The sequence below is a fragment of the Phyllostomus hastatus genome, unplaced genomic scaffold (genome assembly GCF_019186645.2).
Source record: "Phyllostomus hastatus isolate PE091 unplaced genomic scaffold, TTU_PhHast_1.1 phas_scaffold_114, whole genome shotgun sequence".
NCBI classification, from domain to species: Eukaryota; Metazoa; Chordata; class Mammalia; order Chiroptera; family Phyllostomidae; genus Phyllostomus; species Phyllostomus hastatus.
The window spans coordinates 10,408,865-10,468,105 of NW_025334006.1; the positions used below are offsets into that span (position 1 = coordinate 10,408,865).

Here is a 59,241-nt window from a genome sequence, read left to right on the forward strand (position 1 = left end):
CTGAACACTCAGTGCAGTGGAGGCAGGTGCACTCGTAAATCACCCATCACGGGTGAATGCATTGAAAGAATCTTTTTTTTTAATTTTATTTTAATTGTTGTTGCAGTACAATTTTCTGCCTTTTACTCCCATCCCAGCCCACCCACCCAGCCCTCCCTTTCTCCCTCCCATTTCCACCCCCTCTAGTTTTTGTCCTTGTGTCCTTTATACTTGTTCCTGTAAACCCTTCCCCTTTCCCCTGAAATTCCCTCTCCCCTCCCCTCTGAACACTGTCAGTCTGTTCTCTATTTCAGTGTCTTTGGTTATATTTTGCTTGTTTCTTTGTTTTGTTGATTAGGTTCCTGTTAAAGGTGAGATCATATGGTATTTGTCTTTCACCGCCTGGCTTATTTCGCTTAGCATAATGCTTTCCAGTTCTATCCATGCTGTTGCAAAGGGTAGGAGCTCCTTCTTTCTTTCTGCTGCATAGAATTCCATTGTGTAAATGTACCATAGTTTTTTGATCCATTCATTTACTGATGGGCACCTAGGTTGCTTCCAACACTTGGCTATTGTAAATTGTGCTGCTATGAACATTGGGGTGCATAGGTTCTTTTGGATTGGTGTTTCAGGGTTCTTAGGATATAATCCTAGCAGTGGAATTGCTGGGTCAAAAGGTAGATCCATTTTTAGTTTGAAAGAATCTTAAAAAAAAATTTGCTGGAACCAGATGCAGCCTCTCACAACAACACCAGTTGGTACACTGATACTGATGGGTTCCCAGAACACTCACTCACTTAGTGGGGGAAGCCTGTACTACAAGAGCCTACCCTCCAGAAAATAATTCAATTTTTTGGGGGGGGGCGTGTCCCCTCATACAAGAAACTCTTAGAATTTGACAGTAAGAAAATGCATAACTCAGTTTAGAAAGTGGGCAAAAGACTTGAACGACAGCTCACCAAAGAAGATGTACAGATAGTAAATAAGCAGATGAAATGATTCTCCACATCATATGTTACTAGGGAATTGCAAATTAGAACAATGAGATATCACTATGCACTTATTATTATGGCTAAGATCCAAAGCACTGACACCACCAAATGCTGACGAGGACGTGGAGCAACGGGAGCTCTGTGTGGGAGTGCAAATTGTGCAGTCACTTTGGCAGACCATTTGGCGGTTTCTTACACACTAAACATACTCTTACCCCACAATGCAGCAATCTTGCTCTTCAGTATTTACCCAAAGCAGTTGAAAGCTTATGCCCACAAAAAACCTGGTGCGGATGTTTATAGCAGCTTTATTCATCATTGCTCAAACTTGGGAAGCAACCAAGACGTTCTCCAGTGTTGGGAACCTCCCTGACTGGTATCAGAAGCTGTAACCCCCTCCTAGGCTAAGTCTAAGGGAATGCCCTTGGAACTGTAAACCAGCAAGGAGACAAGCTTATCTCCCTGACCAGAGTGCCGCTTCTGCTCCTTCATACCTCACCCTGCCTGGACCCCAATGCTTGGTCAGTTAGCCAATGATGGGTAAGATTCCCCAAGGGGGGAACGATCTAAGACAGGCACGATCACATGGGAGGCCCCCCAAAAAGGACTTTGGGGGCTACGGCAAAAGAGGGTGATGGACTCTTGCCCTTTGGCTTTGACAAAGCCCGAGTCCTCTTGCTCTGCAAGAAAATCTCTTAATCTCTTGGCTGCCTTACTTCCCTTGCTCCACCTAAGCCTGAAACAATGACAGGGTGGTGCTGCCCTGTGCTGGAAAGGGCAGATTCCCCGGGTGATCAGGCCTAAGAAAGAACATGTAAATTCCTGTGAAACCTTCTTTGTTTAGAATGCTCTCAGTTGAATGAGAAGGGTCCAAGGAGGAAGTTAGTTTGTTCCTTCAAGTCTTACAGCTCTTTGACCCTGACTCAAAATAGACCCTCAGAGTTCCTTGTTACCTATCGTTTGATCCTTACTTCCTTGCAATGAGTAATGTGCTTTACCTGAATTCTTACGCAAAATGAACCCAATAAAAGCTGGTTTGGACGGTAAATCGGTGCGCTCCCCACTAGAGGGGGTGGCCGTTCCATCCCTACTTCTCCACAGAAACTGATCTGTCTCTGTGCACGTTTTTTTCTCGAGTTTCGACGAGCCATCCACAGCATTCCGTGATCACTGCTGGCCGGTGTCCCACGCATCACTCCAGTAGGTGAACAGATAAACTGGTTCATCCAGAAGATGGAATATTATGTAGCATGAAACAGAAATGAGCTCTCAAACTGTGAAAAGACATGGAGGAACCTTAGAATTTAAGTGAAAGAAACCAATCTGAAAAGGTGACATACTGTGTAATTTCAACAAAATGACACCTGGAAAAGGTAAAACTAGGAAGCCAGTAGAAGGACCAGCAGTTGCCAGGGCCTGGGGAGAGGAAGCAGAAATCTCAGTGAGACGATGATGGTGATGGAGAGCAGGGAGGGGCAGTGATGTGAGAACGTTTTTGGAGAGAAGGCTGCCTGGACTTGCTGATGAATGAGATGTGAGGCTGAGAGCAAGAGAGGAATGGGGCACAACAGCTATAGTTTTGGTTAGTCAACAGAGTAGGGAAAGGTAGTACTGTTAAATAAAATAGGAAATAATGGGGAGGCTGAAGGGAAAATTCTTTTGGTGACATTTTTTGTGGGGGAAGAATGGTTGAGGAAAGAATTCTATTTTGGACAAAAAGTTTGAAGCGTCTCTTAGTAGAGATGTTAGGTAGGTTGCTGAACAATATGAGTCTGGAGCTTGGAGGTCAGAGTTGGTATTTAAAGCTGTGTTACCAGAAGGGGTTACCTGGGCGAGACTGCATGCAGAGGAGGCGGAAGGGAAAGGAGGAGAACCAGGCAGCTGCAGTGTCTCCAGAATCAATAGGAGTGAGTGTGCAAGGAAGAGAAGTGACCGGTGAGTCCACTATGTCTGGAAGGTCAAGGAAGAAGGCTCAGGCTCTTTGGACTGGGCCATCTAAAGGCCATGGTGAATTGACAAGAGTTGTTTTGGCAGCGCTGGACAGGACGAGCGGACGGGAGTGGGAGGTAAGAAAGCGGCCAGGATGGTGTGGACAGCTGGGAGACTGTCTGCTGTGAGGAGCAGAGCAGCAGGGCAGCAGTCTGGGCGGCGCCTCTTCCACTTCCCGTGATCTTCCAGAATCACAGTTTCGGAAAAAACCATTGTAGCTATGAAACATAGCCTAATATTTATTTAAGTTATTTTTAATTATTGTAGCTATGTAACATAGTTTAATATTTATGTAAGTGAATACATACTACCCAAAAGGAACAAGTTTTTGCCATATATTCTATTTGCCCCTTTTTTCCCCAGAGGTTCTTTTTCTTAAAAAAAGATTTTATTTATTTAGTTTTTTAGGGAGAAAGAGAGGGAGAGAAACATCAATGTGTGAGGGATGCATGGTTGCCTCTCACACACGTCCCCTACTAGGGACCCAGCCCACAGCCCAGGCATGTGGCCTGACCGGGAATTGAACCCGTGACCCTTCCATTTGCAAGCCAGCACTTAGTCCACTGGCCACACCAGCCAGAGCTTTCCAAAAGTTCTTAAGAATTTTTGCCTGTTAGTCTTACAGATGTGCTTTAGAATATTTAATCCAAATTTTACAAATCTCATTGATATTTTATTTTACTTGGAATAGTACTTAACATATAAATCAAGAATTTGATGACCTCATAAAATATTGAGGGGCTGACCCAGAAACAACACCTGTTTCTCCATTTATCAAGACCTTTTCCTTTTTTCAGCTTTGCTGAGGTACAACTGACAAACAGAATGATAATATATTTACACCGTGTCACGTGAGGAGTTGGCACACACACACACTTTGTGAGAGGATTTACTGAGGCCTCTTTTGTATCTCTCAGTGCAGTCCCACAGTTTTTCTTCACATAGATTCTTTTATTTTGTAGAAAGTTTCTTTCTTTCTTTAATGTATTTTGCCTATGTAAAGTATGACTTTTCTTCCAGCCCTTATATAGAAAAGCTATTGATGGGGATACTTAGCCTTAATCTAATTACATTTTTTCTAATGTTTTCCAAGTGTTTCACAGTATACTGATATGTTCGCTTCTCCTTTACTCTTTTCCAATATTTTATACTTATTATTACTTCTCCTCCTCCTTTTCTTGTCATCTTTTTGCTTTGGCAACCATGCACAAATCGAAACTAAATGTCAGTGTGAGGGCAGAATTTTCATTTTTAATTGTAAAGGAAATTTTTTATTTCATTGTTAAGTATAAAATCAGATATTCTTTTGAAATAGAATTTTTGTCATTTTAGGAGATAGCCTTTCATTATTAATTTTTGAATACAACTTTTAAATATCCATTAAAATGATTATGGTTTTCTTAGTTGGACTATTGATATATTACTTAATGCGTTTAAATTGATATTGAAAAAATGTACAATCATTCAGAAGAGTACATAACAGTATGTATATATATATATATACATACATTTATATACATTTTATACATACATACATACATACATTTGTATACATATACATATGTATATAAATGTATATACATACATTTATATACATTTTATATATATATACTGTTTTATATATATATATAAAACAGTATATATATATATAAAATGTATATATTTTTTCTTTTGTTACTGATTTGGGACAGACAGACATGCATTCATTGGTTGATTTTTTTTAGGGATTTTATTTATTTATTTTTAGAGAGGGGAAGGGAAGAAGAGAGAGAGAAAAACATCAATGTGTGGTTGCCTCTCATGCGCCCCCCACTGGGGACCTGGCCTGCAACCCAAGAATGGGCCGTGACTGGGAATCAAACCAGTGACCTTTTGGTTCACAGGCCGGCACTGGCACTCAATCCACTGAGCCACCTCAGCCAGGGCTCATTGGTTGATTCTTGTATGTGCCCTGACTGGGGACTGAACCCACAACCTTGCTGTATCAGGACCAGTGCTCTAACGAACTGAACTGCCCACCCAGGGAAAAATTATATATATTCTTTAAAAAATAATAATAAAATGAACACCCATGTATCCACCACGAAGGGTGAGAAATACAATAGAACGGCACCGCGATCTTAGAAACCTCTCCCCCAGCCGTAACCACATCCTTGTTGCCTCCCCCATCGCAGAGAAGGAGTGTCTTGACTTGTAGGTTAGTCCTCCCCTTGCTTTTGTTTATGGTTTCAGCACATGTGGGTGTGCTCCCACACAATGCTAAGAAGCGAGCATAATCCTAACTGTGAAAGGAAAGGACAATCTTGTGTGTGCTAGATGAAGACTTAGGGGAAGAGAGATGCCACAGAGCCTCTTCTTGGTGTGGCTTTGGCTTCTGTGAGAGCTTACAGGGGCCTTTTCTGGGACTGTCAGTGCGCGAGGTCATCAGTGAACCCCGGGAAACAGAGCTCACTAACACGAGGGCGGCTGCGGTGTCAACCAGACCGTGGATGTCTGGATGGAATCCTATTGGGGGCAGCGGGCTGCTCTGCGCTCTCTGCTTCTGAGCTCACTCCCATGTCCCTGTCGCAGGAGCAGGTCAAAGTGGGGCATTTCCTGAGCAGGCAGCGGGGCACGGAGGGGAGAACGGTAGCCTATTGTGCTTGGTCAAGACAAGGCAGGCACCAATAAGAATCGGAGCAGCTTCAGCCAAATGTTCGGACCCGAGGTTCCAAAGATGGTACCTGGCATCAAGGATCCTAATGATGACAGTCATCAATGTCTCCTGAGTTAGTGTCACTGCTCTGAACTGAACTGGTGTGCTCGCTGTGGACTGCTGACCTCCTGGTGTCCCCTCCCCGCCTTCGGAGGCGCTGTCTGCCTCCGCCTGTGGTGACCTCCTGGGACTGCATCCCACGCTTTCCGCTTGCTGGGTTTGCTTTCTGGTTTCCGTGGAGCGCGTTCTTTAGTAGCTTTTCCAGAAACTGTGCCTGAAAGGTAAACATTTTGAACTCTTCTGTGAGTGAAAATGTATATATCCTACCATTTTACTTGATTGCTGGCTTGAATGGATATAAATCCTAGGTTGAAAGTCCAGTCCATTTTTTTCAGTATTTTGAAAGCATTGCTTTTAACTTCTAATGTTGCTGTTGAGAAATCTAAAGACTTCCTGACATCTAATCCTTTGTACATTACTTACTTTTTTCTTTTTTTTTCTGGGGGTTTCTAGATTCTTCTCTTGAATTTGCATTGGTGTGTGTTGGTTTTCATCTCCAGCTCTAGGTCTTAGTGGACCCATCCTATGGTCCTGCGATTCAAGCCTTCATGTCCTCACGTTCAAATCAGTGCACCAGAGATTTCCTCCCTTCCATTTCCCCAATGTTTTTTTTTTTCTTTTTGGAACTTCTATTTGATGCTGAATTCCTAGAATTGTCCTCCAATGTCTATATCTTTTCTTTCCTGTATGTGCTACCTCTTAGCACATTTGCTTTACTTTCTAGGGAGATTTAATCAACATTACCTTTGTCTCTTTCTTTTGATGTGTTTGTTTCTGCCGTTGTGATTTTATTTTCCAGACATAATCATTGCCGTTGCTGTTCTTGGAATGTTCCTTTGTGTTGCACCTTGTTCTGGTTTCATGGACGCTGTACCGTGTCTTATCTGTCTAAGGCTATTCATGATGGTCTTTTCGACACTTCCTTTTCTCTGGAGAACTTGCTCACTGCAAGTTAATTTCTCTGCTTGGTTGTTTTGTCCCTCTGTTCTGCATTAGAACATTTCCTGGACAACTGGGAATTGTTGGCCATGATGAAGGTTGCAGGGGTGGGAAGGCATCTAGGCAAAGACTGAGCTCAAAGGTTGGGTTTGCCACCTTGGGAGAAACGCCTGTGTTGGCATCCTCAGGTCTTTCCCTTGGGCTAGCGGCACACCAGTACCCCCACAAGGAGAGGCTTCCAGTTTCACAAAGGTCCTGCCCCCAGTGCTTTGAGAGCCTGGTGGTGGGAGAAGGCTCAGGGTCTCTGCACTCAGCATTTTACCTGAGGTCATGTAATCCTCTTGCTTTCACAGTTTTCAGTGTGGTACCTCCACTCATAACTGCACTTGAAGCTTCTCCAACCCAGGTATCCTCTATCTTACCTTCGTCAGAGGGAAATGCTCTGGTGTCTGGGTAGGATAGGGGACCGGCTGTTCCCAGTGACTTGGAGTTGGGGAAGAGATCTAGAAATCTAACTCCTTCTCTTCCTGGTTCCTTTTGCTGTTGTTGGTGGTGATGGCATTATTACAGATGTCCCCCACTCCCCATCCTTTGCCCACCCAGCTCCTGGCCCCTTTCTGGCCCTCACCACATTGCGTCTGTGTCCATGGGCTTGGCACACATGCGTATATGTTCTTCGGTTAATCTCTTCTGTTCCTCCCCTTGCCCCACTCCTGGCCCTTATAGTAGCAACCTTTCCCACAGTTCCAGAGGTACCTTGGATTACCAATATCTGTGTCTTCAGAGAACCTTGCTATGTAAATCAGGCTGGTTCTCAATTTCCCCCACTGCCAGCTGATATCTTTTTCTTCAGGGCTGATAAGTCTGTAATTACATGGGTGTTTGCCATCCTGTTTTAAAAATTTTGTGGCTGCTGTCTCTTTTTCTGTTCTCCCCATCCTTGTAAGTTTATCTCTTGATTAAAAAACCTCTTTATTAACCTCGTTATTAATATTAATGGAGTTCTGGGAGGGAGTGAAATCAGAAGTATGCATTCAATCACTATCTTAATCCAGAGCCCTAACTTCCCTTTTCAATATATTTTTTTAAAAATATAATTCCTGGGAATAACTCTACTTGGGTATACAGGGTGGCTATTTTAATGTACTGGGGTTTGTTTATTTCTGTCTTCCCATTTAGAAGTCTTTAAGTGAACATGACTAGCAGGAAATGAGCCATTCTATAAGGAGGGTTGAAGGAAAATGTCTCTAGTGGGGTAAACTTCATTCAGTGTATACGAGAAGACGGATGCCAGTGCGCAGGCTCCAGGAAGCCCCCGAGCGGCCAGACCCTACAGTGAACGCTGAGGGCAGACCCTCTGAATGTGTTGTCCAGGCACCCAGAGTCAATCTCAGACTTCACCACTGAAAGTCCCTGGAGAGGGGTTCAGTTGGTGGGCTGATGTTATCTTTTATCAGTTGGGGGAATTCTGTAAAAAACAAAACAAAACAAAACAGTTCTGGGTGCCTTTTTTAATTTAAAAATTCTGTTGAATTTATCGGGGTGAATTGGTTAATAAAATTATATAGGTTTCAAGTATACATCTGTATGTTTCGTCCAAAGTCAAATTGGATGCCTTTCTAAAATGCAACCCTTGCCCACTTGGGCCCCAGAATTAATTCATTCGTTTGTTATTTGCTTATTTAATATTCACTGAGCATGCGCTGTGGGCAAAGTGCTACGCTAGCTTTCTATAGCTGAGAAAGAACATGCCCCCTAACTACTTAAGCACCGCCTTCCCCAAGAACCTTGGAGAGCGGCTACGGAGGGGGAGATGGAAAGCGGGGGCGGGGGGGGGGGCGTCAGGTTTACATCCAAAGCTGTAGCATGGTGTCAGTAATTTCTCTCTTTCTGTGGCTTGTGGCAAGGAATAAGGGAAGAGACTCCTAAAGCATCCAGCATGGTGTTTGGCACACAGTAGCATGTCCGGATTTGGGGAGCAGCTTTACGTGGTGCAGGAGTCTTGTTTTATGTTCCCACAGTAGCGTTTTTTGGAGGAACATTTTAAGGGATTTAGAGACTCGAGACAACATAAATGAGGCAGTCCTACTTAAACCGGTCACGGTGGCAGCCCAACAAGGGCCATGAAGTATTCACAGTGCGCACCCAGCCCCTCGGTCGCCGTCACCCGGGCGGCAGCCCCGGCCAGGGCTCTCCGGTGCGCGAGGCCGCGCACTCTCTCTTTGACTCCGCGGTTCCCCTCCTGCCCCTGATCGGAAACAAGTTGTAAGCCTCCTCTCACAAGCAGCTTAGCTCACTATTCTCTCTGGCAGACATTTCTGAAAATCTAAGTATTTCTGAGAAATCAGTTTTAGCAAAAAAGAAAAAGAAAGTTACACATAGGAAGCGACGGTCGCCAGTCCGCCCTGTCGGAGGCGTCCCCGCAGCAGGGCGGCCGTTGGAGCTCCAGGTGGTGGGTGGGGAGGGCAGCAGAGAGGCTGAGGTCCAGGCTCCGCCAGCTGCGGAACCTTGGGCGGATTCGCTACTTTTCTGAGCCTTAATTCTGTGAAATGGGGACACGCACAGGGTTGCGGTGAGAACTCATGAGAAGAAAGGTGAAGTGCCTATTACACTTTTACTCACTGCTTAATAAACGTAGTGGGGCCTCTGGCTTGGGGTGCCATTCTGGAGCCAGCTGCCGTGTGTGTGTGTGTGTGTGTGTGTGTGTGTGTGTGTGTGAGAGAGAGAGAGAGAGAGAGAGAGAGAGAGAGAGAGAGAGAGGGGCTGTGAGTCTGTGTACACGGCACACGAGTGCGCGCGCGCGGTGCTCGGCCCGCGGGTGTGTTTCCCGGGGAAGGCGTGCGTGTGGATGGATGTGTGTGATGGGCCGCCCTGCGAGAGTGTGGCTGCCGCGCCAGGCTGAGAACGAGGCGCCCGCGCCCGCCGCGGCTGATCGGCAGCCCTGGGTGAATGAGCGCGCGTGGGGGAGACTGGCACAGACGTGCGCGCCCGCCTGCCGGCCGGGGTGGGGGGCGGACCGCGGACCGCAGACCCCGGTGGGGTGGGAGGAGGAGGGGAGAGGGAGGGAAGGGCGGGAGCGAGGGGAAGTGGGCGGGAGGGCAGTCCGAGCGTGGCTGCCGCGGAGCCCCGGCGCGGGCTGCTCAGCCGGGGAGCAAGGCTCACAGCCAGGAGGCGGCGCCGCGGGGAGCGAGCGCGGCGCGGGCCGGGCCGGAGCGCCGGCCTCGGGACAGCGCTGCGGGCCGCGGGTCGGGCCGGGCCAGACCCCGGGCAGCGCGTTGGCGAAGCCGCAGTTGCCTGGACGAGCCGAGGGGCGTCGGGAGCGACCGAGAGAACCCGCGAGACCCCGCGGATTATCGCCCAGCTGGGCGCCAGGGCCGCCGCGACCGCCCCTTCTCTGGGGACTTGGCAGAGGAGACCCCCCCTTCGGGAGGGGGCCAGAGGAGCAGGTTGGCCAGTCGTGCAGGGTGTGTGTGTGTGTGTGTGTGTGTATGTGTGTGTGCACGCGCGCGCGTGCTCTCGCGCCTGCAGGGTGTGTATGCATGGGGGGTGTGTGTGGGGTGGGGGGGGTGTTGTGTGGAATGTGTCTCTGTAAGGGGTGTGTGAATGTGTGTAGGGGCGTGTGCCTCTCAGTGTGACTGTACATATTGCGTGTGTCTGTGAGGTAGGGGTGTGTGTGTGTGGGTGTGTGAGTGAGACAGCCGGGAGGCTGGGAAGCTCACGGAGCTCGGTCTGAACATATACAGGAGGAAGGGGGCCTCGGCAGGACTGAATGTGTGCGCGCACTTGTGAGCAGGGCTGTGTGAAGGGTGAGCGGGTGAGTGTGTCATGGGTGTTAGGTGTGGCTGTGTGTATGATGTAAGGGTGCCAGGTGCACGTGCATCCCTGGCTCACCCTCACCCACCCTCACCAGATGTGTGTGAAGGGAGGGGGGTCTGGGCAGTGGAGTAGGAGTCTCCTACAGCGGACTCCTGCCCAGTTTTTTTTGCCTTGCCATCTTTCCCAGGAAGCCAGGGATAGCCAGGCTGCCCCTCCCTCAAATGCTCCCCTAGGGTTAAGGGGAAGGGAGCAGGCCCAGCCCCAGGAAAGAGGGGAAAGGCTGAAGGGACAGAGCTTCTGCCAGACCAGAAAGCAGACTGCCTTCTCGGTCTCGGCCAGATCACTCAGCCCTGTGCTTGCTGCCCCGCCCCCCTCACTGGCCCCAGGGCCCTGTGCTCCTGGGTCTGAGTGAATAGAGGGCCAACATCTTAAGTAGGGGCCCAAGGTGGGGGTGGGAGTAGGCTGAGTCTCATCCCTGAGGGTTAGCTTGTTCACAGTTGTATTACCAGAAGGGTGCTGGGCACCTAGTAGCCTCAATGCATATTTGAGGGTGGGAGGGAATGATAGAGGAGAAGGGAGGGACGGGATCTGTGAGTCTGGCAGTCAAGTCTGTCCCATCTACTATCAGTCAAGGATGAGAGCAGCTGTTTGCTGTCATACCCCAGCGCCCAAATTGAACAGGTGGGGGAGGCAGGGATGTAGGGAGAGGGAGCCTTAGGGAGACTGTAGGGAGAGATTTGTACTGGGGCCTGAATGGAGGAAGGAGCTGGCAACTCTCCCTGGGCAGAACCCTTTGCATCCTGTCGCCAGCACCTGCTCCTCTGTGATCAGAAGCGTCTCTCTGAGGCACTCCGTCCAGGTAACCAGGGCTCATGGCGCCTCTCCTCTCTCCAGGACTTTCGTGCTCAAAAGGTGCTGAAGAGTCCCCTGCCTGCCGAGGCCACCTGAGACCAAGTAGGGCCATGGCCGGGCATGGCTGTCTGGGGCTGGGGCTGTTCTTCGGGGTTGTGCTTGCTGTTCCTGTGGGCCCCCAGCCTGCTTCCTCCGTCCCAGGTCCCCCTCTCACCACTTTGACCCCACCACCTCAGAGCGAGGCCTCGATGCTCTCTCTCAACCTGGGACTTAACTTCAAATTTCACCTTCGGGGACCGGCTGCTGCCTGGGGGAGCCCTGTTACGGAGACCCAGCCACTCTCTCCTGGGCTGGGCCAGGAGCTGGAGGAAGAGGTGGTCAGAGGACTGAGGACCGACCCCCTTTGGGAGCTGCTGGTGGGCTCCCTCGGGAACTCCCCCCCAGAGTGGGGCTCTGCTGAAGGCAGCCCTACTACTCCCTGGGCCTCCCCGCTGCCTCTGGAGTCCACATCTCCCCTCTCTGAGCCCAGCGACAGGCCTACTGCTCCCTTCCGGCCCAGGATGGGCACTGTGACCTGGGATACTGCTCTGACAGCCACAGCACCTTCATCCAGTGCCCCCAGGCCCCACCAGACTGAGCTGGAACTGAAGTTTGACATGGCGCTGAGAGCAGGCGCCGCCCCCACACTGGGGCACCGCACGTTGCCCCTGCTGCCCAGTCTGCGGGCCAGCCTGGCAGAGATCGCCGGACGCCTGGGGCCCTTCGGTGAGTACCCGGTCCATCCCGAGGAGAGCCCCTGCTGGGCTGCCTGGCAGGTAGAGGAGGCTTCAGCCAGGGCTCCTTTTGCAGGGTTCTTTGGCACCACTCTGTCCCCACTCCGGAACTTCTCAGGTGCGAGCCCCCCAGACCCCACTACATCCCCAAGCTCTGCCTCCAGAGTCTCGGATTCTCCAGGTGAGTGTTTATTTCATTGCAACAAACATTTACAGGATTATCTCTACATTTCAGGCGCTGTACTAGGGGCCGAACCAGCACTTGCCTTTTCCTTTTGTCCTTGACTCAGGGAAGGTCTGCGTTGCTTCCTCCAGGCCCCGGGGCCTGGGCCACTGCTCCCAGGAGGAAATGCCCTCTTTGCCATAATGAGTCTGGTTTGGCCCTTGGAGTTTAGCTCCTGGTGGACATGTGGCTATAATTCCTGGGACAGTGGCTCTCTTAGGGCAAGTTCTGGGGAAGGACAGGCTTTTCACCAAAAGTCCAGAGGCCAAGGCTGGCTGGTAAGGTGGCACTCAAACCCCATGTGCTCTCTTTGCAGGGTTCTTTGGTACCACTCTGTCCCTGCCCTCATCCTTCCCGGAGACAAAGCTCCCAGGCCCAGGCCCACTAGACCCAACTGCTTCCCTAAGCTCTGCCTCTGTTGCAACAGCATCACTAGGTAAGTGTCCCATTCGTTTGAACTTGACAGTTACTTATTGAGCACTTACTACATGCTGGCCACTAATTGGCATTCTAGGACCCTTTTGTTTCATTGTCATCATAATTATAATCACCGTTCCCTTCATCATCGCCATGGAGATACATGTTAATCATACGAGAACAAGTGGTGCTGGGGATAGTCCCACGCAGAGTTGAGTAATGGTCCTCTGGGAGCTCTGCAACCGCAGGCAGAGCAGGATTAGATGAACGCATCGGGGCAAACAGACACACACACTACTTGAAGATGTCTACAGCCTCAGCACCAACCTCACGCCCAACTGCAGCCTGCCTGGCCCGATCCCCACCCCCACCCCAGCCTGGGGGTTCTCTACTTTGCTGTCTGATTTGACATGACGTGCTGTCAGATATGGGCAGAGCCAGGCTCCTCACTGGGAAGAGGCTGAAGATCTTGAACAGACAGACGCCATCCTTGTTCAAGAAAGCACAAAGATGGGCTGGGGGCGCAGAGGAAAGCCCAGAGGCTCCAGAATCTTGAGACTTGGCTTTAAATCCTGATTCACTTACTAACCATCTTGGTGACCCTGGGGCAGGTTATTTGGTGTCTCTGCGCCTTCATTTTGCTCATGTATCTAGGGTTTAATAATAGTACCTATTTTGTTATTGTGAAGCTTCCAGATAATGTAAGCTCCTGGCATGAGGCTGGGCACAAAGTAGAAGCTCACTAAACAGTAGCTGTTAACCTTGGTTCTTCCTCCCCTGCATTTCAAATACACTTCCAGACCCTACCTCTCAGTCACCGCAACCCCAGGATGAGATGGGATAGCATTTAAGCCACTGGACAGAAGGCACAATGCTCGGGGAGCGGTTCTGGTGGGTGAGGCCGAGGGAGCCATGGAGAGGGACCTCCAGGCCCAGCTTTGCTCTGCAGGGGGTTGACGGTGCCTGTGAATCCTCAGCCACCGCACGCCAGGAACCACCGGTCTCCCACTTCTTGCAGCTCTGGACTTGACACAGCACCTGCCTCCGGCTCACTCCTGCACGCTCACTGCCCTCCCCGGCACGTGGGTCAGGAGGCTGCCGTCTCCTCCCCCTGCAGCCCAGTGTGTGGCAGTGGCAGAATCTGCTGTGGGGTTGGGGCCAGGCTCTGTGGCCTCGGGGGAAGGATGCTGGCTCACGGTCTGTCAGCCTGGGGACGGACGGCACTGGCCAGGCAGGTTTAATGAGTCTGGACAGTATCAGAGGCAGCCCAGCTCACCCGCCCCACCCTCCTCCCCCTCCTCCCCCTCCTCACTGGCCGCTGCAAGAAACCAGCCTCTCCCTGATCGCTCCTCTTGGAGAAACCCCAGAGAGCTACGGTCCTCTTGGAGAGCAGGCCAAGGGGCCCTGCTCGAGCCAGCAGCGTGTGTGGGGAGCAGCGTCAGTTAGGGGACAAAGGGAGTTGCTCTGTGTCTCCTCTAGGATCTTTCTAACTTACGAGTAGTTAACCTTTGACCCCAAGGCTTCTGCTCTCTTTCATTAGGTCCCTTCACCTTGGGCAGAGCTCGTATTCAGCCAGTGCACCTAGAAACAGTTGTATAGGTTGTTAACACATTGAAAGGCTTTTACACCACTTGATAAGTACCCATTGCCCTTCGCCCCCTGAGCACTCCCCTCCACTCTCTGACCACCCTGGCTGGCACCTGTGCCATCTCCAGTTGTTCAATATTTCAAATGTCATCCTCACAAAAGGTATCAATCCTCCATAATCCTGGAGGTGGGGGTGGGGAGAGGGACGGGGCCAGGCCACCGAACAGGCTGCCGCTGCCAGCATCCAGTGTGGAGCCTGCGATCCTCCAGCCCTTTGATCTGGGCAGCTGGTGGATAATCAGGCCTGACTTTCCCATATATCCGGCCAGCCCCTCTCTCCAGCTCCTCCCCAGCTAGCTCCGACCTCTGCAATTACTTACATCGACCGACATACCATCTCCTCCCTGTCCCTGAGGTCAAGAGGGGCCACAGGACCAGAGTGCGACCATCTTGTCAGGGAGGCCTGCTCAGGAGAGGGATCCTAGGAAGTCACTGTCTCCTGGGCTATTCTGGGGGAAACTGAGGGCTCCTTCTGGGGAAGCTTCTAAAGGGGAGGCAGGGGCTGAGGTCAAGGGGACCCTTTTAAAGGCAGAAGCTGGGTCTTCTTCACGGGTCCCCACCCACACGTGGCCCAGTTCTGGACACACTGGGCATGTCCTGCCCCGTGGGAGCAGTGTACCTAGTTAGAACTCCCCACTCTGACACCTGAGCTGTGCCTACACTTTGCCTACTTTCTGGTTTTTATTCTTTTTCTGGCTTCTTCGGAATACTGAAACTTGCTCTAGTTCCCATAGTGCTTTGGGACAGAGGCGAAAGATGGGGTTTCCTGTGGCCCTCAGGTAAGAAGCGGAGCAGATCCAAGAGCTGCGCTTGTCTGCACAGGGAGCGAGGTGAAGGCTTACTGGGTGGCAGGCTGGCTCAGGCTGTGGGGTTCCTGGGTGCCTTCTTCCTCTGCAGAGGAAGACCATGGCCAAGGAAAGACCAGGCAAACTCACCCACTTTGCAGAAGAAGTGGGTTGGGCAAGGGCGTCTGAAAGGACCAAAGAATGAGGACGAGGGAGGGCGCACGTGTATCTGGTCCTGCCAATGTCAGATGGATGCCCGCTGCTCATCTGCAAGGCGTCCTGGCCATGTCTTTACTCATGGCTGTGTCTTCGTTAGGTGTCCAGGGATGGTCAGTCCATCTAAACAGTGTTCTTCCAACAGGGTTCACACGGTGAGCATGTGTCGCTGTTCACTCATTTGACTAATTGTCGATGAGTGAGTAAGTTTAGAATGTGCTAAGGGACAAGAGTCTTTTGTTAGTTAAACAAAAAACTAGTTTGAGGCCAGAAGTGGTCACAATCTCCCAAACACCAACTGATGATTGGTGATAGACATTATCCGATAATGGTGACACTGATGACAGTCATATTTTGCATGCTTATTACGCGCCAGGCACAAACGGCTTTGCACACACTGCCCATTTAGCCTCTAACGGCCTGTGCGGTAGGCACTCTCCCCACTGCAGACGCGAATGCGATGGAAGGGGAGACAGGGCGCCTGCTGCCGTTCGCAGGAGGCAGTGAGCGGTGGATATCTACTTTTTTGGCTGCTCCCTCTCCGCTCTCTGCAGTTGTCTGCTTCTGTCTCCCCTCCTCTCTCTCCAGAGCCCCTTTCTGCCCTCCTCACTCCTTTTCCTTGCTCTCAGAACTGCTCCGCTCTGCGTGTCCCAGCATGAGCAGGCATGGCCGTGCTCCTGGGGTCTTCCTGTATTGCCCAGTGAGGCATGGTTAGACATGGCCCAGCTAGGCAGTTGGTGCAGGTGTCTGGTTGTCAGGAGACCCTCCCCGTCATCCCACATCTGCCTCCTGTGCACTTCCTTGTTCCCGCCAGGCTGCCCCCAGCCCTTCACCCCCATTGTCTGCTTCCATCCTTGCCTGCAGCTACAGTTCTGCTGAGACTGCCGGGTGGAGTAAGGAGAGGCGTCCTCCCTTGCTCCTTGGCCACGGGGAGAATCCTTGGGTCTACCTCCTAACTCCTCTTGCTCCAGGGGAGTACAATTGGAGATCTTACTCCTCCCCTCTCTTGCCTGACTGTCTAGCCTTCAGGAGGTGGGGAAGAGCGCAGGGTGAGGCTGGGGAGTCTGAGTTAGCGAAGCCCAGAGCAACCCCCGAGGGGCTCACTCACTCAGAGCGCACTTTATCCCACTGTGATCTCTGCAGTTGGTCTCTTCTAGGAGTTCAAGGGTAGTCCCGAGACCCAGGGCCGTTCATCTCAATGTCGCCTTCTATAAAATGGGGCTTGAAGCAAAGGGACATCTATATTAAGAGCCTTAGACCGATGGCTTTGTGACTGAGTCAGAGTGAGACCACCGCCACGGGTAGGCCGAGCTGGGGGGCAAGGCAAGCAGAAGGGCCAGTGACCAGGAAAGGTGTTCTCCTCAGGGTGCTGGGCTCACCTCTCCTCCTGCTGCATGTGTGTGTTCACATGCACAAGAGTGTGCCCATGTGTGTGTGTGTGTGTGTGTGTGTGTATGTATGGAGGGGCTTTTCCTGAAGAGACAGGGAGAAGCGGGAAGCATCTGAAAAGGGTAGGGGGAGCTCCTCGTGGCACCAAGACGGGAGCTGGGAGTTAGAGCTGCAGACCAAGAGATGAGCACACTGTACTAGTCACAGGCTCTGGAATCGCAGAAAGGGGCCCAGACTCAGGTTCAAACATGGATTGTAGTGACAGCTCCGCCATTTGTGACCTTGGACGAGCCATTTTGCCTCTTAGTGGACCCTTAATATCTTCATCTGGCGAATAAGAAGATGCACTGATTCACCTGCTCAGTGCCAGTTCCGTGCCAGGCGCCATTCCAGGCACAGGGATTCACGTGTGAGTGAAGCAAACCACATTTTTCTTTTTGAAGCTTCCTTTCTGGTGCAAGATTTGAACTAGAGGGGGCTTCCACAGTCCCTTCCAGTTGTAAAATTCTGGGACTTCTTCAGGAAAACTTTTTGCTGCAGAATCGCAGAGTGAGGAAGGGAACTGAACGCAGCAGGGACCTGGGGGTGGAGTGGGGAGGGGCGATGGGAGCGGAAACTACTTCGTGAAGTGCTTGGTGGGGGAGGGGAAGGTGGGTTGCCAAGAGGAGAGAGGTCGGGCCAGCCTCTTGTTTAAGACCAGTGTGTCCTGGATGCTATGAAAACTCTGGCTGGCAGACATGCTACTGGCTGCGGGGCGGGGAACAAGAGTGGCAGGGGGAGGGCTGTGCAACTGTCTCAGACAAATGTTCTTTGACCACAGACGCCACCGTCCCCTCTTCTGGCCCAGATGACCCCTCTCCTGCCAGCCTCGGGAACCCTTCTGTGCAGCCAGAATGTGGGCCAGGGTCCTGCAGCGCCGGAGAATTGCCTGAACACAAGGGACAGCCTCCTGCGGCCCCGCTGCCCCTCTTTTTCCTCACCTTGGAGGCCGACTGGGCAGAGGCCAGGGCTCGCTGGGGGTTGGCCTGGGAGGCCCATGTGTACGGGGTAGGCGCCCTCTTCGGTCTGGTGGCCTTGCTGGCGCTGCTGGCTCTGGCCCTCTTGCCCTGGCGCTGCCCGCCTGGCGCCCCCTGCCTGGCGCTGCTGGACGTGCTTCTGCTCTCCGCCGGGACCACGCGGGCTTTTCCGCTTTTCTACGACGCCTATGGGCATCGCGACCGGCTGCCGGCGCTCGCCTGGCTGCTACTGCAGGACCTTCCGCTGCCCTGCCTGGCAGCCGGCCTGGGCCTGGCCTGCCTGCTGCTGGCCCGGCCTCGCCCGCCACGGTGTCCCGCAGGCCTGGCCGCGCTGCTGCTCCTGGGTCTGGCGCTGGCGGCCGCCGCTGCCCTCGGGAGCGCCGCCCACCGCCGGCTGAGGCCTTTGCGGCTTGCCTCCCGCGGGCTGCACGCCTTCCTCGCTGCCCTCCTGTCCGGGCTCCTCCTGGCGCTCTCCTGCTGGAGGGGTCGGCGGCGACGAGCCGGAGCGCCCCTGGGAGGGTCTGGCTTCAAGGGGGCCACCCCACTCCCGCAGGCGCGCAGCCCCTTCGCCCCGCGCGATTCCTGGCGGCGCGCAGCGCGCACGGCCCCGGTGGCTGGAACCTTCGGGCTCCTGAGCGGAGCCTTGCAGGGCTACGAGGTGCTGCACGCCCTGGGTTACGGCGGCCAGCCTGGCCTGGAGGGGCCCTGGCCCTGGTGGGCCTTCCAACTAGGCCTGCGTCTGGGCGAGGTGGGCGTCGCGCTCCCGTTGGCTCTGCTGGGCCTCTACCCTGCGCTCTGCAGCCGCCGCGTCCCGCCGCGCTGCTGGGCCAAACTCTTCCGCTTGTCTCCGGGCCACGCGGCTCCGCTGCTGCCTGGACGCTGGGTCACCGGGCCCCCAGACAAGGAGCCTCTGGGTAGCGCCATCGCGCGGGGCGACGCAGAGCTGCTGCAGCTGTGCGCCTTGGCAGGGCCTGGCCCCGACCTCCTTCTCCAGGGTGGCGCCTGCCGGGGCCTCGACGAGGCAGCGGCCAATCCTGCTCCTTCCCCGGCCTCCTCCCCCTGCAGCGACTACACAGTGGACTTCCGCCCGCCCTCCCCAATCAATCTGAGGCGCAGCATCGAGGAGGCCCTGTGCAGCGAGGCCTTGCTCACGCCGGGCCTCTTTCAGGGCCCTGCTTTCAAAGAAGCCCTGCCTGGGCTCAGCCTCTACGGCACCGCCTCGCTGGGGGCAAAGACCGAGGCTGTGCTCAGTGGGAAGTCGGAGGAGGCCCCCAACACCCTCGCGCCCCTGGAGCTTCCCTCTCCCGGGGCCTGGCCCGCGGGCAGTAGCGCATCATCCAGCTCCCTCTGCGGACTCTCCCGGGACAGCTCGTCCATGCTGCTATGCTCCAGCCCAGACAGGCCCCCGCGCTGTCCGCTGGTCTGCGTCCTCAGTCCCCCGCGGCCCTCAGGAAGTAGCCCTAGCCTCCCAGCCTCAGGATCCTACCAGGCCCTGTCCCCACCCTCTCGCGACTCCCCAGAGCCTGCCTCTGAGCTGCAGGGCGAAGAGGCCTCGCTGCAGGAGCAATTCCTGGACGCCTGCCGACAGATCGACGAGCTGAGCACGGGCAGCGACACCATAGACCTGTGAGGAGGAAGCCCCTCCGCGCCTGCTCCTCTGAGACCTGCACACTGTAACCCTTCCCCGGTCTTGCCTGGTTCAGATACCTCTCCCTGTCTCCTTCCGGGTCCGGGGGCTCCTGGGTGGGTGTTTTAGCAGCCAGGCTCTGTTGATTGGGAATTAGTGCCACCTTCTCTGGAGCCCTGGGTGCTGATGCCCTCAGCTACAGTTCTAGGCTGGCAGGGGTCCCTCTTTCCTTGGCATTCACCAGCAATAAAGCTCCAAGGTGCTCCACTCCTGACCACCACTCCCCACTCTGGTGCTGAGTGAGAGGAGCTATCCTCAGAAGACCTCGAGATGGCCCTCAGTCCCCATACCCACCTCTGCCGTGCCCAGGAATCCCATCCCTGAGGGAGTGAGACTTCCTGTTCTCCACATGACCCTTCCCGACAGAAGGGTCCATGGCAGATCTAGGAGACACTACAGCTGTTGGGTGGGAGGTGAGTGTTATTAGAGTTAATTTATCAATAAAATATTTTCAGAGGAGAAAGTCTGGCCTTCTTGGAAAAGCTTAGGTGAGGCAACAGCAGCTTTGGATCCAGAAGAGAAGCAGCGTCTGTGTGGGGCGGGTCTATTTCACACCCGAGGGACCTTCACTCTCAACGGCAAGGAGTCATGTGCTGTGGCTGGTTGAGTGAGGGTCCTGGGAGCAGCCCCCTGAAGACCTGTCGAATCTCTGGGAAGTGGCTTTTGCAGAGACAGAACATGGCCCCAAGAGGTGATGCAGAAACTCTCCAGTCTTTGGTGGAAGTGTCTGCCGTCCTAAGAGCCAGGCTTCAGGTCCAGGTGGGCAGGGGCTAGGGACTAGTTAGTGGTAAAGAGCTCCATGGAAATGCTGATACACATATCAAGGGCTTGATCACCTTGAACTGGGAACCCCAGCAATCTTTCTGCCACATTCCCAGAGGAATTCACATCAGCTCCACCTACTAACAGGGCCTCTTCAAGGTTAGATATGCAACCCTCCTACCCCTGCAGGACACTTACCTTCCATAGGTGCAGATCCCCCTGAAGAGAGCCTGTGGTCCCCAAACTCCAGCCCCATCCTACCTTCCGAAGCATAACTCACAGTGTGGAGACCCATGAATATATCCAAACCACCAGCATTCTGTAATCCCTCCCTTGTCCAGGGCATTTGGCTCTGAGCTCTGTAGCATACATTTATTATTTGGCTAAAGTGCAGAAAGTTCAGAGTGGCACTAAAAGAGGCCCGTAGATTAGGTTTGAAAATGAAAATCTGACAGTGGTTTGGCAGATGTCCTGCATATTACAGAGAGACCTACAAGGGAACACATGCTAGACTTGAAGAGGAAAAAGAGAAATAGGAGTGGTTTTTCTTCCAACTCTGCCCATCAGCTGGCGGGGATTTGAGAAGGGAAGCGGGTGGGGGCAAGAGGAAAGCAGGCAGAGAGATCGGGTCCAGTGCACTAGTGGAAGAATCGAAATACCACTCTCCTTGCACATGAAGATCTGTTCTGGCCAAGAAGAGGGTTCAAGGCCTGGGACCTCAGAATGCAGAGACGAGTCACTGATGTCTGGGGGGTGGGCAGTGAGGAGTCATATTAGGGGAGAAAATGAGAGGAGGGTGGGGCAGGCATGGCTGAGGGATGGGACTGGAGTGGTTCTGACTGCGTCTCCTCCATCACCTGGTTCAGCTTGGCTCAGAAATTCTTGCTGCATCGCCACTCTGGGCTGAGGCCCAGAGAACTGCCAGCCTCCTAATTACAGGCATTTCTCACTGGTGTCCTGGTGGCTGTAGCGCCCCAGCATCAGAGCTGCTTTGTGTCATGGAAGGAGTGCTTGCTGTTTGCCTCTGCCCACACTCAACTTCTCTCTGCCATCTCCTCCTCACCCTACTCGACAGCTGCTCATTCACTGCTCCCGTCAAGGGTTTTTGGGTTCATGCACACACCTCCTGACAAAGCAATCTAAGCCTTATGTACCCCAGTCAGTCTCTCTGTCTGCTTCTCTCTCTCGCTCTCTCTCTCTCTCACACACATACACACACACACACACACACGCGCGCGCACACACAGCTTTTCTGTGTGAAAGCTCTGAATGGGGCTGACGAGATGAGGGTTCGGTAGGGGAACACAGCTGGTTGTTCACCAGCTCCAACACTTTTTTCCAGAGAATTATCTTTGACTTTATAAAGGGGCTGAGATTTTGGTGAGACAACGTTTCCCTTTTGTCTCATACCTCAGCCCTTACCTAAAGCAGGTTTTCCCAGAGGAGTCCAGGTAATCCTGACACATACATACACCCTTCAGTTCCAATTCTTAGTACAGTAGAGAAATGAGAGACAGACAGCTTCATTCATTCCATTTCTGTAAAACATTTTATTGAATACGTACAATGTGTTAGGTCCTGGGGCCAGACAGATGAACAAGGTGATGCTAGCCTTGAATTTAACAAGTGGAAGATCCTTTGGGGGAGGCAGACAATAAAGAGTTACTCTTAAAATTATTACAATAGAACAAGTAACTAGTAACAGTTGTGAAAACTGCTAAGAACAAGAAGTATGCAATGATATAAGAAGGTTTTGTTTGCAAGTGGGAGTGCAGCCAGAGGGATGGGACTTTTGGAGATGCTGGCTGAGAATAGCCCAGGCCCCTCACACTTCCTTTCCTGGCTCCTGCACAGTGATGGATGAGAGAGAGGCCAGTAGTTTATTTCCCCTGGCAGCCGCTTTGCTGGTATGGTACAGGGTACCACAACTCCTGCTATTTAATAAAGAGCCCTGCATGTGTCCTGGGGAAATGGATGAGCAAATATTTCTGATCGAAGAACCATGTGGTGTCCCTGATATGAATGGACAGGAGGGGAATGGGGCTGAGGCTGAGTCTGGGAGACCAGGATGGGGAGCCAGGTCTGAAATCTGGGAATTGTAAACGTGTCAGCTGCAGTGTTATCCTCCGCTAGGGCACACAATTCCTCCACATTGTGGGTGGCTGCTGCCCCCTGATGGGCACAGGGACACAATATCATTTTGTCCTTTAAGGAAGGTTTAGGTCCTAAGTACTTGCAACGTAGCATTGTAGGGGGTGTCCTAAAGGAATGTTGGATCAGCTTTCTTTGGGTTCTTTTCCTGGTGCACACTGCAGCCAGAGCTGGGAAGGCCTCCCCCTAGCTGGGCCCTGAAGCTTGTGCTGAAATCTCTGGGGATGGAATTTTGATTGCTAAAGAGGTGAGGGGGCAGGAGAGGAGAGGAAAAAAAAGGGAGGAATGTGGAATTTCAACCCATCTTTATTTGAATGACCCATCCCATTTCCTTTGTCTATTTCTCTCTCTTTATCCTGCATAGGATTAACCCTATAGCCTTAAAAATTTGTCTGGTATTTCAATACTTTCTCCCCTGAGTTATGTGTTTCGAAACATCTGTGGCATTTTCTTTTAAGTATATATTTATTACTTACTTGGAGCTAGGGGGGCGTTAATCTGATGTTGTGTTCTCCCTTTCCCCCCATTACTATCAACCAGCCATCCATCCACCAGGATTTACTGAAAGTAAATGGGGAAAAGGAAGTTTACTTTTCACTGTACCATTTGTACTTTTTGAATTTCACTACCATGTGTTCAGGTTATACTATTAAAAAGTACTTACACCTGGCTGGCGTAGCTCAGTGGATTGAGCTCGGGCTGTGAACCACAGCATTGGAGGTTCAATTCCCAGTCAGGGCACGTGCCTGGGTTGCAAGCCACGGCGCCAAGCAACCACATATTGATGTTTTCTCTCTCTCTCTCTCTCTCTCTCTCTCTCTCTCTCTTTCTCCCTCCCTTCCCTCTCTAAAAATAAATAAATAAAATCTTTACACAAAGAGAATATATTAAAAAAAAAGTACTTACTAAAAAATGCACTGAGCACTTTTTCAGCTGCATGTTCTGCAGGGTGCTGCAGTTTCTGAGCCCAGTGGGATAGCAAACATTCTCTGTGTTTCAGGATCCAGGAGCACCCAGATTCCCTTACCAGTGAGATCCCCTTAGCCTCGTGTCTGTCTGATAAGCTGACTTGAGAGAAGATCTTCCCCTCTGTCCAGGAGAACCTAGTTACAGGTGTCTGTCTACTCACACCGACTGTATTCTCCCTGAGGGCAGGGACCCTGTCTTTTTTTTTCTCACCAATTTTATCCCTAGTGCCTGACACATAGTAAGAACTCAGTAAAGATATATGGAAAGTGATTGCGTACGATCCTTTTCTATGTGTACTTTAGCAGCTGTAATTTGCAAACCGTTATAAGCAGTGTATAGTTCTCTGTTACAGTGTGACAAAAGTCTCACATTCTCTGAGAACACGAGAATTATTTGATGTTTGTGATGTACTTGTATCCAAGTGCATTCTGGCTACTGTAAGATTTTTCTGCTGAGGAAGAAAGTCAAATCAGCCATAAAGGGGGCAAAAGCAGGATTTTATTGGGGTTGCGCTTCCCCAGAGGTTCTCTGGTCCAGAGTAAGGGGGCCAGAGAAGTCGTGCCCGGGGTAGAGCAGGGGGATTTTTCATACATCAGGGTGGGGCAGGCTTGTCGAGTCTTAGGCAGATAGGGTGCTGTAGTCTCTGTGGCAAACTGAGAATGGCTGACCACTTATACACTTGGTGCCGGGAAGATTTTGGCGGTTGCTTAGCTTGCAGTTTTCTTTGTTTGGCGCCTGCAGTGGGCGTTAACCTTTTCATATCCTGTCCAACACAACATTCCGACCTCTTTGATATGCTATGGAGTGACATTTCTTTCTGGCTACTTCCTGCTGACCTGGGGGCGTCGAGGGGATTGGGGCTCCGAGGTCACGGTTCAGTTGGGATAGGAGGATAGGTGTGAAGGAGCATTTGACTGAACTCTACCCAGGAGACTTCGTGAATTTGTGCTTGTAAAAACTTTAAAAAACAGGGACCAAGCATTAGTAGTATGCCTATGATCAGAAGAGGCCCCAGAATTGGGGCCAACCAGGTGGAAAGGAGGTTTTTCCACCACGGGGATAATATGGTTTGGGAATTTTCCTGGTGGAGCTTGTCCCGTAGATTTTGTAAGGCTTTGATGTTTTTTTCCACTAGGCCACCCTCGTTTAAGTAGAAGCAGCACTGCTCCTGTCTCTGCAGAGAGGCCAACGAGGTAACTGAGGCATCAAGGGTCTTCTCCAGTTTAGGCCGTGGGCTGGCTGGTATCGTCTGGTTAAGGAGAGGAAGGAGGAGAAGGGTGCCCCATAGGGGAGTCATGGTGGGAAGCTGGGTTCTGGGTGAAATGGATCCTGGTGCCTCCCAGGATTTTGGCGGACCACACTCGCTGCCAGCCGGGGCTAGTTTAAGGTGGGAGACATGAACCCAAGAGGGAAGGCCTAAAAGCTTGGCTGCTGTAGGGGTGGTGAGTATTACTGTATGGCGTCCCGTCCACTTAGGCTGGAGTGGTCGGGCTTCAGCTCCCTGAGCAATACCTGGTCCCCTGGTTGGAGAGGAATTGTGTGGTCTGCTCCTTGTGGTCCTCCTACCGGCGGGAGGGTTCGGTCAGCATGTTCTCTAAGGAGATGTCTTAGGAGGGAAAGGTAGGGCAGGTAGGAGGCCAGAGGTGGAGGAGAAGCTGGTAAATTATTGTTGATTAGAAAAGGCCTACCATAAAGCAATTCGAACGGGCTCAATCCTGACGGCTCCCTGGGGGTGGCTCTGATTCTAGCCAGGACTCATGGGAGGAGGTAGGCCAAGAGTTTTTTGTTTCTAGAGCAAGTTTGGTTAGGCGTGACTTGAGAATCCTGTTGGTGCGTTCAACTTTCCCCGATGACTGAGGCTGGTATGGGATGTGAAGCTTCCAGGTGATGCCCAGTGAGGTGGAAACTTGTTGTACAACCTGGGAGACGCAGGCAGGGCCATCGTCTGACTGGATGGAGGCAGGCAACCCGAAGCACGGGACAATGTGCTCGATGAGGAGAGCAGCAACGGTGTCAGCTGTTTCCTGAGCGGTAGGGTAGGCTTCCATCCAGCCTGAAAAGGTATCAACAAAGGTTAAGAGATAACGGTATTTCTTGTGTGGAGGCATGTGAGTGAAGTCGATTTGCCAGTCCTGGCCAGGGAGAGGTCCTCTCATCTGGTGAGTTGGAAACCGGGGTTTAAGGCCTCCCTGAGTTGACGTTGTAGAGCAGACCGAGCATTCAGCATGCACCTGCTTGATGGACTGGAGAAGATTTGGGAAGGAGAAGAGGGGATCTAGGAACTTGAACAGAGCCTTGGGGCCCATGTGCAGTGACTGGTGGATTTCTGGGAGGAGGGGGACAGCCTGCTGCTGGGGAATGGCAGTTTTTCTACTGAGGAAGATCCAGCCTCCATCGCCAATGCAGCCACCCCCGGCATACAGGGAAGAGTGTTCCTGAGGAGTATAGGAAGGAGGTACTGGGGTGGACAGGAAGAGTATGGGGGAGGGAGAAGCTCCAGTCATCAGTTTTTGTGCTGTGGCATCAGCCTGGGCATTGCCCTGGGAGACGGGGTCTCATGAGGTTTGATGCCCCTTGCAGTGAACAACAGCTACTTCTGCAGGTAATTCTAAAGCTTGGAGGAGTTCAGAGATTAGAGATGCATTACTGATGGGAGAGCCTTTAGATGTGAGAAACCCACGTTCCTTCCAGAGAGTAGAGTGACTGTGAACAATGAGAAAGGCGTATTTGGAGTCTGTGTAGATGGTTACTTGCTTGTTTTTTGCCAGAGAGAGAGCTTGGGTGAGAGCGATGAGTTCTGCTTTTTGTGAGGTGGTGCCCTCAGGCAGTGGTCGTGCTTCTAGGGTGGAAGCAAGGGTGACCACCGTGTAGGCCCCCACCACAGAACTGCCATCGACGGACAGAGTGAGGTCAGCATTGGGGAGTGGAATGTCAGACACCCTGTCTAGGGGCTGCCTGAGAAAGTCAAGAGCTTTGGGACAAGAGTGAGTGGGTTCAGGATCGATGGTGGGCGCTGGTAAGAGGGTGACCGGGTTGAGCCGAGGGGAGAGGCAAAGGGATAAAGCGGTACTCTCTATAAACAGAAGGTGCAGCTCTTGGAGGCGTGAAGGGCTCAGCAGTGAGAGAGCCTGGTGTGAGAGCAGATCAGTAAGGCGGTGGGGCGAGAAAACGACCACCGGCTGGCAGAGAGTCAGCTTGAGGGCCTCCTTGCTTAACTCTGCAGCACTGCCCAGGGCACGGAGACATGGCTGCCACCCCCGTAAGGTTGGATCCAGCTGCTTGGAGAGATAAGCAACCAGACGGTAGGAGGGGCCAACAGGTTGGGCCAGGACGCCAATTGCCTTGGCGTTCATTGGTGAAAAGGTGAAATGGACGGGTGGGACTGGGAAGGCTTAGAGAGGGGGCCTGCAGGAGTGTGTCCCGCAACATGGTGAAGGCTTTCTCTACCAGCTTGGGAGAAGTAAGGGATCCCATAGGAGTTTCTTTTGCAGCGTCGTACAGGGGCTTGGCCAAGAGGGCAAAGCCGGGAACCCAGTGTCTGAAGAACCCCACTAATCCCAAGAAGGAGAGAATCTGATCTCCATTGGTGGGGGGTTGGAGCTCATGGAGGAGGCGAGTGCGGTCTGCAGTGAGACTCCACGTGGTAGGGGTTATGGACAGACCTAAGTAGGTGTCGGTCTGTGTAGAAATCTGAGCCTTGGTGGGGGAACCCGATATCCTTTGTCTGCTAACAAGTTAAGGAGGAGGGCTGTGTGTTGTTGAGACACTGGTAACGAGGGACTGCACAGGAGGAGGTTAGGACAGTGCTTGAGCCTAAATCACAGGTGGCAAGATCCCGAGCAAGAGCCTGCCCAAAGAGATGGGGGCTGTCTCTAAAGCCTTGGGGAAGGACTGTCCATGTCAGTTGTTGTGAGAGGTTGGTGTCAGGGTCAGTCCAGGTAAAGGCAAAAAGAAAATATGAATCCTGGTGGAGGGGGATAGTAAAGAAGCCGTCTTTGAGGTCCAGAACAGAAAAATGGGTGGTGGTAGGTGGGATGTGGGAGAGGAGAGTGTAGGGGTTTGGGACCACCGGGTGGATAGGGACTGCTGCTTCATTAATGAGCCTTAGGTCTTGGACTAACTGGTATGCTCCTGATGGTTTCTGAACTGGAAGAATTGGGGTGTTACTCAGGGAGTTGGCCGGAATTAAAAGTTCCTGCCCCATAAGGCGGGAGATGATAGGTTTGAGACCTTTCCGATGGGTTTCAGAGATTGGGAACTGGGGTCTAGAAGGAAAGATGGTGGGGTTTTTCAGCGTGATGGTGACTGGGGTGTGGTGAGAGGCCACAACAGGCTTGGAGGTGTCCCGCACCTGAGGGTTGACTGGGGTGGGTGAGATTGGAGGTTGGGTTAACGGGGTAGGGTCTTCGAGCAGAGGAAGGAGAAGGTGAGAGGAGGGGTTTAGGCTTGCTGTGACCTGTAAGGAGGCCCCTAGGAGCTGCAAGATGTCTCTTCCTAGGAGTGGAACGGGGCAGGAGGGTATGACCAAGAAGGAGTGTGTGAAGGGGACATTATCAAGGCTGCAGTTTAAAGGAAAGGTACGAAGGGGGGGTGATGGAGTTTCGTCAACCGCCATGACCGAGATCTGGGAAGGGGGAAGGGGACCAGACTGTGATGGCAAGACTGAATAGCTAGCTCCCATGTTCACTAGGAATGAGATGGACTTACCCACTATCTGTAGCATTACCCTGGGCTCAGCAAGGGTGATGGGAGTCTTCAAGTCTGGGCCGCATCAGTCGTCCATGAAGCCAAGGAGCTCTAAGGCCAGACAGGAGTCCTCACCTTGGCTGGCTGATCCCCCTCGCGGAGGCGCTGGGGCACCGGGAACGAGCCTTTAAGGGGACAGACATCTCTCCAATGGCCGAGCTGCCAGCAGTTGGAGCACAGTTTGGTGGGCGGTTGAGGGTTTGGACATTGGCGGGCCCAACGTCCTTCCTTACCACAGTTGAAGCAGGCTCCTGGCAGCATTCCTTTTGTGGCCCGGACTTTGACTTGGCCCCTGGGTTGTGACGTCCTGGGTCTTCAGCCAGCCTCAGGGCTGCTACTATAGCCTGGGTCTGCAGGGCTACCGTCTGCTTGCAGGCGCACTTGGCGAGCAGCCTCAGCATTTTTGTCCCGGTTGTTAAAAACTTTAAATGCCATGTTTACCAGATCTCGGATGGGGGTTTGAGGACCGTCCTCTGCCTTTTTTAGTTTTTTTCTGAATGTCTGAGGCTGACAGAGATGAAGTGGGTGGCCAGCACAGTGGCCCCTGCATTGGATGTAGGATCTAAGTGAGTATGGAGAACCATAGCCTCAGTTACGTGGTTAAGGAACAGGGCTGGGTTTTCTTTCGGGCCTTGGGTAATTTCTCTGAGTTTGTCATAGTTAATTGCCTTCTGAGCTGACTGTTGCATTCCTGCTAACAGGCACTCAACCATTTGGTCATGGCGCCCCTCTGCCCCCCTGTCCCGTCTGATAATCCCTCCCTGGGGTTTGCTTGAGGAACAGCATCCGCCCCAACCGGCAAGAGGGGGTTGGTAGCGTGAACCTGATCGCCGTGTGCCCCAGCCGCTGTTCAGACAGGGTTGCGCTCATCTGGGGTTTGGGTAGATGTGAGAATGATGTGTAAGTCATGCCATGTAAGATCATAGGCCTGGACCAAATACTGAAATTCTTTGATGAAACCTGTAGGGTTGGTGGAAAAGGAACCTAGACGCTTTTCGATAGAGGAGAGGTCTGACAGAGAAAAAGGGCCATGAACCCAGACGACTCCTTCCGCCCCTGCGACTTCCGGAGTGGACCAAGGAGGGAGTTTGGGGGTGCCTGAGCCCAACAGGAGCGCGTGTGTGCGCTAACCAGAGAGGATAAGGCATCCTCGGAAGGGAGAGCTCCCGCGGGCCGTGGTGCGGGGACAAGGGGTTCGGAAGGAGGGGGGTGGTAAGGAGGCGGAGAGGAGAGGTCTTCGGGTGGGTCAGTTAAAGAAGAGAGGTTGGGAGTGGAAGGTTTAGAGGGGCACGAAGGTTCGGGGGCGCTCCTGGCCAAGAGGACCTGGGCCGTGGAGCACGTGGCACAGAGATCAGAACAGGAGCGCAGCGCCCAGAAACCCTGGATATAGGGGACCTCAGACCATTTGCCAGTTTGTTTGCAGAAATTTTCTAGATCAGTAAGGGTAGCGAAATCGAAAGTCCCATCAGGAGGCCAGGTCTCGCGGTTATCTAAAGGACATAACGGCCAGGCCTTGGCGGACAGGAAGATTAACCGCTCTCGTTTCAGACCTGGGTCAATCTCTCGTTTCAGACCTGGGTCAATTACGGGCAAATTTTCAGGAGACACCCTAAAGGCGTCTTGGGGTCTATTCTGGACTCCTGTCCTCCCATATTCCCTGGCCCTACGGCGATTGGGGATTGAAATTGGCGTCCCGCAGATCAATCCACCAACCTTTCAGGCAGGCTGGGGTTTGGGGCCTGGGACATCTCCACAGGCAGCCGGTTACCCCAAGAAGCGGAGAGCATTCTCTCCAAGGATTGGGTTACCCCGACGCAGCTGCGATTTTCAGACGGGGGCGGGGGCCCAGAGTCAGAATAGAGTCAGGGAAGAAGGGAAGAGGGACACTCACCCTGGCTGTCCGAACTGGTGGAGCAGTCGCAGAGGCTTTCCTCGGGGAAACGGGGAGGAGCGAGCGGCCCCAGTGGACAACTCCTCCCGGGGTTTCGGCACCAAAATGTAAGATTTTTCCGCCGAAGAGTAAAGTCAAATCAGCCACAAAGGGGGCAAAAGCAGGATTTTATTGGGGTTGCGCTTCTGGGGAGATTCTCTGGTCCAGAGTAAGGGGACCAGAGATGCCGCGTCCGTCGTTTAGAGCGGATGGGGCGCTGTAGTCTCTGTGGCAGACTGAGAATGGCTGACCACTTAGACACTTGGTGCTGGGAAGATTTTGGCGGTTGCTTAGCTTGTAGTTTTCTTCGTTTGGCGCCTGCGGTGGGCGTTAACCTTTTCATATCCTGTCCAACCCAACGGCTACATTTTATGTACGTAATCTGGGAGTCTGTGGCGGCACTTCAGAAACTAATATTTATTTAAACATCTATTATATGTCAGACCCTAGGTTAGCCACGAGCAAAAACGACTTCTGTCTTCCCTGGTAAACTGCAGAGCAATGTCCTGGAAATGAGATTTTTTTTTAAAGATTTTTAAATTTATTTTATTTTTTTTTTAGAGAGGGAAGGGAGGAAGATAGAGAGAGAGAGAAACATCAATGAGATAGAGAGAGAAACATCAATGTGTGGTTGCTGGGGGTCATGGCCTGCAACACAGGCATGTACCCTGACTGGGAATCGAACCTGCGACACTTTGGTTCGCAGCCCGCCCTCAATCCACTGAGCTATGCCAGCCAGGGCTGAAATGAGATTTTTAAAAAAAGATTTTATTTATTTATTTTTAGAGAGGGAAGGGAGGGAGGGAGGGAGAGAGAGAGAGAGAGAGAGAGAGAGAGAGAGAGAGAGAGAGAGAGAGAGAAACACCAATGTGCAGTTGCTGGGGGCCATGGCCTGCAACCCAGGCATGTACCCTGACTGGGAATTGAACCTGCGACACTTTGGCTCACAGCCCATGCTCAATCATGGAAATGAGATTTTTAAGCAGGGTAAAAAGCAGCGCAGCGGCGGTGGGAGACGGGTAGGGGTGGGTGGAGCGGTACTTGGACGAAGGGTGGAGCCCCGTTCAAGAAGCTCCGCCCCTGGAGTCACTTTTTTTTTCATTCCGGAACGTTTTTTCCCCTCCTACTACGTTTTCCTTCGGACTCTTTTGAGTAAAGAGCAACTTCCGGAATCTCAGGGCTGCTTCGCGTGGTCTCGGAGCTGAAGCCTGCACTTTGATTTGGGTGCGTCTGTCTGGTTCGTTCACGGCCCTGCGAGCTTGTTTCCCGGCTTCATGGCCGGGCTGACCCTGTTCGTGGGCCGCCTCCCTCCTTCCGCCCGCAGTGAGCAGCTGGAGGAGCTGTTCAGCCAGGTGGGGCCGGTGAAGCAGTGCTTCGTAGTGACTGAGAAAGGTAAGGGGGCGGGGTGGTCGAGGCTAGGGCTGGGTTCCTGGGAGCGGGGTGGAGGGGTGTCGTCGTGGGGACACCCTCGCAAAGTCCAGCGTGCGGGAAATCTTTACCTCCTCCTAAGAGAAGGGTCTGGGAATTGAGTTTCTTTTACAAACTGACTCTGCCCTAAATGAGTCCATAAGGGTCTTATGTTTCTGAATGTCAAAGCGCTTTCAGTTTATGATGCATGCTCACATACAAGATCTTAGTGTAACTGAAAATAGCAACCTTGCGGTAAAAACTCGGTAAAGCGTACCGATTGCCAGGTATGGTGCTGAGTGCCACACGTGTTATCTCATAATTTTCTCAGCATTCTTGTTAGATGGAGAGTCTTAACCCCATTTTACAGATGAGGAACCTGGAACTTAGGATGGTTTGGTAACTATAGCTTTAAAGTTTGTACAGCTAGTAAGTAGCAGACTCAGAATATGATCATCAGACCCGGAGTTCTTAACCATTATGTTATTCATTTACTCAGTTATTTATAAATATTCATTGAATGCCCACTATGTGCCAGGCACTGTTGTAAGGTCCTGGGGATACAGCAGTGCACAAAACCAAACATCTTGCTCTTATGTATGTCTTAGAGGTGGGGAAGACAAGCAGTAAACAAGCAACATTTGTAGTGATAATGGTGGTAAATACTAAGGGGAAAAATAAGCCAAGGAAGAAGGATAGGGAGTGTGTGTGTGCACACTCACGTGTGTTGGGGGTATGTATAAGGTGTGCAGAGTAGCATCGTTACAGATAGAGTAGCCAGGGAAGGCCTGGAGGTGAGAAAGTGAACATGTACCTTTCAGTGGGGAGGAGCAGTCTAGGCAGAGAAAACCAAAAGCTCAAGGGTACTCCCCTGGCTGGTGTGGCTCAGTGGATTGAGTGCTGGCCTGCGAACCAAAGGGTTACTGGTTTGATTCCCAATCAGGGCTCATGCCTAGGTTGCAGGCCAGACCCCCATAGGGGGTGCATGAGAGGCAACCTCACATTGATATTTCTCTCCCTCTTTCTCCCTCCTTTCCCCTCTCTCTAAAAATAAATAACATTTTTTAAAATCTTTTTCTCTTTTTTTCTTTAGGTTTTATTCATTTTTAGACAGAGGGGAAAGGAGGGAGAGAAACATCAATGCGTGGTTGCCCCTCATGTGTCCCCCACTGGGGGCCTGGCCCACAACGCAGGCATGTGCCCTCCCTGACTGTGAATTAAACTTGTGACCCTTTGGTTCCCAGGCTGGTGCTCAATCCACTGAGCCACACCAGCCAGGGCAATAAAATCTTTTTCTTTTAAAAAAAAGAAAGCTCAAGGATGCTATGTGACAGGAGTGAAAGGAAGAGAATTAGGAGACAAAATCTGGGTATCAGATCATGTACGACCTTACAGACCATTGCAAGGACTTTGGCTTTTACTCCAAGGAGATGGGAAACTACTGGTTTTGAGCAGGGACTGGTAAGTACTATCTGGCTTTCATCTTGAAAGATGCTGTCAGGCTGTTGTGTTGCGAATAGGTTGTTAGAGACTAGGACAGAAGCAGGGAGACTTCTTGCAATAATCCAGGTGAGAGATTATGGTGTTGGACCAGAATAGTAGCAATGGGTGGTAAAAAGTGATTGGAATATGGGTATTTTGAAGTTAAAATGGAGAGGATTTGCTGATGGGTCAGTTGTGGGGTAGGAGAAAAAAAGGAGTCAGAATGAAGTGTGAGTCCAAGGTTTCTGGCTTGGGCCATTTACGGACTTGTGGAATACTGCTGTATGCTTCACATTCTGTTTGATGCTCATCACATCACTGTGAGGAAGGGTTGGCATGTACTAGAGTGAGGATGAATTGTAAGGGTTTTGATTGTAGAAACATTCCTTCCTCTTACCAGGACTTCAAGGGGTACTTGAGATAGGCACCCGATGTTACCCAGAACATACATACATTTAGTTCTCTCCTAAGTCACCAGGCTGTCTCTCTAGGTGGGCTTTGCCTTTCAGCAGAACAACCAGTAGGCACTGGCATCCTGGGCCCCTCCCCCCATGGTGTCTGAGTATGTGCTTCCCCACCCATGGTGTCCCAGAGAAAAGAAACCTATCTCCAGAACACAGTATACTTTCCTAGTTCCAAGTGTCAATTTTAAGTTTAGGTGAATCAGTGTCCTGTGTTTCAGGGCTTATAACTGAAGCAGCTTTAAGTGTAGTTGAAAAAGAAGCAGAACATATGAGCTATGTTTCTTCTTGGAGTAGTAGACAGACTACCTGGTCCACCTTTTTTCTTTTTGATGTGGTAAATTACTTAAAATTTTACTACCAAAAATGTTAAATTAAAAACATAGCAAAAAAAGGCAAAGGTGGGTTACAGTTTTCATTTTGCAGCTATTCATTTGCTTGGTTCTAGTATTCTTCTCTGTGGCCATTATATTGGTGGAGTCCCATGGAAAGAGCATGAGGCTGGTGATGAAGAATTCAGGTGCTAATACCCTGGGGGACCTTAACCAGTTCACTGACTTTCCTCTATGTCAAATTATTGATTTGGAAAGAAGGGATGATAGTATTTCCTTTATTTACCTTAGGGTGTTCTGAAGGTAAGGTGAGATAAGAGATTTACAGCTGCTTTGGGAAGGTTTAATTTGATATTGATCACTAAGGGTTGGTAGTAATGGTGTCTACAGGCTCCCAAAGCACTGTTTATTGTTTGACGTTCTTTTGTCAGGGCCTCACTCTACCATCATTGCCGATCTGTTTCAAGGAGGAGCTGCATCATTATGTGTAATTTTCAAAGCTACCAAACTTACTGTTCCTACCCTCTGTGGTGAGGTTCCCTTGTATTTGATGTTGAGTTCTTCTTTAGGGTGTAATTTTCATCCTGGATCTCCATAATCTTGAGATTGTCAGGAAAGGAGGAAGAAGAGGAGCCACCAGCAAAGACACCAAAGTAGAAAAGGAAGCCTAACAAGTTCTGAGCAAAGTGGCAAAGGGGCCACCGATGTCAACCTGTTTCTATCCCGCCTGAGGATTTTGGCAAACTGATGCCTAGCAGTGTAACTGCTACTTGAGGGCTTTGAGAATGGACTTGTTAGGGTTCCTGGCTGATGATTTTCTCTCCCCCACCCCCTTACTGCTCAGGGAGTAAGGTGTGTCGAGGCTTTGGCTATGTCACGTTTTCTATGCCAGAAGATGTTCAGAGAGCCCTCAAGGAGATTACCACCTTTGAGGGCAGCAAGATCAATGTGAGCATTGCCAAGAAAAAGCTGAGGAACAAGTCCAAGGAAAAGGGAGGAAAGGGTGAGTTTCCAGTAACGGAAGGGAGCTTTCTGTCTGGGTGAGGAGGTGGAAAGGGCGGTGGAGGTGGAGGGAGCTTCTAAATTTAAAGCTTCCTGAATTTGCTTTTGATATCCAAAACTGTCTAATGTATTTCGTTACTCATTTTAGTCTTTTGTTTACTTGTAAGTCTGGAAAATCTGGTGGTCCTGGGGGTTGCCATATTGAACCCCGTGTAAATGCCACCTGTTGCTAGTACCTTTTTTCCTGTGCTGTTCTGGGCCTAGAGGTGGGTGGTTGTGGAGCACAGACTTAGTCCATTCCCTCCTGTTTTTCTAGAAAATTCAGAGTCCCCAAAGAAGGAGCAGAAGCCTAAAAAAGCCAAAGTGGCAGATAAGAAAGCCAGATTAATTATTCGGAATCTGAGCTTTAAGGTGAGTGACGGAGAACCGTGAGGCTGCCTGTCCTCAGACCTGCTGGTGCTCATGGGTGGAACTCCTCGCCGAGGGTGGGGATTGGGCGTAATGCATTTTGGGAATGAACCTGAGTCTTGTTGAATGTGGCAAATGGGCCTGTGTACACAAGAGCTTATTAAGACAGTAAGAGGATGCCTTCTTGAGAAAGGATGGGAGGAAAAGCTCTCTGCTATCTGTCCTTTTTGCTTCATAGCTACCAAGCAAGATGTCTTCTATTTAGAAGTGTTTGTCCTAATTTCAAAAGTAAAAAAGGAGTAAAAACATTCAAGTTGTTATTAACAAATTAACTTAGTCATTAGTGTTTCATGTTTATATGCTGGGATAATTTCTTTTTCTTCTTCACTTTGTCCTCAGTGTTCGGAAGACGACTTGAAGACAGTGTTTGCTAAGTATGGAGCTGTCCTAGAAGTTAGCATCCCCAGGAAGCCAGGTACCAGTAGACCTTCATTTGGTGTGAGTGCGATTGATACTATTTGACATAATGGTTTTTTTCTGTATCACCCTTGAGCTAAGCACCTAGAACTAGAACTACAGCTGGTTGGAGGTGGGCAAAGGGAGGGGAGAATGGGGGACATCTGTAATAGTGTCAACAATAAAAAAATTAAAAAAACAACAACTAGAAATGTGAGCTCCAGATGATGTGATATATATAAAGTATTAGGCATAGTGTCTGACAAATAATAAAAACATATGTAATACTGCTGGTGGTATTTTTAGTTAGGTATTTTTAGTTTAGGTATCCCCGATGGTATTTTTAGTTAGATCAGAACGCGTTTTAGAAGACAAGTCACACTTTGAGAAAGTGCACTGCGCTCTCTGAGCCCAAGGCAGCATGCACGCAGCAGGAGGACATAAGCTTTGGCGAAGGGGCTGGCCGGTTGGCAGGCTTTGGGCCATCTCGCCACCCTGGGTTGCCGTAATTTCCCTCTTAGGTCTGTTGGCTCCCCACCTGCTGCTTCTAACATCTTTGTACATTTGCACACAGATGGAAAGATGCGTGGTTTTGCTTTTGTTCAGTTCAAAAACCTCCTAGAAGCAGGAAAGGCTCTCAAAAGTATGAACATGAAAGAGATAAAGGGTAAGTTTTCTATACCCATACCATTGACCCAGGTATTTCTGCTGTTTGGGTAAATTAGCACAGTAACCCACTTTCTACATTTTCAAAAGGTATTTGCATTGTTGAGAGTCTCACTGCTAATATAGAAGCTATTTTGGTGAAATACTCTTGATACTTGATCTAGGATTAAACTCAAAAGAACTCATGTCATTATTTTCTTTATTTGGTGATGAGTGTTCTTTTAAATCCCTCATGAAAAACTATCACAGAAAAAATCACTGGTAGATGTGGGTTGCTATCCAGGGCATGTGGGATTTGCAGGGTTTTCCCTCTTGGTTAGCGGCATCATTCAGCATCCGTGGGCAGTGAAACTGACAGTGATGCTGCTGTGGGTATTGGTCTACCAGGTACTAAAGAAGGGCTTGGCTTAGAGACGGTCTCACTCTAGTCTGGTGCAAATTACTCTAGTGTGCCTGTTTTGCCTCTTGCTAGTCTACCTGGAAACTTGTTGATCTAACTGGAAGCACTGTGCTAATTATTTTTTAAAATTCTATCTTATCCCAGGTGTGATGGCTGTGTAGAAAGGCAAACTTTCTGTTCATTGGTAAAAAGGTTAAGATTTAAAAAGAATAGATAGCTACTTGCAGTTTTATTTTATTTTATTATTTTTTAAATTTATTTTTAGAGGGGAAGGGAGGGAGGAGACAGGGAGAGAAACATCGATATGTGAGAGATATATCGATATGTTGCCTCTCGCATGCCGCCAACTGGGAACCCAGCCTGCAACCCAGGCATGTGCCCTGACTGGGAATTGAACCAGTAACCTTGTGGTTCGTAGGCTGGCACTCCGTCCACTGAGCCACACCAGCGAGGGTTCGCAGTTTTGTTTTAGGATACCCATCTTCTGAACTGGCAGGAAATTTTTCTTTTTGTTCTTTACTGTCTCTTTGATGAATAAGAAGTCATTTACAGAAGATAGAAATGTTAAAAAAAGATGTTCCTTTTCTGTCTACCAGGGCGGATGATAGCTGTGGATTGGGCCGTAGCAAAAGATAAATATAAAAGTACACAGTCTGCCTCTGCCCCAGGTAAGATGTGGTGCTGGGTAGGAGGGGTTGTATGTTTTGGGGTGAGTGCAGAGAAGACTCTACTATAAAAGTATAAGGGAACCTGTCTGTCAGTGAGAATATTGGGCTGGAGATACCAAAAGCATAAGATCACTCCCCACCCTGCCCCCAGATGAGACTGAGGAGTAAGAAAAACTTTGAATTCCTACTGGCTCAGAAAGTCTGAGCTCGTTGTCAATTCATACAGTCCCATCTGGTGATCTTGTAGTCCCAGAACCTAGTCTAAGCCCACGCCTGAGCATGGACCTGAGTGAGGAGTCAGTCTGAGTTCACCGTTCCCTCTACTTGCTCTCCTTTCTCAGCTTTTCATAACAAGGAACGATGGAACATTAAGCACAGGGAAACTTAAAGCTTGCATTTTATTTAGAAAACAATTGGCTTTAGGCTTCCAGGAGCTCAGAGAACAGAACTCACCGAGGTTGAAGTTCATGGCTGGGCTCCGGTGTGTGCGCTGTGCTGGCTGTCATGCGCAATGGTAGGCTGTTTGTGGGGACTCAGCTGCTATTTCTCTCATTCTGAGCCAGGTCGCCGTCAGGCTTTCGATGAATGAGTGGGACAGACTCTGAAGGGATCTCAGTGATGAGGGGCTTTTGTTATTGTTTGCTTTTTTTTGTTTGTTTTCTTTGTTCATACTTTCTTTTATTCTATACAGTGAGGAAAATATATGAGATTTTATAAGACTAAAGAAACTAGAAATTGAAGGGTATTAGTTACTATTGTTAAAATAACCTTATTTTAGATACTGAATTAATTCCTAACTTTCTTTACCTCCCTGTGCAGGTGAGGAGAAGAGACCTGAACCTAAACATCAGCAGTTAGGTAAAGAGAATGGCAGGAAAGCAGAGGGTAGAGGAGAAGAGGATCGTGATGATGATGGTCATATGGAAGAAGAAGAAGAAGAAGGTGATGATGATGATGATGGTGATGATGATGATGAAGAAGAGGAGGAGAAGAGGAAAGAATCAAAGGTGGCCAAGCCTGTGCAAATTCACAAGAGGTAAGCAACTCAGCTTGTTCTGAGACAACAGAGGAAGATTCAGGACTGTCTCCGAGGGGAAGATGCCTTCTCCGGCCCCCAACATTGCAGACTTGCCACGTGTCAGGAAGCGGGACAGCCCCCTCTGTCCTGCAGGTCCTCAGTTCTGAACTGTGCCGTTGCAGAGCCGCCAACAGAGCAGCGCCCCCAGAAAGCAGCGAGGAGGACCCGTCTGAGGAGGACAGCGGCCTGGAGGACAGCGATGGAGGTGATGGTGGAGAGGAACTGGCTCAGAGCGACACAGACACGGAAAGGCAGGAGGATGAAGGTTTGCCTGCAGCCTTTGATTCCCACTAGGGAATGCGCATCACTGCAGCACAGGCCCTTTAGGTCGAACCCTGGGGTATTGTGTCAGATGGATGTTGAAGTGCTGAAGACGAGCACTTTGAATTCCTTCTGAAGAGTTTTTTGCTTTGTTTTTAAAATGAGTTTGGAGTGATGTTTGAGGGTCAGGGTTTCTAGAGAATTTAAAACGTAGCTTAATGCTGAGGCACTCTCTCTCTCTTGATTATCCAAGCTGACTGGCTAACTGGATACACAGGATATTGCATCTAAGGTGAAGGTGGATTTTAAACAATTCTTCTGAGTTGAGATGGGGATAAAGGACCCCTGGGGGCAAACCGTTGCTTGCTACGTTTATCAAGAATGTTGAGCAAACTCAACACATTTATTGAGGGAGGAAGGTCATTACAGAACGAGGAGTGGCCAGTCGCTGGTCCTTTAGTTCGTCTAGGTGGAGGTTTTCATTCACTTACCAGGTCTCTCCCTTCTGCTCCTTCTCTGTAAATCTGGCGTGTTGGTCAGCCCATATAAGAAATCTGAAGAAATAAGCTTTTTCCATGAGGAGAGAATGGTGGATACCTTAGAATCAAAGGCATTTTTATACTGAAAGGACTATGAGACCTTGCATTCTACAACCAGATTCAGCTGTCTATTACTGTTCTTTCACTTGAAAAAATTACAGGGCTAGTACATAATAATGAGAGAACATTAATAAAAAATACACTGTGGACGAGTATAATATAGAAAGTAAAACTTCCTCACCAGTCCCCCAAGGACCCCCGAAGTAACCACTGTTGTTTTTTGTGTGTCTTTCCAGAAAGTTTCTATGTGTACATAAGCATGTATGTCTTTTGTTAAAAACAAACAGGGAGGCTCCCTTATGGCTAGATCCTCAGCCATTCAGGGCCCCTCCCCAGAGATGACCATTGTTGTACATTTCTGGTGTATCTAAAGGTAATTAATACCTTTAAGGGTAAACACACATATACAATATAGTGTATATTATGTGTATGAATGTGTGTTATTTTTTTCCTTCTCCAATGTTCTGCATGGTTTTTTTTTCTAATCCTCACCCAAGGACATTTTTTCATTACTTTAGAAGGGGCGGGGGAGAAACAGAGAGAGAAAAACATCGATGTGAGAGGTAAACAGCAATGGTTGCCTTTCATATGTGCCCTGAGTCTGGATCAACCCTCAGCCTCTCAGTCTGCAGGATGATGCTCCAACCAACTGAGCCACACTGGCCAGGGCTGTCCTACATGTTTTTGATATATACATACACACACACACATACACACATATATATATACATATTAAATATATATTTTTTTATTTTTAACTTCATTATACTTTTTAAAAAGATTTTATTTATTTTTTTTTAGAGAGGGGGAGGGAGGGAGAAAGAGAGGGAGAGAAACATTGATGTGTGAGAGAAGCATCGATCGGCTGCCTCTAGCACACCCCCAGACTGGGACCTGGCTGACAACCCAGGCATGTGCCCTGACCAGGAATCAAACTGGTGACCTTTTAGTCTGTGGGACAACATCCAGCCACTGAGCCTCACCAGTTAGGGCTACATGTTTTATATTTCTAAAAAATTTACATTTTCACAGCAGTATATGGGACCCTTACTACATTGGATTTTATCTTTTTGGTTTTTGCCCATCTGTTGGTGAAAAATAGTATCTCATTTCTTGTGTCCTTTAATTATGAGTGAGTTAGAACTTCTTTTAGTATATTTGCATATCCTTTGTTCATTTTTAATTTGATTTTAATTGATTTATGCAAGATCTTTATATATTTAAGAAGTTAGCCCTTTGCTGTATGGCTTACATTTGTATTTTTAAGGTTGTTCTTCATTCTACTTTAGGTGTACAAGTTTCAAAGAAAAAGAAGCGGAAATTACCCTCTGATGTGAATGAAGGGAAAACTGTTTTTATAAGGTATGTCTTTTTACTCCAAGAACTGTTCTATTTGTGCCACCATCATAGGTTTCTCTTTCCTCCCTCCCTCCCTTCATTTTTTTTTTTTTTGCACTAGTTTTATAGCTAGGCCAGAAAGCTAGATGCCTCTAAGACCATTGGCACATCTGGCCCTAGGAACATGCCAAACGGTGAGGAACATAGGCGAATCGGAACTATAGACGGAAGGTACATTGCAGGGATCATCATTTCCTGTCCCATTTAGATTTCATTCTCTGCAGTCTGCGTGGCATCGTTTGTAACAAATCAGTTCTTCAACTAGGAGACACATTCTGCTTGCTGGCCTTCGTTTTAAGGGGAGTCCTGGGGAGGGTGACACCACTTGTCCCAAACAATTCCCTTTTTCATGCCTTACTTACCTTCTAAAGTCGTGTCCAGAATAAAGTGAGGTATCCCATCTGTTTCTAGGGAAACTGAGGGAGGGAGTCGGGTAGAGCTGCATTTTATTTCATGTTGCCATTGCTGTTTTAGTCCCACTGACGCGCTAGATGGGCATTTTCAGACAGTCGGGCTACCTTCAGCGTGCCTTCAGTATGCCTTCTTGTGTGTTCCGAATTACCGATGTGCAGGACTGTTTGCATCTTATTTCAGAGATGTGTATTTTATCCTCTTGTACAATCTTTTAAGATTGTTTTTATTATACAAATAGTTTATGTTTATTGTAGGGTATTTAGGAAATAAATGTTCAAAAAGACACAAAATTCATTGTAGTCACTACTCAGAGAACACCCCCACACATGCCCACACCGTCATAGTTACAAGATGAGTTCAGCCTGTACGTGCTGCGCTGTAACCACTTTCCTCCTTGTGGAACGTCCATAGTTTCTTTCTGCTGTGTTCCATGGAATTGCCATGTAAATAATTTTGTACTCATAGAGGATTCTAAGAGGAAGGAAGAAACTTCACACTTAGAAGCCTGTGGCCTCAATACCAAGGATGCTGTTCTGTGTGCATCTAGTAGATGAACAAAGAACTTTGGAAGGTAAAGGGATGGAAGAAGGAAAGCTATGCACATGATGAGGCAACTCAGAAGGAGTCGTGTAGCTAGGATGTGTCTTACTGCAGAACATTTATTTTTTTAACCTCAGTTACTCTGTAAGATAGAACCATTTATGGGGACGTTAACTGAGTTTAAGAGAAGTAAAATTGTGGACATTTATTTGGGACTTTTTCTCACCCCCGGAAGGCTGTGCACAGCTGGGGAAGTAAGGACTCTGCATGGTGTTGGGATTTAGTGGAACAGAATCTCCTTCCAACATGTTTTAAATCCCACGGAGAAAATACGTGATTTTCTTTTTTTGCACTTAGTCACTAAACTTTACTGTGTTTGTTTTTAAGTTATTTCGAAGGATTTCTTTAAAAAGAAAAATCTCATGTTTTTAAAAAAAATTTCAGTTAAAGTTGACATTCAGTGTTATTTTATACTAGGTTTTTTTTTAGATTTTTAAATGATTAATTTTCTTTTTTCTTTTTTTTTTTAATTTTATTTTAATCATTGTTCAAGTACTGTTTTCTCCCTTTTACTCCCAATGCAGCCCCCCTCTCCCAACCCTCCCCTATTTTATACTAGTTTCAGGTGTGCAGCATAGTGGTTAGATGTTACAATTTACAAAGTCATCTGCCCGGTGAGTCTGGCACCCCCGGCACTGCACACAGTTATTACAATGCTACTGACTGCATTCCCTGTGCTGTACTTTACATCCCCGTGACTGTTTTGTAACAGCCAATTTGTACTTTCTAATCTGTTCACTTGAAGGATTTTCTGACTTTTGTAAAATTTTAACTGAAACCTGGATTTAATAGCAACACAGGAGAAAATGGCTTATCGAATATAAGACACATTTGACTTATTAGTCTACTGTGAGTTTTTTTGTAATGAGGGAAGCTAATTTTCATAATTAGGGAAACTAGTTTTGGCCAACTGAAGTGAGAAGGCATGTTTGTTGGAGAAAGGTTAGGTTGGCGCACAGAACCCGAGTGGTGGTCAGACAGCAGACCTCAGGCAGGGGATGAGGCCGCGGGCCTTTCCGGGCCTCCGCGGCAGGAGGCCGTGGGGCTTCTCCCTGAGGACACCCCACCAGTGTTTTAACTTCTTAAGGTATTACAGATTTCACGAAGTGCATTAATCCGTGAGTGCAAGTCAGCAGAATTGTTCATATTTACACACATGAGCATTTATCTGCTGTTACATGTACATGTTTATGTATGGATGTATCCACATACCCATGTATCCACCACCCAGGTCAAGATACAGAACCTTCTCGCTCCTTCGAAGTTCCCCTTGGGTGGAGCACTGCTGTTCGAAGTGAATCTGCATCTACAGCTTCCGCTCTTTGTATATGTCTTTTCGAGTTTTAATTCCTGGGAGAGGGATCTGACTGACCCAGGAGGTCAAGGGCCAGAGCCCCATATCAGAGACTTGGCCACCGGTGGCCACCCCTTTTGGTGCTGCTCCCGGCGAGGGAGTATGGTCATGAGCCAGGGAACCACTCTGGTTGGTGTCTGACTCACACATCCTGTGACCCGAGCACAGGGTCTCACTTTTGTAATTGACCTTTCTTGTGACCTAATTGTTTTCCGTAGAAACCTGTCCTTTGACTCAGAGGAAGAAGACCTTGGCGAGCTCCTCCAGCAGTTCGGAGACCTGAAATATGTCCGCATTGTCCTGCATCCGGACACAGAGCATTCAAAAGGTATTTGCCGTCAGCGTGTCAGGCCCTAAAAGAGTGGAGGCCACTGCCAGGGCACTAATGTGATTACATGAGAACCTCATGTGTGCCCTGGAGGGGTCCTGTTCAGCCCAGGGGTCTGCGGTCCACCGAAGCGCTGAGAACGTTCTGAGGTGGTCATCCACGATGTCAGATTCAGCATCTTTCATGGGGCTGCCAGCCATAATTTTCCTAGCTCGATAAGGCCCTTGCTTGTTTACTTTAGGGTAATGAATTCCATTTGTCGTTTTTTACATTTCAAGTGTAATAGCATCTCATGGGTATTAATCATTCCACGTTGCTTGACATTACTGAGATCTTTTTTAGTTGCATTTGGGGGAGATGGAAGCTGGTAGAAACTTCCCTGCAGTGGTAACAGTCAGAAAGAAAACCATGCAACAGGATGCCGCCGCAGGTTCTTTCCCCTAAGCTGTTTCTTTTGAGCTTCCAGAGTCGGCCACTCCTTATTTCAGTATATTGTTGTGAGGAGACATCTTTTCAACCCATTCATAATCTCTGATTTCATCAGTTGCTGTCGTTCTCCTAAAGCAGTGAATTCTTAATTCATTTTGATTCTTGACTCCTTTGCGATCTACCAAAAGCTGTGAACTCTCTCCTCAGAAAAATGCCACTTCTGAGGGTTTGTGGGCTCTGTGGAGCTTATCCGTGGATTAATAACCTACATTCTAAATCTTCTTATTTTCCAAACTGATGAGACCTGAGCATTTTCTGGGTTTTACTTGGCTAAGAAAGATGTACATTAGGTGGTGTAATGGAAAGAAATGGAACCGCTTCCTGGAGATTAGCAATTTAATCCCAGCTAAGCCATAGGCCAGCTGGGTGATTGTTGGCAAATCATTTCACTGCTGGGGGCTTCAGTTTCTTATCTGTAAAATTAGTGGGTTTAACTAGGGTAATCACTTAAGGTTTTTTTTAGCTCTGATATTCAATTATTCTTCTTGGACCTTCTCCATTGCGAGTACGTTTTCTAAAAGTGGGCAACTGGAGTTGCACAGAATGTCCCAGGTATAGCAGGGCATTGCTTTGCTGTGATGTCTTTTGTCCTTTTTTGAGTGCAACGTATATTGGTATTTTCAAAATGTAGTCTACAGTTGATGACATTCTCTACAATCTCTGTTTTGGTCTGTTAATGGTAGCTGACAGTTAATGATCTTAGTAAGCATAGTTTTCATATTTCTTAATGTATGCCTTTCCCTAGCTCATACTAAATTTTTCTGGCGCTTTTTCTGCCTGTTCACTCATACAGTCTCGGCCCCCTCCTCCAGTTTGTCCCTGTCAGCATGCCCTTTCACTGCCTAGAAGAGCCAAATATTATCTGCAGACTTTTAGGGAAGTGTTCACACTGAACCCAGTACTGACTTTGGAAGTTCCAAGGATAAAATTCTTACCCACTCAGAGGGAAGTATTCATTTTTTTTCATATTAGACAAATAGGCTAATCTGCCTATTAGAAACATTCCCTCCCCCATATTTCTTTATTATTTGTTTCTTTATATCGAATATTTATGAATGCCAAGCATTATGGTAGGTGCTAGGGATATAGAGACAGCCAAGAAACATGGCCCTTATTCTTGAGGCATCCAGTCTCTTTGGGAAGGCGCCACCTGACTGGTGCTATGACAGAAATGTAAATGAAGGTGGGGTGGGGCACTCAGGGTGCCCAGAGGTGGCAGGAAAGACCTCACTAGATGGTGGCCCTTGGGTTGGCCTGCTGATACATTCCTTCAGTTAGTCTGCTGCCAGTGATTCTTTTTTTTTTAACCCTCACCTGAGGACACTTTTTATTGCTTTTAGAAAGAGAAGAAGGGAGAGAGGGCTTAGATAGGAAGGGACGGAGGGAGAAAGAGAGGGAAAGAAACATCGATTGGTTGCCTTTTGTTTGCACCCCGACCAGGAACTGGGCCCTCCACCTAGGCGTGTGCCCTGACGGGGAATCAAACCGGGGCCTTCCGTTTGCAGGACAGCGCCCAACCAGCTGAGCCACACCAGCCAGGGCTGGCATCCATTGTAACGGGGGACAAAAGAGCAGGGCCCCAGTGGCTTTAGGAAATGTAATGTTCCCATATGTGAGGGAATACTGCCCAAATATTATGAAACTTATATATATATATTTTGGAGTCTACCAACAGGTGAACTTCTTTTTTCTTTGCTTATAAAAGCTGCTTTTTATCAGTAGCAGAAAATCGGGTGGGCTGATTGGCCCCGCGTCTACCCAGTGAGATGTACCTGTGGGAGCTCTGCAGCGAGCGCGGGGAGCGGAGCGCACGGTGTCCGGCTCACTGCTGTCCGGCTCACTGCTGTGTTTGTTCGACAGAGGCCGGGGCCTCTGACTCCCAGAGGGGAGTGTCCCCTCGTCTAACGCCCCCCAAGGGACAGTGATGACAGTGAGATCTGTATCGATTTCAGGGTTAAGTGATCGCTGCCTCAGTTTCTGAATCCTCTGATCGGCATGCAGTAAGTGATGCCTGATAAAATGTGAGGCTAGAGTTTCTCCGGCATTTCCTGTGGATATTTGTTATTAAGGGGAGACATGAGAGGACCGAAGTTCTAGGAGCACTGGAAAAGATGGAGGAAGTAATAAAATCTCACTTGTGAGCAAGTGTGCTGCTTTGTCTGTCTTCGACCCTTCAGCGCCTGGCACAGTGCCTGTCTCACGGCGCCTCACGGAAGGAGGCCACTGCTCCCCATCCTGCGTCAGCCTGCCTCCTCCGCGCATTGTCTGTGGCTTCCTGGGGGGCCATGGGGGTGCAGCAGCTCACTTAGTTTTGTCTCCCCGTGCAGGCTGCGCGTTTGCTCAGTTCATGACTCAAGAGGCAGCTCAGAAGTGCCTTGCAGCTGCTTCTCCAGAGGCTGAGGTAAGGAAGACGTGTCCTCTACCTGTAACGTAGGCGGTGGTGGTTCTTAGGGGCGACAGCTGGTGTTTATGTAATAAGTAGTAAAGTGATAATACTAAAGTTAACATTTTTTGAACATTTAGTTAGGTACTCTCATTAGATAGGCATATACATTGCCTTATTTAATCCTCATATTAGCCCTATAGGGTTATGTGAGGTTGGTACCATTATTATCCCTATGTTATAGGTGAGAATGGGGAGAAGGATGTACCCGGTACTCACTGACCACTGTCTGTGTGTCAGCCTCCGTCCCAGGCCGGTGACACCAAGGACTGGGACGAGAAGGGAGTGGGCCGTCTGCGAAGTGTGGTTGGGTGTTTGCGAGAGAGAGAGAGAGTGTGGGCGACGCAGAGTTTTCCCATGTGTTCCATGACCAAGTGTAAATTGTTTTCAGATAGTTTTATGTTATCGCCATAGTCTCTTAAATTTTCTTCAATAGAGTTAACACTACCATTTCATTAGCTTTCTTTAGATTACTAAAAATTGCCCAGGTTACAGATCATTTTCCTCAGTTTGGGCTTACTTTGGGCCTGATCACCGCCCATAAGATAAATTACTTACTGCCGACGGCCCTGAGCACACGCATGCCCTTTCGCACAGCTTTAGTCAATACCATTAGCTGGGCCAGAACGTCTTGGGGTTGGGCTCCATGGCTTAGTTGGGGTCCACTGGTTCCCATTCCCAGGTGCTCCTTGTCAGGGGCTTAGTTTTCACGTGTGACGTGTTTTAAGAGAGAGGGTTGCAATGTGTTAACAGGGTGGTGGGCTGAAACTGGATGGCCGGCAGCTCAAGGTGGACTTGGCAGTGACCCGTGACGAGGCTGCAAAACTCCGGACCAAGAAGGTGAAGAAGCCGAGTGGGACCCGGAACCTGTACCTGGCCCGCGAAGGCTGTGAGTAGCGGAGGGGAGGCGCAGGCTGGGCCTCTGGGGAGCGGGCCTTGTGCTGTGACAGGGGCCCCGTGATGTTATGTTGGGGGCACGTTCACAGTAAAACCCCAAGTGTCCTCTTCAGCAGTGTTATGTTGTTATTCCACTTCAGCGATGTCGCTTTCCTTTAGGAAAACCGTACCCGATTTGTAAGTGAACCAGTCTCGTCGTCTTTTCTGCCCACTTGCCTTTAGTCCTTTTCATCAGAGGGCAAAGAGGGAGTAAAACCTCAAATTACCTCTGCTTCCTATCATCATTTTTAATAAGAGGTTTTCTGAAGGGGTGAAAATTATGACTAAATTACTCTTTTGAATATTCATGGGTCTAAAATGTGCACTGAGGTGGGGTCAGTGGATTGAGTGCTGGCCTCCAAGCCAAAGGGTCACTGGTTCGATTCCCAGTCAGGGCACATGTGTGTTGCAGGCCAGGACCCCAGCAGGGGGTGCATGAGAGGCAACCACACATTGATGTTTCTCTCCCTCTCTTTCTCTCTCCCTTCCCCTCTCTAAAAATAGATAAATAAAATCTTTAAGAAAAACAAAAATATACTGAGTGCCTTCCCCTTAATTCCAGGAAGATGGTTGGAAATTAGGTTTCATTAAAAAATAAAATAGAGAACCCCTGCCTCCAGGCCATACAGTATTTGTCAGCCCACTTGCTGCACAGCTGCACAGCCCGGACTAGTGATGTTAGGTCACTAGCCTTCCGTACTAGGCCTCTATATGGTGATGTGGCTGTTTCCTGGGCTGGCTTACTTCACCACCTAGTAATGGCCCCCAAGTACATGAAAAGCAGTGAAATTCTGAGGGCAGGGTATAGGTAGAGCAGTTTTGCAGGCCACATGCCTAAAATGTACTTGTTTTCAGAACTTTAGGCTTTCCCATCTGATGTTGAGCATGTTGATGGAGCTGCTTTGAGGGGAGGGAAGGAGAAGAGGAACAAAATTACAAAATGTTCAGAGTGTGTGTTCTTGAGAGCAGCCCGGAGCTGAGAACGTAGCCCTGTAGCCTATTTCTGGTCCTACCCAAATGCCGCCGTGTCCTGGCCAGCATAGTCCTCTGGGCCCTGTGCAAAGAGCTTGCATCACTCAAATCACATTCCTCTTGTTGCTCAGTGAAAATTCCCTTGCTGATGTCCTGGCCTTTTTCCTTCTTTCTGCAGTGATTCGTGCTGGGACGAAGGCTGCAGAGGGTGTGAGCGCTGCCGATATGGCCAAAAGAGAACGGGTGAGTAGGTCAGGCATCAGCCTCCAGGATTTGCACGAGGTATTATATACATCAATAGATAGTAATTATTGAATTCAAAGGTGCTCCTCAAAGAGCTGAGTATCAGTGACAAGCTATACTTATACTGCTGATAGAGAAAAAAGAAGCACACAGGTGAGATAGCAAGTAACCCAATATTACATGAGCGTATAACATTCTGTCAGCATTATATGCCATTATACGAGCTGGATCTTGATTTTTTTAAATTTATTTTGAGAGAAAGGGGGAAGGGAGGGAGAGAAATATCAGTGTGTGGATTCCTCTCACATGTGCCCTACTGGGGACCTGGTCTGCAACCCAGACACGTGCCCTGACTGGGAATTGAACTTTGATTCTCAGGCTGGCACTCAACCCACTGAGCCGCACCAGTCAGGACACAAGCTGGATCTTATTCTTTATTTTCCTAATGCTCAGCAGTAAATATTTGCTGAATAGTATGCTTGGAGATCGATCATACAGCAGACAGAGGCTAGGGCTGTGTATTCAGTATAACTAGGTGTCAGTGTAAATGCAGGATAACCTGAGAAAGGAAGTTCAGAGTAGGCTGGAATAAGTAGGGAGAAGGTAGATGTGAGTCTGGGATAGTAAATGTGTCCAGTTGGGGAGGAGGAGGATGTCTCTATGGATTATAAAACCATTTTTGGAAAGCTCCAAGTTATGAGAGTTTCCACTGCTAACTGATGCCATTCAATTCCTCTACTGCCTGGTAATGTCAGTTCTCCGTAACTTTTACTTTTGCCGTATAGCCTACTTTTAAAAAGCTAAGCCAACCTCGAGTGGTAAAGATGCATAACCATTAACAGAACTGGCTGTGACACCTGAAAGTGCAGACGATGGTGGGCCGGGGTGAGAACGACAGTGAGAGGCAGTGCGTCTCTCTGTGTTCGGTTTCCTGCCTAGAGCTCTCGCCCTTTTTTGTAGAGAGCCCCTGGAAAGGATGGTATTCGGGGGCACTGCACGCCCTTTTCTGACCATAATGCAATGAGGACACACTTAATTTTCTCTTAGAACGAATTTTTCTAGCAAAAAGCTCACTAGGTGATCTGCATTGTAATTCACTGCAGGCACAGTGGTTCCTGGAAGGAGTGTCAGACTGTCGAACTGAGGCCTCTCCAAATATCCCTCTGCTATCATTTCCAGAGTATCTGTTCATTTTGTGATTTGTTAGTACCTTTGCCAGACAAGGATCAGCAGGAATGAGAGGCTTAATTAATTTAAAACTTTTCTCTACTAACCTAATTTTAAAAACAGACCAGGAGAAGAGTGTAACCCTTTTGATTTTAGAGACAGGCTGCGCTGGGGTCCGAGCTCTGTGCAGCGCATAGAGGCTGGTGCTGTAGGGGCCGACGTCGGTTCGTGGTCATGGTCAGCCCTCTGCCTCAAGGTGGCAGAGTGGAGACGAGACAGTGTTCTCTCAAGTACTTAAACACATCGCATTTCCTTTTGAAAGGACTAGGTAGTTTGAGCTGGCAGGTCGATCAGGACTGCGCATAAATGTTAACGACAGTATTATTTATTATTTACTCTGGACCAAGTTTTGAGGTCAGGATTTTATGTATATTTCCACATTTTGGCCTAGCATTACTGCTGAGAAGTTACATTTTGATCTACAGTTCCACTTAGTAGGTGAAAAAAAATTGTGGCTTAAAAAACTTACAGGTAACTTTTCCAGTTGGGCTGGGTTCCGTCTGATTCTGCCCATGACTCTGTCAGCCCCCCACCATCTTGCCCCCTGAACCTCTCTTTCCTTGTGCTGGGCATCAGAAGGCTGCAGGGTGGGAGATTTCCCTCCTTTTTACGTATCTAGTTATTGGGTGGGGTCATGGTTCTTTCCTTTTGGAGAACTGTGAGCCTGCATTTTTAAAGGGTGGATCGGACTGTTAACAAGTCATTGTTCTTTTAGTTTGAGCTACTGAAGCATCAGAAACTGAAGGACCAGAATATCTTCGTCTCCCGCACCAGGCTCTGCCTGCACAATCTTCCCAAGGCTGTGGATGACAAACAGCTCAGAAAGCTGCTGCTGAATGCCACCAGCGGGGAAAAGGGGGTGCGCATCAAGGAGGTGAGAGTTGGCCCCGCCTGCTCAGAACTCTAGTGCCCGTCCTGGGTGAGATGGAGCATTGATTTTCAGGCTGTGCTGCCAGCAGATTGACAGATTTTCTTGTGGACACATTGCCAGCAGACAGGGCTGAGTTTGGCAGTTTTCATGCCTGTTTTTTTTCCTCTTCTAAGAACTGCTTTTCACATCTGACCAAATTGCAGTAGAATGTGAGGATGTCTCTGCCCTAGTGAAGTATTTTAGCAAGCATTTATTGAATCCCTGCTGTGTGCTCAGCATTATACCAGGTGCTGTAATGTTAATTTTCTTGCAGAGAAAATAATCTGTATGCTGTGCTGTTTAGAAGAGCATTTTATTACCATTTACCTTGGCCTGTGGTAAGCACTCCCAGGGCCCCGTGCCGAGCGCAGGGAGCCGTGCAGGTCTGCAGCAGCTGTGTGAGCAGGCACCGGGTTCACACCACCGAGACGTGCTCAGACACTGTGGGAGCGGAAACGTCTCTGCTCCCCCACGGCACCCTTTGCCTACCAGGGTCGTAGCGCTTGCTTATTACACCGTCCTGAGATTGTCAGCCGTTCCTCTGACCAGACCGAGCTCTTCGAGGGCGAGTGTCGTCTCACTGTTCCCAGTCCTTGGCTCAGCACCAGGCACATAGTGGTCCACTGGTCGGTGTTTACTGAGAAAGTAACGGAGCCAGTATTACGAACCTGCTCTGCTCTGTTTCATCATTATAAACTTTTCCTCGGCTCGGAAAGCCACACCCAGATGTCTGGGGTTGGTGTTTGGGGAATTCCGTGAGAGAATGTGAACGTACCAGCACGCATCTGACGCTGCTCTTGACAGAGAGAGCTGTTGGGGGTGGTGCGGGAACAGGGGCAGTTGTGGTGCTCCTCGTGTCAGCAAGTGTGCACACAGTTAAAACCTGTCATTGTCTGGAGAAGTTTATGCGTTTTACAATATTTTCATTGTACTGAATTTTCTCTGTAATTCTTTCATAGGTGTATGTGTAGCGTCTCCCCAAGATAGTAAGCTTCTTGAGGGCAGGAACCCTATTTTATGCTTCTCTTGATTTCCCTGCAGGAGATGGCACAGTTCTAGCACAGAGCAGGTACCAGCCGTGTACCAAGTGTTCCTAACGTTAGACCTCGCCCATACATGACAGTTGCAGCTCTCAGGAGTAATAGCGTGTGAACGATCAGTTTTCCCAGAATTCCTTCCTGTGCCTTAGTGCCCCAGGACGCCTAGTATATTCAGCTAGAGGATTTAGGGAAAGGTCACAGCAGAGAATCTGGTTGCCAAGCAAAGACAGCTGAAGCTGGTTTCTGTTTTTCTGAGACTGCGTGTTGGGCAGGCTCTTCCCTATGCCGGAAATGTCTGTCTTATCTGAAGCCATCAGGCCCTTCTTCATCAGTCTCCCTTCTGAGTGGTTTCTACAGTGACGGGATATGGGGACTCACTTGATCCTCAGTGCTAACTTACTATGCAACTTCAGGTGCCACGGGCCTCTCAACCTGTGTATGTTGATTTGTACAATAGTTAGCTACTATCATTTTCCCTTGACAGGTTGGTTTTAGATGCATGCTTATCTGTAGGTTGGTGTTAAACTCTTGGAAAGCATGACAATATGAATTTAATTTGTTCTGTGCTCTCAGTAGTGCTGTTCTGCCTAATGAGATGGACAGTCACAGGTGTCATTTCAGTACAGCTCTGGTGGTGGCGATCTGGATGAAGAATCTGTCCCCAAAACAGATTTCTTGTTGAATCTGTTACGGCTCTTCATCCGGTAATTGCTGATTCTTTTTCTTCTTCTACTCATAGTGTCGGGTGATGCGGGACCTCCGAGGAGTTCGTGGGAAGATCAAGGGTCAGTCCCTGGGCTACGCCTTCGCGGAGTTCCAGGAGCACGAGCACGCCCTGGCAGCCCTGCGCCACGTCAACAACAACCCCGAGATCTTTGGGCCTCAGAAGGTGAGCCTTGTCCTGAGGGGAGGGCTGTCCCCCTGAGGGCCGCTCGCAGAAAACCGTCCCTCTCCTTTGCGCCTGGTGCCCTCCTGACACTTGAGTGATGGGAAACAGTACCAAGCTGATGGAGGCAATGAGCGGTGGCTCAGGTAATGAAATGATTGGCAGGAACTCTAAGCCGGGTAGGCTGTTTGCACAGCTGGCCCCTTACCTCTGAGGAGAGTGAGTGGCCACCTCCGCCTTGCAAAAGAGAGGGCACTGGTGGGGGCAGCTCAGCTTGCTGCACTCAAAGATTAGGAAATCTGATGAGTGATGTTCTGTCTGCTTCTGACGCAGAGGCCGATAGTGGAGTTCTCTTTGGAAGATCGAAGGAAGCTTAAAATAAAGGAACTGAGGATCCAGCGCAGCCAGGTACAGAACCGAAATGTTTTTTTCTGCTTTTGTTTTGTTTTTAAATTGTGGTTCATAACACATAGCATAAAACTTAACTGTTTTTAAATGCATAGTTCAGTTAGAACGACTTCTAAAGGCCATGTTTAAGCTTCTGTTCAGTCTGCAGTCCTGCCCCCTTGAAGTAGGTCTCTACCTCAGCAGGTTCTTTGTCACCCTTGACTTTCAGTTCCCTAGCACTCTCCAGGCCCCTTCCCCTCTGCCGCCTGTCTGGTGACAGCTCCACAGGCGGGGGCGAAGGAGGAAGGAGGAGCAGACCAATGTTATTCCCAACCAGCAGTTCTCGTGCAGTGCTGGCTGATGGTGCTTGTCAGAATTAATAGTTAAGATTAAAGTGTTGCCTTACTTGTAGATTTAAGCTGTCTCTTTCATAATTCATTCTTTCTTCAGGCGGGTACAAAAATGTGACGCTTGGTAGTCTCAGTGCTGCTTTTAATCCAGTGTGATATGGAGGGAAGAACGGGGACTGCGGGGACGGGATACTTGTGTTCAAACTCGGCCTCTGCTGCTTTCTTTTTTTTTAAAGATTTTTGTTTATTTTTAGAGAGAGGGGAAGGAAGGGAGAAAGGGGGAGAGAAACATCAATGTGTGGTTGCTTTCTGAGTGCCCCCCCCCCCCCACGGGGGCCTGGCCCGCAGCCCAGGCATGTGCCCTGACCGGGAATCAAACCTGCTGCCCTTTGGTTCCCAGGCCGGTGCTCAATCCACTGAGCCACACCAGCCAGGGCTGCTTTCCGAGTTCCTCGGCAAGTTACTGCTTTTCTCAGCTTCATTTTCTAGTTTGTGAAATGAGATTAATAGTGTTTGTCTCGAGTGCTTAATGAGGATTACATGAGTTACTACATGTAAGTTGTCTCACGTGTGTGTGGTCAGCACACAGTTCATACTCAGTCTCTTACCCATCCTCCCCTAGGTCACATAGGACCAGACGATTCTTGATACCAAAGCTCTTAGAGCTGATATGGCTGCTGTATCTGAGCATGCACAGTGCCAAGCATTCATAGCCTCTCTGGTGCATTGTGTGGGCATGAGCCATGGAGGGCAGGGTCAGGGGTCAGTACGTGCCCTGGGTGGAGAACCTGGATGTGGTTTTTGTGGAGGACAACTTTGTTATCCTGAGTTTACTTATGCCTTAAGTCATTGCTTCAGGTGATTCTGAAGCTACTGACTTAAAAAAACAAAACAAAACCGTTCTGACGACTTTATTTGCTGCCATCATTTATGTCCATACTGCTCTTTGTGTAAAAGTGCCCCGGCCACCTGACCCAGATTCCGTCTTCACACCCAGTGTCCTTCCTCAGGGAGCATTTCTCCGCCTCTCTCAAAGGAGATGCGATCTCATTATCTGCACCTTCTTGAACTTCCTCAGACTCTCCTTTAGTGTTCACTTCACTGTATTGTGTGCATGTCTCTTATCTCCATGAGTCTGACACTGATCTCACCATCTGTGCCCTTCCCACTCTGAAGCAGAGACTGGCGCGTAACAGGCATCTGGCAGGTCTTCGCGCATCACTATGCCGATCTCAGTTTTCAGGTGAAAGCGCAGGTGACAACAGTAATTTCATGTGAATCTTCCTTTTCTTTTTCCACTAAGTGCAACATAAATACGTACCAACCCTGATGCATTTATTCATTCTCTGAGGTTTTCTGTATGTAGGTTCGTGTTCCTAACCTGGGTCTTTTTTCTTCTCTGAGGAAATGCATTTGGCATTTTTCGAAAGGCATGTCTACTGGTGACAGATTTCTGTTAACTTCGTTTGAGAAAATCTTTATTTTTCTTTCACTTTTGAGGGATAATTACACAGAATAGAGAATTCTAGGTTGGTGATTTCCCCCACCCCCACCAAACTTTAAATATTTCACTCTATTCTTTCCTTGTTTACATTCTTTCTGAGGAGAAATCCAGTGTAATGTTATCTTTGTTTCTCTGTAGGTAAGGGGTCCCCCCACTCTTCTTCTGTTTCTCTTTTCCTTCTCCTGGAATTCCCATTATACACCCGTCATACCTTTGTAGTTGTTCCACGCTACTAGCTGCCTTTTTCTTGCCGACTTTGCTCGCATCTGGTGCGTGCATGTGCTTTCCCCGTGTCTGCACATGGAAGGGGCAGTGGCTATTGTGTGCCCCACCCAACAACCAGCTGTTCCCATATTAGGGCCTGTGAACCACTTGTATCCACTCTCCTGTAGTCTCTGTCTCGGGACGAACTTTTTCACTAAGCTCACATAAAGCTCCTCTTGAGCTGAGTGGTTCTAGCATATAAACCTCATCCAGAAACCAGATGGTGGTCTCTTGTTTATGCAGCAACAAGTGAAATCCAAGTCCACGGCTGGTGAGCCCCAGCAGGAGCAGCAACAGAAAGCAGCTCAAAACCACACTGTGGAGCAAAGCGAGGCCCCCCCAGAGCGGAAGGGGAGGGCGGGCTCTGCGTCGTGGTCCGGATTCCAGACCAAGGCCGAGGTCGAGCACGTGGAGCTGCCCGATGGGAAGAAGAGAAGGAAGGTGCTGGCACTCCCCTCACACCGAGGCCCGAAAATTAGGTGAGATGCAGGACGGCGGTGTGGGACACAGGTGGCTTCGGAGAGGGTTTGCTTCTGCTTAGCTCTTTTCCTCTTGGTGGCTTCTGTGTGGACGGCCAGGGTGCTTCGTGCTGCGCCAGTGCCACATATGAAGGGTTAAAGCACAAGCAGAGGGGCGTTCCTGGATCACACTGAGGCCAGAACGGGACTGGCAGCGGGGGCCTTGGGGAGCCTCCCAGGGCGGGCTTCCGCGCCATTCCCTCCTCGTCCGGAGAGCCGCCTCCTGTGCCGGTGGCCGTCTGTCAGCTGAGGCTTGCCCACCTGAGGTTCCCCGCTGTTTCTGTTTGGGGCAGTGGTTGAGTGCTATGAGCAAAAGTTGTTCTTTAAAAAAATATTTGTTAAATAAAGGGTTTTTGAGATTCTCTTGAGGTTTTAAACCAAAACAAAAATGAAATATACAAACGTTGAGTCATAGGACGTTCTGTTGCAGTATCCCTTTTTAGAATGACTTATCCTAGGCTTAGAAGAGGCCAGGGTGAGAAAAGGCGTTTTATCTTCCTGGCTGAGCGAACCTCAGGAGTACCAATTAGAGGAAGAACTTGGGATGACTCTTGACCGTTTGTTTCAGGTTGCGGGACAAAGGCAAAGTGAAGTCTCTCCCTCACAAAAAGCCAAAGCCCCAGGTAAACCAGCGGCAGCAAGAGAAGCAGAAATCCTCCTCCAAGCAGGTGAGTCTGTGGGGCGCGAGGCTTTGTATGACAGGCCCTGCTGGGGCTGGCGGTCGCTCCTGCGCCCTGATGAGTTCTGGAGAAAGGAAGGGCTCCGGACTGCAGCCACGTGTCCGGCTTCAGGGGGTGTGGAGGTGCGTGGTCCTGAAAGTGGGGAGAAGAGGAAAACAGGCCCCCACACATCAGTTACTGTGCTTCCACAGTTACTTGCCTCCAGTATGTTGAAGTAAACTTCACTTCACCCGTAAAATGTGCCTTGTGTGGAAATGGATATTGCTCAGAAAAATACCTCAGAAAAATACCCCAGAATGCATCTGCAACTGATCAAGCCTTAACCACACACACAGCACTTCACATCGAATGAACTTTTAATAAGAATCCTTAAAGTCTGGTGCATAGCCATATTAAAATGTCCCCAATTACCCCAAAAATGCTTTATAGTTGGTTTGTATGAATCAGGATTCAAACAAAGTGCACATATTAATTTGGTTTTTATATCTCTTAAATTTTTCCCCCATAAGATCCAGTCTTCCTCGCCAGCCCCTGTTCTCCCATGCTGTTAGTTTGTGGGTGAGACCGGGTCGTTTCCCTCTTAGAATGTCCTGCGCTTCGGGTGGAGCTGCTTTGCTCCCCGTGGCGTCGCATAACTCGTTCCTGTAGCACCGCGTGTTGTCTGCACACTGGTAGTGAGGTCTAGAGGCTTGATTGGATTCAAGTTCGTTTTCTTGGCAAAAGTACCTCGTAGGTAATGCTGGGTGCTTTCTGGTGCATCATATCCTAAGGCATCTAACGTCTGGGTGCCCCATTTTTGGTGATGCCCAAATTCACCTGTGGGTTTGGGGATTGTCTGCCTCGTCCCTCCATTTGCGAGGTCCTCCGTCAGCCTCTCACCCGATGGCTTTGGCACCACCGAGGGCTGCCGTTGAGATCCACCATTTCGGTGTGGGTTGCCGAGTGGTGATTTTCTAATTCTGTCAGTCCTTTTGCATTTTTTAGTAGAATTCCAGAACAAAGAATCTTTCCAACTTTTTGGTTACTGTGAAAGACCACTTATGTGGTGGACAAGAACTCTGCCTACTTGTTTTCTCTCTTGGGCGGCCTTAAGGTAAGGGGATACTTACTGCTTGAAGTTGATTGTCTTTTGTTTCCTTACCTGTCGTTTGCAGGTGCCTAAGAAGAAAGCTAAGGGAAATAAGACAGAAAAGCGCTTCAACCAGTTGGTGGAACAGTATAAGCAGAAACTATTGGGACCTTCTAAAGGCGTGCCTCTTGCGAAGAGGAGCAGATGGTTTGACAGTTGATGATGCCGGCAGACTGGACAAGAAGCCAGACTGCGCGCTTCTCGGTAGAGCTCCCTGGCCCAGCCCACCCCTCCCCTCGGTGTCTGTGCTGAGGGAAGGAAACCCCCTGAGGGCACCGTCAGTGTGTGGGGTGGCTCCCCGGGCTGCGCACACCCGGACTTCGTGCAGTTAGTTAACCGTGAAGAGAGAGATCAGAAAAACATTGTGATGCTTCTTGCACATTATCCAGATTATCATGTGAACTTGTGTCTGTAGTTATTGCCCATTTTAATTCTCTGTTTCTCAAATGGAAACAATTGTAAAATGCATTCTTGAGTGCTGAATTTTTAAAATGTATATTTTTAGTGTCTTCTCTAAATAAGATATTTTGTGGCTTTTTGAGTAACAGCCTCTCATTTCTACTATATGTGAGTCCTTTATTATTTATGGACATTTTTGACAACCCTAACTCCAGTTTCAGAGTCCTATGTGCTGCAGGAATTGATTAAGAAGGAGCAGAGAAAAATCATTTCCAATCTAATCTCTGAGGGTGGGGAAACTCACTCGGAAAGTAATTGAGGGCAGCGGGGCCTGGCAGAGAGCAATATCTGATAACTGTTTGCCAAGTGAGTGGGTTATTGGTGGTAGTTGACAGGAAGTCAGCTGTCAGTGGTCTGCAGACTGCAGCCTGGCCGGTGATACCCGGAGTTTTCTGTCACTGGGCGCCTCCCCCTAGGGACGTAGGGGGCGGAGGTGGCCGACAGGGCAGTGAGCTTGAGGCCTGGGCTGTCGCCTGACCGGCCTTCACCTAACGGATGGTCTGGAACCAGACACAGACTCTCTGGGTCTTAGTTTACTCACCGATGCAATGAGGAGTTTAACTAAAAATTTCGTGTGATCCTTCCCAGCTCTAAACTCAATTTTGTACGCATGTTCATATTCTTTCTCTTACTAACCTCCCAGCAGGGAGAGATGACTTTCATTACTTTTCAGAATTTCTGGTGTCACAAAAGCTGGGAGGGAGGGTGAACACTAAGAAAGTGGAGGTCCGAGAGGATCACGATAGCCTGGAGGGACGGAGTGCGTTTGACCTGATGAAGACCACCGGGAACAAACGTAAATTCCCTCTGGTGGGAGGGTCTGAGCCTGCATTATGCAGGAATAGCACGGCTGCCACAGTGTAACAGGCTGTGCTGACGGACGTGGGGTGTCTCCAGTAAGCCTCTAGTTCTCTGCGCTGGCCAGACCACACCTGTAAGACACGTGTGATGACGGAGCTGGCCAAGGAAATCAAAATGTCACATGGAAACTAAACTGGTCATGAGTTGGTTGCTCTTGGTCTTGGGTAAATAAAGATTTGTTATACTGTTCTCTTCTATTCTCTCTGCTTTTGTGAACGTTTGAAGTTTCCCATACTAAAAAGTTAACAGTCAGATGAATAACTGCTGCTCACCTGCCTGAGAAGAGAATTCCTGCGGTGTGACGGCTGTTGGTAGGGCCCAGGAGTGTCAAGGGGCGGATGGCTCCAAGGCAGAAGGAGTCAGATCTGGGCTCAGAGTAAGGAAGAACGTTCGTGCCGGTGGAGCTTGAGTCCGTCCCTGGAACAGCCCAAGTGTATGGTGTAGTAGGCCTGTCGTGCTGCCCCGAGCATTCCGGTACTGGGGACTGGGCTAGAAGCGGTGCCAGCGATCAGTCAGCTCCTACTGTTTGGTTCTGAGGTGACCTGACATGCCACATGTCCTACCCCAGTCCCTGAGGCCCCTTTCAAGAGAGCACC

General features: G+C 49.3%; 2 protein-coding genes across 4 annotated transcripts; both read left to right on the top strand.

The window, feature by feature from the left end:
- The first annotated feature begins 9,546 nt into the window (after window positions 1-9,546).
- Window positions 9,547-19,868, top strand: PRRT4 (proline rich transmembrane protein 4). Of its 2 annotated transcripts, none has more exons than XM_045855693.1 (5): window positions 9,547-9,599; window positions 11,365-12,087; window positions 12,172-12,276; window positions 12,635-12,754; window positions 17,593-19,868. In XM_045855693.1, exons 2-5 carry the CDS (start codon window positions 11,433-11,435, stop codon window positions 19,416-19,418), a joined length of 2,706 nt encoding a protein of 901 aa, XP_045711649.1. In that variant the 5' UTR covers window positions 9,547-9,599; window positions 11,365-11,432; the 3' UTR covers window positions 19,419-19,868. The 2 variants fall into 2 exon arrangements, with proteins under 2 accessions (XP_045711649.1, XP_045711647.1); XM_045855691.1 differs by lacking the exon at window positions 9,547-9,599 and adding an exon at window positions 9,970-10,100.
- An 11,337-nt stretch (window positions 19,869-31,205) lies between these two features.
- Window positions 31,206-58,834, top strand: RBM28 (RNA binding motif protein 28). 2 transcript variants are annotated; one of them, XM_045855749.1, is made up of 19 exons: window positions 31,206-31,425; window positions 34,560-34,718; window positions 35,034-35,128; window positions 35,525-35,600; window positions 36,156-36,248; window positions 37,244-37,315; window positions 38,135-38,351; window positions 38,516-38,658; window positions 40,543-40,615; window positions 43,238-43,347; window positions 46,164-46,237; window positions 47,033-47,168; window positions 48,366-48,430; window positions 50,373-50,531; window positions 52,347-52,496; window positions 52,827-52,901; window positions 55,242-55,477; window positions 56,085-56,184; window positions 57,351-58,834. In XM_045855749.1, the coding sequence occupies exons 1-19, from the start codon at window positions 31,308-31,310 to the stop codon at window positions 57,483-57,485; spliced, it is 2,286 nt and encodes a 761-aa protein (XP_045711705.1). In that variant the 5' UTR covers window positions 31,206-31,307; the 3' UTR covers window positions 57,486-58,834. The 2 variants fall into 2 exon arrangements, with proteins under 2 accessions (XP_045711705.1, XP_045711707.1); XM_045855751.1 differs by having other exon boundaries at window positions 38,516-38,598.
- Window positions 58,835-59,241: the final 407 nt, after the last annotated feature.

What these genes read in the sequence shown, in the direction of transcription:
- PRRT4 (XM_045855693.1), top strand. Translation starts at nt 11,433, where the DNA reads ATGGCCGGGCATGGCTGTCTGGGGCTGGGGCTGTTCTTCGGGGTTGTG. An exon ending in CAGAGTCTCGGATTCTCCAG is followed by an intron (nt 12,277 to 12,634) that starts GTGAGTGTTTAT and finishes CTCTCTTTGCAG; the next exon opens with GGTTCTTTGGTACCACTCTG. An exon ending in TGTTGCAACAGCATCACTAG is followed by an intron (nt 12,755 to 17,592) that starts GTAAGTGTCCCA and finishes CTTTGACCACAG; the next exon opens with ACGCCACCGTCCCCTCTTCT.
- RBM28 (XM_045855749.1), top strand. Translation starts at nt 31,308, where the DNA reads ATGGCCGGGCTGACCCTGTTCGTGGGCCGCCTCCCTCCTTCCGCCCGC. An exon ending in AGGGGGTGCGCATCAAGGAG is followed by an intron (nt 50,532 to 52,346) that starts GTGAGAGTTGGC and finishes TTCTACTCATAG; the next exon opens with TGTCGGGTGATGCGGGACCT. An exon ending in CACCGAGGCCCGAAAATTAG is followed by an intron (nt 55,478 to 56,084) that starts GTGAGATGCAGG and finishes CGTTTGTTTCAG; the next exon opens with GTTGCGGGACAAAGGCAAAG.